This window comes from Staurois parvus, unplaced genomic scaffold, assembly GCF_062004578.1.
Source record: "Staurois parvus isolate SC_StPar_1 unplaced genomic scaffold, SC_StPar_1.0 ptg000113l, whole genome shotgun sequence".
NCBI classification, from domain to species: domain Eukaryota; kingdom Metazoa; phylum Chordata; class Amphibia; order Anura; family Ranidae; genus Staurois; species Staurois parvus.
Genome location: NW_028317909.1, coordinates 182,267 through 254,355, shown reverse-complemented (window position 1 = coordinate 254,355; position 72,089 = coordinate 182,267). Strand labels below are relative to the sequence as shown.

Here is a 72,089-nt window from a genome sequence, read left to right as displayed (position 1 = left end):
TTCTTGGAGCAAGGGAGACGCCGCCTCTCTTCCTCCTGCACACAGGACCGTGGCAGCTGGAGACAATCCACTCATTGTGTGAGGGGAATGTTGAGTGCAATGTTCCCCAGAAGAGAGTACCTGGAGCCACCTCATACCTCACTTGGAGTAAAGGAAGAGATGTCCTAAAGTGCGGGAAAGTCTCTCAGAGAAGTTCAATCCCATAGAAACCAGAGATCTCAGATGGGGGAGAAGTATTCCTGTTTCGAGTGCGGGAAATGTCTTTCATGTAAGTCCTATTTTTATATATACCAGTGATAATACAAGAGTAAGCAGCCATACCCTTGTTCAGAGTGCGGGAAATGTTTTTCACAGAAGTCTAGTCTGCATATATATCAAAGACCTCACATGAGGAAGATGCTATATCCCTGTTCTAAGTGCGGGAAATGTTTTCTCAGACAAAACTAGACTTTACATATATCAGAGATCTAACACAGGTGAAAAGCCATATGTTTATCCTAAGTGCGGGAAATACTTTTCAGTGAAGCTTAGTTTTCACACACATCAGAGATCTTACACGGGGGAGAAGTTGCATACCTGTCTGGAGTGCGGGAAATGTTTTTCATGTGAATCCTATTTTTATATATGCCAGTGATAACACAAAAGGAAGCAGCTATTCCCTTGTTCAGAGTGCGGGAAATGTTTTTCACAGAAGTCCAGCCTGCATATATATCAGAGACCTCATATGAGGAAGATGCTATATCCCTGTTCTAAGTGCAGGAAAAGTTTTCTCAGATAAGTCTAGACTTTATATATATCAGAGATCTTACACAGGTGAAAAGCCATATGTCTGTCTTGAGTGCGGGAAATACTTTTCAGTGAAGGCCAGTCTTCACACACATCAGAGATCTTACACGGAGGAGAAGTTGTATACCTGTTCGGAGTGCGGGAAATGTTTTTCAGAGAAGCCCTTTTCTTCATATATGACAGAGATCTCATACGGGGAAAAAGCCGTATTGGGGACAAGAGGGTGAGTGAGAGCGGCAAAAGTACTGAGATTAATATATTGCATGGGAACTGAACTGTATGTATTGAACTATTTGTTTAAACTGAGGAGGGGTTCACCCGGGGGGGGTCTTAGAGGAAAATCAGAAGGAGGACAATGTAAAACAGATAAAGACCTAGAAGAAGAGGACCTGTGTAGATGAGTTCGGGAGTGGGGGGAGAGGAAAATGAAGAAAAGAACTGAGAGCGGGATACCCATGGAAAACAACAAATTTTGATATCAAATCAAAAACAGCCCCCCCCCCAGAAAAAAAAATCCAAAACTGCGGAAAATTGAAATAGTCCCTGACAGCATGAAAAACAAAGTATTAAAAGGGAGGAGGACCTATGGCTTCCCAAACAGGGTCAATTAAAAAATATATACCCTCACAGGAGAAATAGACTCCAGAGAGACAACAGGGAATAAGTGTAAGAGGTGAGAGGGAAAACAGCAGGGAATGTTCCAGACTATCACTGCGAATAGCTAACAGTAGTCAACATATGAAAGAAGAAGTGGATATGGATAAAGTAGAAGAACAAGAGGAGAGCTCACAGATGCCTAATAAAGCAGAAATAGCAGAAATGTTTAAAGGACTTGAAAGATCCCTAAAACAGGAACTGGTGAAATTACACAAACACCTGGGGCAAATATTATAAAGGGTGGAGGAGACGGAAGAAAAACTAGATAAACATGCCCAAATTATACAGAAACTGGAAAAACGGGCGATGGAAATGAGAAAAGAAGAAAGAAATCTGTTATATAAATTGGAAGACCAGGAGAATAGGGAATAGGAGATGCAATCTAAGGATACAAGGCTTTCCAGAGATCTCCCAAGGAGAAGATTTGACGGGAATAATAACGAGAATGCTGAATACTATAATGGATAGAACTATAACAGCGCTTCTAAAAATGGAGGGAGTATATAGAATAGGAAAATATATACAAGAAGATAGAAAGAAAAAGCCAAGAGATGTAATAGTGCAATTCCATAATTTCGGGATAAAGAAGAGCTTTGGAAGAAGATAAAAGGAAGAGCAATAATAAAATATGGAGAAATAAATATATAGATCTTTGCTGATTTAGCAGCGGAAACATTAATAAGAAGGAGAACTTTGAAATCGTTATTGGAACAGATGAGAAAACAGAATGTTTGATATGGCTGGGGGTTTCCAGCGTGTGTGATCGGGTGGAGAAATGGACGTTCAGCAAGACTTAGATTCCCCAAAGATCTGAGAGACTTCTGTGAGAGACTTGATATACAGAAAATAAATATCCCGGGTTGGGAGGAAGAAGGAGGAGAAATGTGGGCTATGGAAAATGAGGGGAGGCAGGTAGCTCTAAGGAGAAATAGAGAGTAGGAATAGTAAAGAGGAATAAGATGGGAGGGAAAGGGGGGGGGGGGTTTTCTCTCCTTTTTTTTTTTTCCTCTCTCTCCCTCCATTTCTGCCTCTCTCCTATGATTTTTGAAGTTTACTAGAGTATGGCAGGACACAGAGGATGAGACACACTTATTGGGGAAAAGTACAGAGTTTTACCCTAAAAGCTGAATCAAAGGTGGGGTTAGGACCAATGTAAGCCTAAAGGGAGATGGGGGAAGGGGGGAGGGGAGGGAGTGGAGTAGGAGGGAGGAAGGGTGGAGGAGGGAGGGTGGGTGGATGGTTGGGAGGAGGGTATGGGGTGGGGATAGGTAGTTTAAGACTCTGCAAAATAGTGGGAGAAACATCAGTCTGGAGAAATCCTAGAGATCAAAGGGGAAGATGTGGAAGAAAGAGGAAGAGAGAAAAGATGGGCAAGATATAGGTGTGGAGAGGAGAAGAATGGAAGAGATTAACTTTATGACTTATAATGTTAAAGGGTTAAATAGCCCTGGGAAGAAATTTGGGATTTTTAAAGAAATTCAACATAGATTTTCTTCAGTGGTTTTTTACAGGAGACACATTTGGTGCAAGAATCAAACGTGAAATTAAATTCCAGATATTTGGAAGACAGATTGGTAGATCCGAAAGGGAGATTTCTGTTTCTGAAGGGAAAATTACAGGAAATAGACTGTACATTAGCAAATATTTATTGCCTGAATAAGAAACCGGAGGTATTCCTAAAAAACACTCTGAGAAAGTTAATGGATTTCAAAAAAGGCAATTTAATTGTGGCAGGTGATTTCAATCTCTGCATGGATCCCCAGATGGATATGACGTCCCCTGTCCAGAGAGATGGTAGTAGGTCTCTGAAATCCTTGAAAAAAATGATATACCAATGTCAACTTGTAGATATATGGAGAATTAAGCACATGAAGGACAGAGACTATACGTTTTATTCTCATGCACATGAGATGTATTCAAGACTGGATTATATATTGCTGGACCGTCGACTTATCGAGTCTCTGGTCATAGTAAAAATAGAAGTGATGTCAATATCGGACCATGCCTCTGTCACAATGCAATTATGATGGGGAAATGAGCAGATCAGGGGGAAATTATGGAGGTTAAGGATTCAGAGGTAGATCAAAGAATTAAAAAAGAAATAGAGCAATTTTTTGAGGAAAATGATTCTGGGGAAGTGTCCGTAGCAACAGTGTGGGAGGCCTATATTAGAGGAATCCTGATAGCTATTGGAGCAAAAAAGAAGAGGGAAAGAAGAGAAAAAATAAACACGCTTCTTAGTGAACTCTGTGAGTTAGAGCAGATACATAAACATAAAGTAACAAAAGAGATTATGCAGAGGGTAATAAATAAAAGAGAAGAGTTAAATAAATTTCTGGAAGAAGATAAGAGAAGAGTGTTCAATAAAATGATAAGTGAGAGATACAGATGGGGAGATAGGCCAGGAAAGTATTTAATGAGGGCTCAGAGAAAAAAAAATCTAGGAACTATATAGAGAAAATAAGAGACCACAAAGGAGATTTAATGTATTCAACTAAAGGTATAGCTAAAGTGTTTAAAGAATATTATAATAAGCTATATATTATCCCCCACAGCTCCATAAGTAAACATGAAGTAGGAAAAATAGAAAAAAGACAGACATACTTAAAAAAGGCAGGATTACTAAAATTAAGTGAGGAGCAATTAAAATCCCTAGAATCAGCAATAACGCAGGAGGAAATACACTTAGCATTAAAGAGCACTATAGCTGGGAAAAGACCAGTACCTGATGGATACACAGGACTGAGGATATATATGAATGCATTGGGAGGAGAGATGGAAATGAGGAGGGAATCCCTACAAGCCCATGTAGTTCTCATACATAAGGAAAGTAAAGATGATACTCACTGTTCAAGTTACAGACCGATTTCCTTATTAAACACAGATACCAAACTATATGCAAAAGTTCTGGCATACAGGTTGAAAGACCTAATGTCGGAATGGATATACATAGACCAAGTAGGCTTTGTCCCAGGGAGAGAGGGTAGAGATAACGGACTGAGATCTCTGTTTCTCATACAAACAAATAGGAAAGGAAAAATCCCTGCGGTGGTACTCTCTATCGATGCTGAAAAGGCATTTGATAGAGTAGATTGGGGATATATGTTGGATACAGTGGAAGTATTGGGGATGGGACCTATAATGAGAGAGTGGATAAGGAAATTATATAGTCAACCCTCTGAAGCAATCATGGTTAATGGGGAATTGTCAGAGTATTTTGGGATGCAGAACGGAACTAGACAGGGATGCCTTTTGTCTCCATTGCTATATGTTTTATCATTGGAATCTCTTTTGGCTACAATAAGGAATAATATAGATATAAAAGGAATTTGGATAGGAGATATGGAGCATAAGGTGGCAGCTTATGCAAATGACATGCTGTTCTATGTGGGAAACCCAAGGATAACATTGCCAAATGTAATGAAATCACTGAAAGAATATGGGGAGATGTCAAATTTAAAAATTAACCCAACAAAAACAGAAACTTTAAACATAAATCTTCCAAATAGAGAGAAAATAGGCTACAGGAGGAACTTACCTTTGTTTGGAGAGAAAAATAATTGAAATATCTAGAAATAAAATTAACTGTATCCTCCAAGAACTTGTATAAATTGAATTATATCCCATTGTTAAATGAGATCAGGGATGAACTAAGGAAATTAAAAGGGGGAACCCCTTCATGGATAGGTCGTATAAATTTTATAAAAATGGTGATTGTTCCAAAAATATTATATAAATTTCAAATGATACCAATTAAACTACCAGAAGTATACTTTAGATCAATTATAAAAATGTTAATAAGATTTATTTGGAGGAATAAAAAAACGAGAATAAGCCAGGAAATTTTATGTAGAAATAAAGAGAAAGGAGGATTGGGAGTCCCAGATTTAAAAAGATATTATGACTCGATAATAATGGCAAAAATTTTTGACTGGACATATAATGCAGAGGGGAAAAGCTGGGTTAAAATAGAAAATATACTAAGTAATACTAAATTAAGTGGAATTGTATGGTTACCTCCACAATACAGAGGATTAGCAGACAGTAGTGAAGTGAAGTTGAAGTATGTGAAGTTTGTTCACATTTAATGTTTTAAGAGTTTGGGATGTTTTACACAAACAGATGGGATAGGAATTTAATCCATTGTTATTGCCCTTAAAGTCCACAGAGTTTTTCCCCCCGGGTAAAGAAGGTATCACAGGGAAGTGGATTAAGAAGGAAGATGCACAATTAAGGGATATAATGGTGGGGGAGGAAAAGGATCACTTGAGGAATTGGAAAAAAAAGGAGAAGTTTTTACGAGAATGGATGAGTGGCGTTATTTTCAATTGAAACACTTTATAGGAAAGCTTCCAAAGCCTTTAAGAATAAGAGAGGATTGGAATCCTTTTGAGCACTTATTAGGTACACGGGGAGATTCCATATCAGTATCACATGAAGATAAGCAACAAAGTGACACAGAAATAGAAATTTAAGCAAACAATCCAAATAATCCAAATATTGTAAAAGAGGAAACCAGGCTACAAGAGGTTTCAATCAGGAAATCCACTAGAAGCAATAAAGGCAGCCCAGCCAAACGTCTATCCTACTGTCAGGGATCCCCTCGATCCCCGCTGCGATGGTCCCGGCGCAGGCGCAGTGTGCCGCCCTGTGCAGGGACTCGAGCATTAGGTCCGGGCCGGCCGCGGCGTTCGAGTTCGCGCATGCGCAGTAGAAGCCACGGCCGCCCGCTGGGCACCAATGGCAGCGCAGGGCGGGATATTTAAATCGCGGCGGGGATCGAGGGGATCCCTGACACCTACGTTGCTTGCGTAGCATTAAAACCAGAGCCAGATTCATGGGATGAGATGCAAAGACTTCTAACCCATGAAAAACAAAAGTGGATCAGAAGTGAGATCTGAAATGGGACTAATATAAGGAGTAGTTGTTGAGTGGGGGTGTTGGAATACAATGTTCATGTATTTTGTGCAACAACTACATCAGTATTCAGTAGAGATATATTATTCAACTAGTAGATGGCAGTGTTTATAGGTTTGTAGCTGCATCAATGGTAAACTCTATGTCTTTCTCTGAATAATGTTTCCTGTATGCAGTGAAGCAAACAGAAAATCACATGTGGACTGTGCACTCTCTGTTCTGTAGGGCTATATACAGAATTTCTACCACCCTGCATCAAAGAGCCCTCTGCAATTTAGCAGGAGTTATATTCAGTATAGTCTCTTTGTGTCCAAGATGGTTTCCAAAATCTCAGGAGAAAGCCATGTCCCAATATTGCACTATAGCAGGGGACACATTGGTTCTATGCTGGGCTCACTCTAGAGTCAGTAGTAAATTATAGTCATATGATTCCCTTTTTTATTACTCTAACACACTGAGGAAGCGATTTAGTGATCACCAGATCCCTTCCTCACTCCTTTCACCACAAGTCACACAGAGCAACAACGATGCTCCTGTTTCCTCCTTGCTTTAGGAATGCAGTCCTTAGCATTACATCACATAAACAGATAAGGCAGGGAAAACTATTAAATAAGGCAATTATTAACAACAAATATAGAACAGATTATAACACATATTCAGATTACTTAGCAGGAATCAGTCCTCTGGTGGTGTGCTTAGGAAAACAAGATTCATCTGTTCCATTGTCCATTAGCTGAAAATCTTCAGAAGAAGAAGCCACCACCAGACGACTTCTGGTTGATCTCCCTCAGTAGAAGAAGTTGGAAGCAGTTGGGGTCTCCACAACCGAGTCGGAACCTCTACTGGAACCACTGAGGGCAATCCTACCATCTGTTGGAGACAGCAAAGAGTCCATAGTGAAAACAAAAGGCTGAAGTAGATTTCAATGCAGATGCTTGTAGAGTCAGGTCGTTTATCACAGACTTCATTCATGGGTTGTCCTGGAATAGATTGGTGTTCAACTTGGAACGGCCCTGACTTCCACTTTCATTATACTTACTGCCAAGAGCATGTTTGGATTTGTGCACTAGGCCTGTCTCTGGGCCACAATGGCAAAAGTTTGACCAGGGCTTTTTCTGCTAGGTCTTGATGTTGCTCTAGCACCTGTCACTTGGCCGTAGTCAGTTATAAACTATAGCAGTGTCCATGGCTCATGGGTATGAGGTAATGGGGAGTGGCAAGAGGCACAGTAAAAAAAATCTAGGTTTAAGTATTTCCAGTAGTAAATCCATGTGCATTCAACCATATCAGTCAAAATTATGAAACGCGTATAGAGCCCGTGGCTCTATTGACTGGTTATAGATCCATACAATATATTGTACATATTGTAGCCAACATCCTTGGTGCATCTTTTCTAAGGACTGGCTCAATAAAGTTCAGTTGAAATGTCATCATACCCTCTTACCTTGTGGATGATACAGGATTGTTGGTGATTTGTGTATACTACTAAGATGACACAGTAAAGAGAACACCTGAGACTCAAAATTGGGCACAGCACATGCTCCTACAAAATTTGTTTAGGGCACCTGTAGGATTGTACTACAGGAGTCTACAAAAGACTGGCTGTAGTGACAGCTGTCTCATCTTGAGTTGGCACCATAGAACATATTGATGTCCAGAAGAGGACTCTGCCTTGGCGAGGATGTCCATTGTAAGTGGTTTTAATAGTTCTCCAGGAACAATAAAAAGAGAAGTGGCATGCTCCATTTTTCCTTTGTGGACAGCACAATTCTGACACTCCTGGCAGGCTTCGACCATCCAGCCAGACAGTCAGGGGCAACAGAAAAACCTCCAGATGAAAGCATTGGTATGATCAGCACTAAAATGTCCGCCGATGTAGAGCAAGATCAGGAAGACTACTGATGCAGCTAACTGAAGAATCACTAGTTGACAAATGTCCTGCTGCTCAGTAGGGAGTCTCATATGCAAAAGTCCATTGTGAAACTCAAAATATTCCCACTGCCAGAGTAGCATATGAACAGTCAGTGAGAGCTGAAGTTGTTCACAGTACCTGGAATCTGGTATAAATCAGGGTCTCATTTTTGCAACTCAATACCATTCTTTAAAAGTATCTAGGTGAAGCTTGCTGGAAGTGATTATTTTGGTTTGCATGACATGGTGGACAACTCTGTACATGAAAAGGAGCAGCTTCCTATTCTCCAAAAGCTGGCGAACATTCAATTGTGGTGGTTCTTAAGGACATCAGGGGAGTGCCTCTTCACTACTTTCCAGGTTTATAGTTAATAACATAGGTAAAGTAAGCCTGCCGAGCCACCCATCAATAGTATGTAAACTATTAGATAGAATGATAAGGAATCATATCCAAGAATTTGCTAATGAGAATAGTATCATTAGTAGTAACCAACATGGATTTATGAAAGTCTGTTCTTGCCAAACCAACCTTTTAGCATTCTATGAGGAGGTAAGCTGGAATTTGGATAGAGGAAAGTCTGTGGATGTAGTGTATCTAAATTTTGCTAAGGCATTTGATACAGTACCCCATAAATGCTTACTTTACAAATTAAGGTCTTTTAGCATTGATAAGACCATATGTACTTCGAGAGAAAACTGGTTGCAGGAGGAAGTCCAGAGGGTGGTGATTAATGGCATATTTTCTGAGTAGATTATAGTCATGAGAAGAAGACCAAGTTAAAATAGAGGGGTGGGCAGCTAAATGGTAGATGAAGTTTAATATTAAAAAATGTAAAATAATGCACATGGGATCCAAAAATATATACAGTATGTAACCTAGTAGTGCTTCTAGGTAAGCAAGGGGGTTGTTACATGTGTAGATCTCCACTTGTTTGCCAAGCAGAAGCTCAGTAAATTTGTTGGTTAAAGCCCATACTACAGTTAATACCTTCAGTCTGAAAGAGCTGTAGTGGGTTGCGCTCAGTGGGAAATAGGCTCCAACTGTCATAAGTGATAACTCTTTAATTTTCATACTTTTCCTGAGTAAGCACAGCTCCTAGGCCCTGCAAACTGGTGTCAGTGTACACTCAGAAAGGTCTTCTGTAATCAGCATACACTGAGATAGGGGCAGTAGTTAGCTCCTCCTTAAGAGTTCCAAACACATTTGCTTGACCTGATTGCCAGTTAGCAACAATAGAGGGTGAAGTCTCTTCTTTCAGATGCATGTCACAATAGCAGTTCAGTGAGGGGGTTGGCTATCTGAGCAAAGCCCAGAATAAACTACCAACAATACTCCACTAATGGCAAATAAGAGTCTTGGAAGGATCAGTGGATATCAGGGGCGGACTGACAACTCATGGGGCCCCCGGGCAATAGGGGATCATGGGGCCCGTGTCCTTGCCCAAACTCAAAAAAGCCTATGAAAAAGGTACCAGGGGCATCTCATGGGGCCCGCTACTGACCCCAGGCCCTCGGGCAGTGCCCGAGTTTCCAAATGGTCAGTCCGCCCCTGGTGGATACCCCTCTCAGCTTTGACTACGTGCCCCAGATAGTGGATCCGATTCCGCATTAATTGACATTTGTTTGCTTTGAGATTGAGCCTGAACTAGTAAAAACCTGATCTAAATGATGTAAGTGCTATATGTCGGTAAGTATTAATAACATTGTCCAGGTATATAATGACAGAATCAAAGTTCAGTTTCTAAAGGTGGAATAAAAGCAACCTTTTCACAATCTTCTTTGACAAAAACTTGTCAATAATCTATTAACAGGCCTGTGCTAAGGCCATCAAAGATTCTTTCACCCAAGGTGCAGGATATGTGATACAATGGGTGCATGTATTCAATTTCCTGTAATCCACACAGAACCATCAACTGACAACTTTCTTTCTGATTAACTTTATGGGTGCAGCCCAGATATTTCTACTCTCCAGAATCACACATCCCTGCAATATTTTCAGCAGTAAGTTATTGACTTCTTAGCAGAGAGCCAGAGAATTGTCCTGTTGCCTCTGCATGATGGGAGCAGCTTCACCAATATGAATGGGATAGTTGAGAATGAATATGCTGTCATAGACCTCAAGTTGGATGAATACAAGTACATGCTTTAAAACCAGTTGTTGCAGCAGTGTATGTTTTTTGGGGTTCCACAGGAAGCTACAGCTGCAGGAATTTTGGGTCATCCAAGACTTGAATGGTAGTTAGTCAGGAAGTATGCACAATTTCTATCTCGGGGCAGGATGGTGCAAAACACACTTTGGGCACTGAATAAACATGCAGAAGAACAAGATGAGGGGGTAATCCTAATTAAAAGGTATGCGCTAGTAACAAACTTATACAAAGGTGTATATCATCATCCAAAAAACATTTAGTGTTTTAAATAAATAATTATAGTGTCCAAACATAAATTAGTGTCCAAAAAAATATATATATACAGTTGCAAGAAAAAGTATGTGAACCCCTTGGGATTATGTGGATTTTTGCATGAATTGGGCATAAAATGTGCTCTGAACGTCATCTAAGTCACAACAATAGAAGAACACAGTCTGCTGAACATAATAGTACACAAACATTAGATGTTGCCATGGTTTAATTGCACATAACATGTAAACATTCACAGTGCAGGGAGGAAAAAGTATGTGAGGCCCTAGCTTAATGACTTCTCCCAGAGCTAATTGGAGCCAGGAGTGAGCCAAACTTGACTCCAATCAGTGTGATGATATTGGATGTGTTGCTGACAGCTGTCCTGCCCTTAAAAACACACACACCTGTTTTGGGTTTACTGGTTTCAAGAAGCACTGTCTGATGTGGACCATGCCTCGCAGAAAAGAGCTCTCAGAAGACCTACCATCAAGAATTGTTGACTTGCATGAAGCTGGAAAGGGTTACAAAAGTATCTCCAAAAGCCTGGATGTTCATGTGTCCACGGTAAGACAGACTGTCTACAAATGGAGAAAGTTTAGCACTGTTGCTACTCTCCCTAGGCGTGGTCGTCCTGTAAAAATGACTGCAAGAGCACAGCGCAGAATGCTGCATGAGGTAAAGAAGAATTCCAGAGTGTCAGCTAAAGACCTACAGAAATCTCTGGCACATGCTAACATTTTTGTTGACGCATCTACAATAAGGAAAACATTAAACAAGAATGGAGTACATGGGAGGACACCACTGAGGAAGCCATTGCTGTCCAAAAAGAATATTGCAGCACGTTTGAAGTTTGCAAAAGAGCACCTGGATGTTCCACAGCACTACTGGCAAAATATACTGTGGACAGATGAAACCAAGATTGAGTTGTTTGGGAAGAACACACAACACTATGTGTGGAGAAAAAAAGGCGCAGAACACCAACATCAAAACCTCATCCCCACTGTAAAACATGGCGGAGGGAGCATCATGGTTTGGGACTGCTTTGCTGCCTCAGGGCCTGAACGGATTGTTTTCATTGATGGGAAAATGAATTCCAGAGTTTATCAAGACATTTTGCAGGAAAACGTACGAACATCTGTCCGCCAACTGAAGCTCCGCAGAGGATGGGTGATGCAACAGGGCAATGACCCAAAGCATACAAGTAATTCAACAAAACAATGGCTGTAACAGCACAGAATACGTCTTCTGGAGTGGCCCAGCCAGAGTCCTGACCTCAACCCGATTGAAATGCTGTGGCATGACCTTAAGAGAGCGATTCACACCAGACATCCCAAGAGTATTGCTATACTGAAACAGTTTTGTGAAGAGGAGTGGTCCAAACTTACTCCAGATCATTGTGCAGGCCTGATCTGCAACTACAGGAAACGTTTGGTTGAGGTTATTGCTGCCAAAGGACAGTCAACCAGTTATTAAGTCCAAAGGTTCACATACTTTTTCCTCCCTGCACTATGAATGTTTACATGTTATGTGCAATTAAACCATGGCAACATCTAATGTTTGTGTAGTATTATGTTCAGCAGACTGTGTTCTTCTATTGTTGTGACTTAGATGACGTTCAGAGCACATTTTATGCCCAATTCATGCAAAACTCCACGTAATCCCAAGGGGTTCACATACTTTTTCTTGCAACTGTATATATCTTCAGTGACTTGAACCAATTGTGAAAAATCCACCACCAAAGGAGATTAAATGAACTCACCAGAGCTAATGGCTGGTCAGATTATAAACCAGCAACAGCGTTTGTGCTCTGGGAGCAATGAACCGGATGTCCAAATAGATATGGTGATGTTTCAGACACTTCCAGATAATAATAATCACAGACAAACAACTTTGCAGCCCAAGCTCTTATGATGAACTTCTCCACTCTTTCTCATACCTCCATGAGAGCATGCAGTACACTCAGGGACAAAAAAGAGAACATAATGGTGCAATACGTTTTTTTCATTTATCTCTTTAATAAAAAAGGTATAAGGAAACTCACAAACAAGGTGTCCAACAGACACCAGCTTCAATCTCAAAAAAAGGTGAGATACAGTTACCGCTCACCAGGGATATCCCATACAGCACAGAACAGCAAGGCTCTCTAACGTCCACATCGAGTAGGCCACGCCCTATGAGGGGGTAGCCTAATAGGAGTGGACTCCAGACATTGTGAAATGAATCTAAACTTTCAATTGTTGGACAATAGACAAAGTTCTGGCTACCAACCACTCCATCCTTTACTTCAAGGTTGTGCCTTGGTTCAGCCATACAGTGGCCCCTCACTGCTTCTTTCTTGCCCCCATCAGAAAAAGGCACAAAATCTCCTGCTTGAGAGGTAAGGTTAATCCATGGTGGGAGAAATAACATATCAACCCAAATGTTTCAGTTTGGCAAGTGTTCTGTATCCAATGCACCTAGTAAGTGTTGACAAGGCTGGGACTGTTTATTTTTTGCTAATTCTTGAGCGTTTCACCACTTCTGCAGCAGTCATGCTAAATTCAGTTCCCACAGGACATTTATGCCTTTTACAACTAGAACCTCTGCCACTAAATAGTTTGGTCAAAAACTTGTATGGCCACCCAAGCCTCTACCTCTTTCTGTTCTATATCTTCCTGTAAAATAGCAGCATATTTCACAGCGCCATCAGCTCTTACCGGATCCTTCAGAACCTGCTTCAGAGGCCCTGCTTGGTTTGCAGAAATAAACTGATCATGTATGACCTGTGAAGTAAACCTATCTTTAACCTGTGGGCAGTTCAACAACACCTGGATGGCCACTTCATATTGAGAACAGTCTCTTCCTCATCCTTACTCCTCATAGAGAATTTCTTATGAAAAAAGTATTCTCGGCATAAAGACTTTCTAAGAGGGCTGCTATCGCATTCAAGGGGGTTCTCTCTCCTTCAGGAAAAACTAACACAGCCCAATTGGCCTCGTCCTCCAGAGAAATAATACTTGGAACAGGCATGCAGAGCTTTCCAGCCATTATGCCTAATATCCAAGGGGGATAATCATACCATTACATTTTGTTGTTAATACTTGGACCCTTCCCAATGGTACTACAGATGTACCTCTGCCCGCACCTACTGAAATTGAGGGTTGTTCAACATCCTGCTGACTACACCATTTTATGTTTTGCATCTCATCAGTCCTGGTGATTTGGCTAGTACCACACTTCTGATCTTCAAGTGTCTCCACTGGATGGAATTGCAGGGTATAAACATTTGTACAGCATCAATGTCAATCTGGGAAGACGGTAGTGTTGGATAACTAGAAGGGTAGGGTTAGCTGGATAGCAGACTTAGATGGAACTGGCTGGCAAATTAAAGCCTGAATGCCTGTTAACACTTTTTAAACAGTAACAGCAACAGCTTTTTTTTATCTTTTTTTAGAAAAAACTTTTGCGTAAATGAATAAAAGTTGACCATTTTAAGAACCTTTGTCAGTGTTAAATTGTTTGTCTCAACCTTCCTACTGCCACTTTTGCTGGATAGCTTGATCTGTTGAAAAATAACTTACTGAAATGATGAACAGATGAAAATAAAGGAGAAAAAGACTAAAAAAGAAAATAAATGTAACCACCATCTAAGAATTGGTATGCTGCAATATGGTACATTTTTGTTTTTGGGTTTAGTAACACTTTAAAGCTGAGTTCCACCTGAAAAAAAAAACAAACGTCAGCAGCTACAAAAACTGTAGCTACTGACTCTTAAAATACAGACACTTACCTGTCGCTCAGTCCAGCGATGTCCTCACCACCACTGGTTTCACCGGCCGTCTTGTCTCCCTGGCGCCGGCATCTTCAGTGTGCAGTGTGGGCACCCGGCTGTGACAGCTTACGGCTTCACAGCCGGTTGCCCACTGCACATGTGCGAGAAGCGCTGCGCTTTGTGAATGTCCCTGTAGTCTTCTGGGACCTGTCACGTGTCCCAGAAGACTACAGGGAGGGAAGGGGGTAAGCCAACTTCCATGGATGTGGCAGTGAGTACATGTCAAATTTGGGCACCCCCCCGCTTCCCAAAGGTGCCAATCCTTAATGGGGAGCAGGGAAAAAAGGCAAAAGCAGAACGTCCCCTTTTGGGTGGAGCTCTGCTTTAAGCCTTTTTTTTTTTTTATAAAATAATCAGTAGTTATAGCACACTATTCTTTTCTAAATTCTCTCCTGAAAAATAATATGGCATGTATAATGAACACCACAATGTGTAGCATAGGTGCAGGGCTTGCATACAGGTGGTTGTGTGAGGTGTGCTTCTCTAAGCTTCCGGACAGACTGATTCCCCTTGTTATGGTAATCCCTTCAGCAGCTAGTCAGTGATCTGATGTGCAGAAACAGTTTTCCACACCCTCCAAGGAATTTCCCAAGTTTAGGGCTTAGATCTATTGTGACAGAGAGGTGAGGCCTATCTGTTCTATCAGTCCCTAACAAGTGGGGTGCTCTGACTACCTTCACACTTACCTGCATCAATGCTCCTCTGGGACACAGCAGGGGTTGTATATAGCCTCCCTGTGTTCAAGATGGCTACTGAAATCTCAGGAGAATTCCATGTCCAATTAGACACGAGCTCTCCCAAGATGGCCTTCATGGCAGACAACACATTGGTCCTCTTTTGGGCTCCCCCTAGCACCTGCTGTAAAGTGGAACTAAACCTATCAATTTAGTTAGTCCACCTTTGCAACAAAACTGCCTTTGCAAGCAAGGGGTGTTTGTATATAAAAACAAACTATGCAGCTCTGACTAAATTTGAATAATGCCCTTGCTATAGGTGAAGGCCATTTTCATACTTTTGAAGCCTGACTGGAATACTCCCAGGAAGTTGCTGAGTATAGTTATTACTGCTCACCTCCACCATCACATGAGTGAGCTTTTTGTCTGATTCTAATCCCCTTACATGCTCCTTCTCTCCCTGGATGCAATATCTCAGAGTAAATATTGGACCAAACAAGCTGCACTGAGGAGGGCAGGGGCACGTCTTAAAAAATAAGCTCACCTTTTAACAAAATATAATAAATGCAGGTAAAACATGTGCATTTATTACTTCTTGTTTCTGGAGACTGTAAAGCATTGCGCCAGCGACCTGTCACTGTATCTGCTTGCTTGTACATCCCTTATTGGCAAGCAGATACTTACTGACCGGAAGGCTCAATGAACTACCACAGCGAGAAGGCTGCCGGGCCTTGAAGTTTTCCCATTCACAAAATACTGTGAATGAGTGATGAGGACAGATGGATGGGCGGAGTCCTGCAGAACCGCATTTTTAAAAAATGTGATACCGTAGCTAGCATGGGGGAGAACATCTTCTGCTGGCTGTAACAACAGGAATGGGGAATGGGGGGGGGGGGGGGTTCGTTTGTAACATGTTAAGAAAGGTGGACTTATCCTTTAAAAGACAACTTGTACCAAAGAAAACTACCATAAGACATTCATGGATGCTGCCACTGCTGATCATTCATTCTGAAAATGACATTTTTGTTTCCTGGCTGTCAAGTTGATGCATTGTCTTTAATGCTTCCTGAGTGATAGACACGCAACAACCATAGAGATAACATATTTTGACACTTTTCTGGCACTCATTTACAGAATTCTTGTTCCAGATCTGTGACCAAGGCCAGGCCTCTGTATGTCTCTCATGACAGGGTCATGTTAAATAGGAACTGTATGTGTTGTTCAGAGCCACCGTCAGATTAAAATTTCAGTTTCCAACAGTTAAAAGGTAAACTCTAGGAACTCGTTCACACCACATGCAGAGACCTGCTTTTTTTACACTAGAAAAATGCAGGTCTCTGCAAGATACACAGAAAACAATTGCTTGTTATGTGTCTTTACACCAATACGCAGGTGTGATGTTCAGAGCTGTGCGGGATTATGCAGCATGTGTGCAATTTTCCCCACAGATTCTCACCTGAATTTAAGGAAACTGACAGTACTGCATAAAAAAACACTGTCACTGAGTGCCACACACTTAGTCCCGCCCACTGACTCTCAGCTCCCATCCAGTCCTTGTTAAGGGCGGACTAAAGGAATCCAATGTGGGAGACACTGATGGAGGGACCTCTAATGAGGGGGACACTGATGGAGGGACCTATAATGAGGGGACACTGATGGGGGAGTTACAATAAGTGGGAGCTGCAATGTGGGGGACACTGACGGGGGAGCTGCATTGAGGGGGACACTGATGGAAGGACCTCTAATAGGGGGGACACTAATGGGGGAGCTGAAATGTGGGGGACACTGATGGGGGGGTTACAATGTGGAGACACCGATGGTGGGAGCTGCAATGTGGGGGACACTGATGGGGAAGCTACAATGAGGGGTACACTGATGCAATGAGGGAGAAACTTATAGAGGTGCTGCAAAGAGGGGGACACTGATGTAGGAGATACAGTGAGGGGTACACTGATGGGGGACCTACATTGTGGAGCATACTGATGGGGACGCTGAAATGAGGAGGACGCTGATGGATGAGTTGCAATGAGGGGGACACTGATGGGGGAGTTGCAATGAGGGGGCACTGATGGGGGAGCTGCAATGAGGGGGCACTGATGGAGGAGCTGCAAGGAGGGAAACACTGCTGCCAGGAATCTCTTATTAGGAGAAACTGAGGTGGGGAGCGGTGGTGAGGGACGGCATTGATGATGGGGAGCTCTGATGAGGGGGCACTGTGTGGGGGGCTCTGATTACAGAGACACTGATGAATGGCTCTAATGAAAGTGGACATTGCTAGGTTCACACTTTTTCAGATCCTACTTGCCACATTAGCAATGGCACAGCAGCCCATTCATTTGAATGGGCCACTGTAGCTGCAAGAAACACATGGAAAATGTCCTTGACCCTTAATGCGGCCACACAGAATTTCATGATGCTGCGCCACCATGCAGTTTTGTGCACATGAAAATGAGCTGCATTTTCCAATGCATGGGGGTAATTAATTTAGAATTAATGGCACCCCAAAACCTCTGCTAAAGAGCAGCACCTTTTGCCTGTGGGTGGGGAATGCTTGCAATTATGCATGCATTCCCCACCCACACGAATGTGAATCTAATCTTGATCAGGGGTCTCTTTTGAGGGGGCCACTGATGAGGGGAACGCTGATGTGGGGTCACTGATGGAAGGGCTATAATGGGGACTAGGATGTAATGTGGACTGTAATGTACAGAGAACTCCGATGGGAGTTAAGATACAAAGGGAGACTCTGATAGGCACTCTAATGTAAAAGGAGACTCCGATGGGTACTATAATGTAAATAGAGACTCTGATGGGCACTCTGATGTACAATAAATGGATACTCTGATGGGGACTACAATGTAAAGGGAGGCTCTGATTGGAGCTCGGATGTAAAGAGGGGCTTTGATGGGGACTATAATCTAAAGGGAGGCTCTGCAATAACACTAGCAATAAACTGTCCACTGTTCTCTTCTCTCTCTACAAATGGAAAGCGGGAACCATGACACAAAATGTGATTTCAGTCTGTGCATAAAAAAGATGTGCATGAAAAAACTAACATCAACGTGCATAAGAACTCACTAAAATGATCATAAAAACTGATATAACCTCGTGCCTCTGTATGTGAAATCTGCACGTTTTTTTTTCCATCATTTTGTCTGCACAAATGGTGTGAACCAGGCCTAAAGGTAAAGCATATTGACACAAATGTGTAGCAAGAAAGTAAGAAAGATTTCTGAAGTAAATACAGCAATACAAAGTGTCCAATACAGCTCTGGGGAAAAAAACATCTAAATCCATTATGACTGAGAATAATTCTGGCTTGTCAAGTCTGACAAGCACACGCATGTCTATTAGAAACAGAGGCATGATGGGATTTGTAGTTTCACCACATCTGGAGTGCTGAGGCTGACTAAACCTGCTGAAAAATACTGGTGAAGGGATTTAGATACAGTAAAAATAGTGCATAATAAATACAATTGGGTCGTTTTACTAGGGAAGTTGAGAATATTCACACAATAAGTTGAACCAGTTTAGCTCCTTTGACGTACCTCGTATGTGCAAAGTGTGTACCTTTAATCGCAAGCTGATGGCTGCGGTATGGATGGCTACAGTGCGGATTTCGGATTTTGTTCAGCCGTCTGCCCGCTTAAAAGTGAAAGTGACGAGGCAGCCCCATAGTTACCGATCATTTTCACAGAGCCGGCAGCGCAGTGCCCACCCTCCTCCCGTGGTTCCCAGGCTCTCCCACTCTTACTGGAGCCCAGGAACACAACCATGGGCTAGAGGAGAGAGAGCACTGTGACATCAAGGCAAATCCATGCCTCAATCTCACATGCAAACAATGGAACAATGTCACTTCTGGTTCCAGATGCACCTCTTCCTGGTTAGTGCAGCCAGCCATGGGATACATCAAATTAAGCCGATCTATGCTCGATTAGATGGTATGAAGGGCAGGGGAGACATCAGGGGTCTATCAGACCCCTGATGTCTCTGGACCCCACTTACCTTCCTGCTGCTCCACACTGCACAACTGCACACCAGATGTGACATCTGCATTAGACACTTCAGAATATATACACATGAACCAGAAGTGACTACTGATGATGGCTTTCCAGTTTGCTTGTTGGTTTCCCAGTGCATCCTGGGATATCTTATACCTCCAATACATCCAAAACAAAGTGAAGCTAACTCTGAATAAATGCCCCTCAAATGCTCCAGGTGCTGTTAGAAAGCCTTGTGATAGACTTTTATGGAGGCTTTGAAGATGCGTTGAAGCACCAAGAAAGCAACATGTGGTATAATTTTGAAGCAAAGCAAACGCAACAGTGTGAACATGGCTGTAAGATTACCATTTCATTTATTTATCCCTCCCTCCTAGATTGTTAGCTCGAAAGAGCAGGGCCCTCAATCCCCTCATGTTTTTCATTGTATTGGTATTGTTCTGTCACATGTTCTGTCCCCCTCTGTAATGTACAGCGCTGAGCGAACTATTGGCGCTTTATAAATACTGTATAATAATAATAATAATTTAGAGAGAGATACTTTGAACGAGCCCTAACAACATAAAGTGACACGTTATATATATATATATATATATATATATACAGTATATATATATATATATATATATATATATATATATATATATATATACAGTCAGGTCCATAAATATTGGGACATCGACACAATTCTAACATTTTTGGCTCTATATACCACCACAATGGATTTGAAATGAAACAAACAAGATGTGCTTTAACTGCAGACTGTCAGCTTTAATTTGAGGGTATTTACATCCAAATCAGGTGAACGGTGTAGGAATTACAACAGTTTGCATATGTGCCTCCCACTTTTTAAGCGACCAAAAGTAATGGGACAATTGGCTTCTCAGCTGTTCCATGGCCAGGTGTGTGTTATTCCCTCATTATCCCAATTACAATGAGCAGATAAAAGGTCCAGAGTTCATTTCAAGTGTGCTATTTGCATTTGGAATCTGTTGCTGTCAGCTCTCAAGATGAGATCCAAAGAGCTGTCACTATCAGTGAAGCAAGCCATCATTAGGCTGAAAAAACAAAACAAACCCATCAGAGAGATAGCAAAAACATTAGGCATGGCCAAAACAACTGTTTGGAACATTCTTAAAAAGAAGGAACGCAGCGGTGAGCTCAGCAACACCAAAAGACCCGGAAGACCATGGAAAACAACTTTGGTGGATGACCGAAGAATTCTTTCCCTGGTGAAGAAAACACCCTTCACAACAGTTGGCCAGATCAAGAACACTCTCCAGGAGGTAGGTCTATGTGTGTCAAAGTCAACAATCAAGAGAAGACTTCACCAGAGTGAATACAGAGGGTTCACCACAAGATGTAAACCATTGGTGAGCCTCAAAAACAGGAAGGCCAGATTAGAGTTTGCCAAACGACATCTAAAAAAGCCTTCACAGTTCTGGAACAACATCCTATGGACAGATGAGACCAAGATCAACTTGTACCAGAGTGATGGGAAGAGAAGAGTATGGAGAAGGAAAGGAACTGCTCATGATCCTAAGCATACCACCTCATCAGTGAAGCATGGTGGTGGTAGTGTCATGGCATGGGCATGTATGGCTGCCAATGGAACTGGTTCTCTTGTATTTATTGATGATGTGACTGCTGACAAAAGCAGCAGGATGAATTCTGAAGTGTTTCCGGCAATATTATCTGCTCATATTCAGCCAAATGCTTCAGAACTCATTGGACGCCGCTTCACAGTGCAGATGGACAATGACCCAAAGCATACTGCAAAAACAACCAAAGAGATTTTTAAGGGAAAGAAGTGGAATGTTATGCAATGGCCAAGTCAGTCACCTGACCTGAATCCGATTGAGCATGCATTTCACTTGCTGAAGACAAAACTGAAGGGAAAATGCCCCAAGAACAAGCAGGAACTGAAGACAGTTGCAGTAGAGGCCTGGCAGAGCATCACCAGGGATGAAACCCAGCGTCTGGTGATGTCTATGCGTTCCAGACTTCAGGCTGTAATTGACTGCAAAGGATTTGCAACCAAGTATTAAAAAGTGAAAGTTTGATTTATGATTATTATTCTGTCCCATTACTTTTGGTCCCTTAACAAGTGGGAGGCACATATGCAAACTGTTGTAATTCCTACACCGTTCACCTGATTTGGATGTAAATACCCTCAAATTAAAGCTGACAGTCTGCAGTTAAAGCACATCTTGTTTGTTTCAATTCAAATCCATTGTGGTGATGTACAGAGCCAAAAATGTTAGAATTGTGTCGATGTCCCAATATTTATGGACCTGACTGTATATCAATCATAGTCTATATTACAGAATTATAACAAATGTGATAGAAAGCCCTATGGAGTATGATCAGCATCCCACATTGTAGTCGTAAAATGAAAATGTGTTGCTGGTATCAGTACAGCATGTACACTACTAACAGCTGAGGCTATTTTTCTGAAAGTTTCCAACATTTACCAGTTCATTAAATCCACCCTGTAATCCTCCTATACAGTTATACATGCACCCCACAAATTGAAAGAATTTCATGGCCACACCAAACACAAACTGATCTCCCTTACATATGTCAATTAACAAAGGAAGAAATACCCTCCAGGAAACTGACTTTGTAACATACACACCACCCACATTACAAATGCCACAATCACTACCCACGTTGTACATGTCCAGTGCTGCAGAACATAAGAGTGGGCATATAATTTGCTATGTATCCTTTCAACTAGGACATCAATGTCAGCCCTTGGTCAGATCAAGTATATGTATCCCACTCACTGAATGCTTTGCAGCCAGCTTGAAAAAAATATAATTGGCACTTAAATGATCTGGTGCATCTGTCCCTTGATATCATGTTGCTAAAGAGATTCAACTTTAGAAAAACTATAAACAATTTCACTTAAATAGTTATTTTATATTAGGCACAGTTTAAGTCAAATTCAGCATTTTTATAAAACACTTACTTCTCAAGCCCTTCCAGTCACTATGGACCCAATATACTTTTTTGTAGAAATAGTGGAGGCCTTTGATTTGCTAGTAACTAATTGTTATCACCATGGGGAGGACTGGAGACAGCAAGCTCAGTGATTTAGAGGATCTACAAAGCAGCACCTTGATGTTGTGCTATAAAGAGGGAGATGGCAGCGTTTTATCCCACGTCCTTATTATGTCACAAAAATAAGTAATTTGTGCAACAGAATTACACAAAGGATACCAATGTAGAACTTTTTTGTGCCGAATGCACAGTAAGTAAAATTTTGAAAGAGAAGTTTAGATTTATCAGTTCTGCTTTTAATCGATAAATGTTCAGTTTGGGCCCAAATTATCTATTATGCTAAGTTAAGGAACAATTTAATTCACAGCTCGTTGGTCATAAAAGCAGGTGAGTATAAACAAGCCTTTGGTCTACATCTGAGAACAGTTATAATGCCCTCATCAGGTGTTGGAAATTTCTCTTGGGCTTCTATGCAGCCAAAACCTAGTGAGTTAGAGTTAGGCTGGTCATACATTATACAATTTTCTTTAGAAAATTGCTTTAGATTTACCAAAAGCTATATAATATCAGGTCAAATCTAAGCAACACTTTCAATTGTATCCAATTAGGTAGGCCCTTGCACTGCATAGTTGAAGGTAAATGTAAAGGAAATTGGACAGAAAATTTAAAGAAAATTGTATAGTGTATGGCCAGCCTAAAGCCTAGTACATGCGATAATCTGATTCATAGTACATAGCTTTCGAGAGCCAATCCCCACAGTTCATGCAAAATTATCCGAAGGGACAAACACAAAATCTTTTCTCGGAGGATAACAGAACAAATAATTTTCGTTTAATCAGTACAATATTCGTCCATAAAAAAATTGAGTGACCAAGACTGCGCATACTGGGAAATGAAAGAAAATCTTTTCTCGGAGGATAACAGAACAAATGATTTTCGTTTAATCAGTACAGTATTCGTCCATAAAAAAAATTGAGTGACCAAGACCGCACATACTGGGAAATGAAAGAATACATTATAATACAATATAATACATTACATGATAATGGGAAGTTGTATTCTGTCTTATGAGAATTTTCATAACTCTAGTAACCTATTCGTTTTCGATATAAGACTAGCATGCAAAAAAAACGGAAGATCATTCATCTGATATTCTCATCATGTGTACCAGGCTTCAGGCAGGCCATACATTATGCAATTTTCTTTCCTTCAACCACTGTTTGTCTTGATGGGGGAATAATCAGTCATGAACAAAACAACAGGCTGGTTGTACTGAAGTCAATCAAGAGATCAACTTCAGTACAACCAGCCTGACCATATACAGGTGCATCTCAATAAATTAGAATATCATCAAAAAGTTAACTTATTTCAGTAATTCAATTAAAAAAATTAAACTCATATTATATAGATTCATTACACACAGGATGACATATTTCAAGCATTTCTTTCTTTTAAGTTTGATGATTATGACTTACAGTTAGTGAAAACCCCAAATTCAGTATCTCAGAAAATTAGAATATTGTGAAAAAGTTCAATATTGTATACTCATGGTGTCACACTCTAATCAGCTAATTAACTGAAAATACATGTAAAGGTTTCCTGAGCCTTTAAATGGTCTTTCAGTCTGGTTCAGTAGGTTACACAATCATGGGGAAGACTGCTGACTTGACACTTGTCAGGAAGATTTTGACACCCTCCACAAGGAGGGTAAGTCACCAAAGGTCATTGCTATAGAAGCTGGCTGTTCACAGAGTGCTGTATCCAAGCATATTAAAGGAAAGTTGAGTGGAAGGAAAAAGTGTGGTAGAAAAAAGTTGTACAAGCAACAGGGATAACCACAACTTTGAGAGGTTTGTGAAGTAAAGGCCATTCATGAATTTGGGGGAGATTCACAAGGAGTGGACTACGGCTTGTATCAGTGCTTCAAGAGCCACCACATACAGAAGTATCCAGGACATGGACTAAAACTGTCGCATTCTTTGTCTTACCTGGGCTAAGGAGAATAAGGACTGGACTGTTGCTCAGTGGTCCAAAGTACTCTTTTCGAATGAAAGTAAATTTTGTATTTCATTTGGAAATCAAGGTCCCAGAGTCTGGAGGAAGAGTGGAGAGGCATATAATCCAAGTTGCATGAGGTCCAGTGTGAAGTTTTCACAGTCATTGATGATTTGGGGAGCCATGTCATCTGCTGGTGTTGGTCCACTGTGTTTGTTATCAAGTCCAAAGTAAGCGCAGCCCTCTACCAGGAAATTGTAGAGCACTTCATGCTTCTCTCTGCTTACCAGCCTTATTGAAATGCTGATTTCATTTTCCAGCAGATCTTGGCACCTGCCCACATTGCCAATAGTACCAATACCTGGTTTAATGATCATCGTATCACTGTGCTTGGCCAGCAAACTCGCCTGGCGTAAACCCCATAGAGAATCTGTGGGTATTGTCAAGAGGAAGATGAGAGACACCAGACCCAACAATGCAGACAAATTGAAGGCCGCTATCAAAGCAACCTGGGCTTCCATAACACCTCAGCAGTGCCACAGGCTGATGGCCTCCATTCCACACCGCATTGATGCAGTAATTCAAGCAAAACGAGCCCAAACCAAGTATTGAGTGCATACTCTGCTGTACATACCCTCTGTAAGCCAATATTTCTGCATCCTTTTGTTTACTGGTCTTATGTAATATTCTAATTTTCTGAGATACTGAACTTTGTGTTTTCACTTACTGTAAGCCATAATTATCAAAATTAAAAGAAAAAAATGCTTGAAATATATCTCTCTGTGTATAATGAATCTATATAATATATGAGTTTCACTTTTTGAATTGAATTACTGAAATAAATTAACTTTTTGATGATATTCTAATTTATTGAAATGCACCTGTACATGGTTCAAAATTTGGCCTGTTAGGCTACGTTCACACTAGCCTTGTGTGCAGGCGGCAGAGAGGCGTTTGGGAAGCGTTTTTACCGCTTCCCAAATGCCTCTGCCAACTCTGCACATTACAGCACATGGTGCTGTTCTAACAGGAGCGTTTGCGTCGCGTCGCGGCAAAACGGACGCCTCTGGTCGAGTCAGGAGGCTTTGAAGCCTCCTATTCTCGTCTATGGTGCCGCTCCGCAAACGCCCGGCTGTTGCGACGCGGTTGCGGGGCGTTTGCGGAGTGGTAACACCACTCAAATGCATTATAGGCGTTTGTGGGGCGTTATTAACGCTCGGCAAACGCCTAGCAACCGCCGCTAAACCGCGCATGCGGCGTTTGCGGAGCGTTTGCCGAGCGTTAAAAACGCTCCGCAAACACCGGACCAACGCTTGCCAAACGCTATAGGGGCGTTTGGCAAGCGTTGGCAAAACAGCCTAGTGTGAACGAGCCCTTACTGCTGAACCGGCTGAATTTCGATCCATCTATGGCCAGCTTAAGGCTCATTAGAAGGTTTGAACAAGTGTCTCAGAATACTTTTTTTTAAATGATCAATTGGCTGAATTGGTGACAGATATATGAAGTAGATCCATGCCCAACTAAAATCTCAGGCTGTAACATATTACTGTCATTTTAAAAGCTGCTTTCAACATTTATAAATCTGTAGTTTTAGAGTGGTATTAAACCCAAACCCGAAAATGTATTATATTGCAGCTTATTAATCATTAGATGTGGTGGCTGCATCAGTTTTCCTTTCTTTGGCTTTTTCTTCTCTGTTTTTACCTGTGATCTGGCCAGTAACACACCTCCTGTTAGTGAGCTCACACTTTATAATCAATTTTCTTCCTTTTGGGATAAAGGTTTTACATGAATAAATGAAAGCTGACCATTGTAAGCACCTTTGTAAGTGTTAAATGGTTTGTTTCATCCATGTAAGTACATTCTGCTGGAGAGCTTGAGCTTTTGAAAAACAACAGGCTTGCTGGCTGGATCACCAGATGAAACTAGAAGAAAGACAGCCTAAAAAAGAAAATTAATCCAGCTATCACCTCTAAGCATTGGTAAGCTGCAATATAATAAATGTTTGGGTTTAAATGCTTTCATTTAAAGAATGCTTGGTGGCCCTGCCATGAAGGTCCATGTTTTGGCACATCCTATTTTGGAGAGATAACCGTTTGCCAAATATGCACCTGCATCATTTCCTTATCATACGCACCCCCCTAGAGACAACAAGCTGACTGATCGACACTGTGCAGGCATGGTCCACTGATGTCACTATCAAGAAGTTGGCCCAAATAAATTAGGTGCATCCAAAGCTGGCTCAGTGCACGTTGACAGGAGGTGGTAGAAAAAGGTTGGAGAAGATCAGCAGCACTGTGATGACAAAAAGCAAACTGACAGTTGTTTATCATACACAGTGCTTTACCAAACTAAATGCAATCCAGTAAGGGTTTTGGTATATTTAGTTAGATAGATAAAGCAGGGCTGACTGGGTTTTTTAAAGCTGAATTCCAGGCAAACAGCTGACTTAACAGATTAAATATGTATCTGAGAGCTGTTTTACCTGCCAAAGAATGTGTGTTTCTGTCCATCCAGTCCCCAGACTTACACAGCTCTGCTATTTATGCAGAAACCAAAGTAATTCTAGGGTTCCTCCTAAAGGATTCCCTGAACAATGAGCAATTTGGGCCCCTCAGATAAGTAACCACTGACATTAATGATCTTTTAGGTTATCTGTAAGTAGGGGCACTCTTCCCACTGAACACAAATGTAAGGACCATTTTTCCTACTGACCACCAGAGTAATGAAGCTCTTCCCTCACTGATCACCATTGTAAGGTGGCCCTTCTCCCTGTGACCATCGGTATAAGAGAGTCCCGCACCAATCTAAGGAAGCCCATGTCTACTGACCACCAACATAAGTGGGTGTTTCTCCAACAACCACTGATATGAGAGAACGGTAAAATTTTTACAGTCTGCATAACGTTTCTGGCTGGGATTATTATTATTTTTATTTCATAATTATCACTAAAAATATTTTTGTCTTATAAAGAAGCCCTAGGTGTCAAATACACCCAGTACACTGCATTAGGGATTCATTTAAATATGCTTTTAACTTAACTTATTGTTACATGCTGACATGCCATAAGCTGTAGATACAGTAAATATTAACAAGGGTTCTCTGGAACCTGATATTTATTTTCAGGCAGACTTGGGCAAACCCCAAGGCCACATCCAGCTTTTTGCCTGTACATATCCGTCCCTCAATGCCTCCATTGCCAGCATGCCTCTCTGAGCCTGTCAGCTTACTCACTGAGAGAGGCTCAGAGAGACATGCTGACGATGGCTGTGTGGAGAGCTGCAAGAACTGGAAGGAGACAGCTTGAGAAGCTGAGTGGTACAGTGGGGAGGCTTGGTTCTAGAGGGACAGCCTGAGAGGCTGAGTGGTACAGTGGGGAGGCTTGGTTCTAGAGGGACAGCCTGAGAGGCTGAGTGGTATAGTGGCGAGGCTTGGTTATAGAGGGACAGCCTGAGAGGCTGAGTGGTACAGTGGGGAGGCTTGGTTCTAGAGGGACAGCCTGAGAGGCTGAGTGGTATAGTGGCGAGGCTTGGTTCTAGAGGGACAGCCTGAGAGGCTGAGTGGTACAGTGGGGAGGCTTGGTTCTAGAGGGACAGCCTGAGAGGCTGAGTGGTATAGTGGCGAGGCTTGGTTCTAGAGGGACAGCCTGAGAGGCTGAGTGGTACAGTGGGGAGGCTTGGTTCTAGAGGGACAGCCTGAGAGGCTGAGTGGTATAGTGGCGAGGCTTGGTTCTAGAGGGACAGCCTGAGAGGCTGAGTGGTACAGTGGGGAGGCTTGGTTCTAGAGGGACAGCCTGAGAGGCTGAGTGGTACAGTGGGGAGGCTTGGTTCTAGAGGGACAGCCTGAGAGGCTGAGTGGTACAGTGGGGAGGCTTGGTTCTAGAGGGACAGCCTGAGAGGCTGAGTGGTATAGTGGCGAGGCTTGGTTCTAGAGGGACAGCCTGAGAGGCTGAGTGGTACAGTGGGGAGGCTTGGTTCTAGAGGGACAGCCTGAGAGGCTCAGTGGTACAGTGGGGAGGCTTGGTTCCAGAGGGACATCCTGATGTCTCCTGATGCTCTCCCACCACTCTGCTATCTGGGCACATCCTTCTTTGGCCGTACACCGTGCTTTTGAGAGGGCATTTAACAAGCAGTGAGGAGGTGTGAAATCGCCTCTTTGCCACCTGATTTAATCCAATAATGCCATACTACTGCGCTGCAATTGCATGCAATTTCAACGCGGCCCTTACTGAACTCACTGGGCAAGTTTGACAAACTGTGTTACTTTAGTAAACTTTGCAGCCCAAGCCCATCCAGCTGTTATTTTACAGTTTGAGTGGGTGGATGGGGACGGGGGTGGGGGGCTATAAAACTTCGTCTCTGCCACCCGTTTTTACCACCTCCTGACTACCTGTCTAAAAGAGACCTATTTCATGAACAGTTGTATCTATTATTTCTAGGGCCAGGTGTTTGTTCTCTATATATATATATATATATGGACCTTCCGAGGGTCGAAATCAATATTAACCAGAATTAAGTTCGGCCCTCTACAACAGTTCCAGTTTCTCATGTGGCCCATTGGGAAAATGTTTTAAAGTGCTACTAAACCCAGGACCCTGCATTCACTATATCTGTTCTCCCACAGTACACACAACATTGAAATGCAGTTATTAATGTAGTTAAAATAAACTGCTAAATACCTTTTTTCATCAGCAGTATACGCTCACTGGCCACTTTATTAGGTACACCTGTTCAATTGCCTGGTAACATAAATTGCTAATCAGCCAATCACATGGCAGGAACTCAATGCATTTAGGCATCTAGACGTGTTAAAGACGACTTGCTGAAGTTCAAACTGAGCATCAGAATCTGAACATGGCATGATTGTTGGTGCCAGACGACCTGGTCTGAGTATTTCAAAAACTGCTCATCTACTGGGATTTTCACGCACAACCATCTCTAGGGTTTACAGAGAATGGTCCAAAAAAGAGAAAATATCCAGTGAGTGACAGTTGTGTGGATGAAAATGCCTTGTTGATGTCAGAGGTCAGAGGGGAATGGTTCGAGATGATAGAAAGGCAACAGTAATTCAAATAACCACTCGATACAACCAATGTATGTAGAATACCATAGCAGCAGAAGACCACACTGGGTGCCACTCCTGTCAGCTAAGAACAAGAAACGGAGGCTACAATTCGCACAGGCTCACCAAAATTTGATAATAGAAGATTGTGGACAATGGACGATTGGAAAAACATTGCCTTTTCTGATGAGTTTCGATTTCATCTGCGACATTCAGATAGTAGGATCAGAATTTGATGTAAACAACACGAAAGCAGAGATTCAGCCTGCCTTGTATCATGTTTAAACTCCCCGGCCTACCTGAGTATTGTTGCTGACCATGTCCAACCCTTTATGACTAAAGTATACCCATCTTCAGATGGCTATTTCCAGAAGGATAATGCGCCATGTCACAAAGCTCATATCATCTCAAACTAGTTTCTTAAACATGAAAATGAGGTCACTGTACTCCAATGGCCTCCACAGTCACCGGATCTCACTCCAATACAGCACCTTTGGGATGTGGTGAAACTGGGGATTTGCATCATGGATGTGCAGCCAACAAACCTGCAACTGCACGATGTTATCATGTCAATATGGATCAAAATCTCTGAGGAATGTTTCCAACACATTGAGGAATCTATGCCACAAATAATTAAGGCAGTTCTGAAGGCAAAAGAGGGTCCTACCCAGTACTAGCAAGATGTACCTAATAAAGTGAGTGTATAGCAGTCTTGTGACTTCTATAGGTGTCCAGTTGAGCACTGGTTAAAGCTTGTTGGAGGAGTTTTAATTCTGCTCTGACTGTCCTGTGGGGCTACATAACCCCTGGCCCTCTGTCTAGAAAATGTTGATTTGTCCTGTGCTGATCACATGCACCCTCCCAAAGAAAAAAAAACTCTCTAGCAATACACACTGAACAGAGCATGTGCACAGTGAATTCTAGATCTCTGTACTATCAGCAGATGGATTGGGGACAGTAGAAGAAGTGTAGGATTACAGAAGTCAAGATCAAACAGCCTTTTTACACAATGTGGAAAATTAACCCCTTAGGTTCCACAGTGAGTATACCAAGCATGCTTTACTGCATATACAGACTGATTTTACTGTTGAGGGTTTAGTAACACTTTAATCACTTGCCCTCCAGAGGATTTATCCCCCTTCCTGACCAGGCCATTTTTTGCTATGTGGTGCTGTGCTACTTCAACTGACACATGATAGGAAAGTAGTAATCGGGACCTTTCCATGAGGCGCCGGTAAGAGTGAGCACTCTTGGCACATGTTTGTTTACTTTCGGTACGCAAATATGCGGCCGCTTGGCATCAAGGCCCAGCCACTGAGAGGCTGCATATTTGCATACTGCCAGCGTCAACCGGTTAGAATAATCACATTTTCTTGCTTTGCAGCCTTAAATGAAGACAGCCGCAGTTTTTGTTTTATTTAGCTGTATTTACTCTGTACAGCTGTGCATCTTGTAACATCCAAAACAACTTTTTATTTTTGCTATAAAACATCTAATAAAAAATAAAAAAAAAATCAAATCTCCTAATGTATTTTGCTAAATGTGTTCTCCTACATGTCAGAAAAAAACATTTAAAAAAATCCCAATAAGTGATATTGATTGGTTTGTGTGAAAGTTGTAGCATCTAAAAACTATGGGATATATACTGAAATGTGTATTTTTTTTATACTAGTACATACTCATACACTCCCACGGCTTCAACTATCACCTCTACGCTGACGACACCCAAATCTACCTCTCCACCCCTCTCCTCACCCTTACTATCTCCGCCCGCATCACTCACCTCCTAAACGACATCTCAGACTGGATGTCGCTACATTTCCTCAAGCTCAACCTCTCCAAAACCGAGCTCCTCGTCTTTCCCCCTGCCCACACCCCCCCCCCCATCATATCCATCATCACCAACAACACCACTATCATTCCCGCCCCGCAAGCCAAAGTCCTTGGCGTCATTCTTGACTCGAACCTCTCCTTCCAACCTCATGTCAAATCACTTACAAACACATGCAGGCTCCACCTCCGCAACATTGCCAAGATACGTACCTTCCTCACCCCAGACACCACCAAACATCTAGTCCCTCATCATCTCACGCCTCGACTACTGCAATTCTCTTCTCACCGGCCTAGCCAAGTGCAGGCTCTCCCCGCTCCAGACCATCCTGAACTCAGCGGCTAGACTCATCCACCTCACCACCCACTCTACCTCTGCCACCCCCCTCTGCCTCTCCCTCCACTGGCTCCCGATTGCCCAACGCATCAAATTTAAACTTCTAACCCTGACCTACAAAGCCGTTCACAACACTGCCCCTGACTACCTCACCAACCTGATCCCCAAGTACCGCCCTACCTGTACCCTTCGCTCCTCACAGGACCTCCTTCTATCCTGCTCCCTGGTCTCCTCCTCCCATGCTCGACTGCAAGACTTCTCCAGGTCCTCCCCCATCCTCTGGAACTCACTGCCCCAATCCATCAGACTGTCGCCTTCCCTCCTCACATTCAGGCGCTCCCTCAAAACCCATCTCTTCAAGGAAGCCTACCCCACCCTCACCTAACTGCCATTCTCCCTCTTTCCTCCCACCCCTCATTCCCCTCAGCCACTTCCTACTGTACCATTACCCCCTCCCTCCTAGATTGTAAGCTCGAAAGAGTAGGGCCCTCTTACCCCTCGTACGTTGTTTGTTATTCTGTGCCATGTATTGTCCCCCCCCCCCATTGTACAGCGCTGAGCAAACCCTTTGGTGCTATATAAACTCGATGTAATAATAATAATAATAATAATACTAGTAATGGCAGCAATCAGCAACTTATAACGGGACGGCGATAGTGTGGCGGCCGATCTGACACTACCACTTTGTGGGAACTAACTATGGGAACTAACTAACTGCCACCAGTGTCATTATTACAGTGATCAGTGCTAATAATATGCACTGCCACTGTACTAATGACACTTGGCATAAAGGGGTTAACATCTAGGGCAATCAAGGGGTTAAATATATGCCTACCAAATGCTTGTGTGTGTACTGTGTGCTGCTTTTACTAGGGATCTAGTTGTTTTTATTCCCTGCTTAGCAGAGAATAAAAAAACAACTAGATCCCCTGTCACTGAACTGCTTACACTCACAGAGCCACTTGCCTGCATCATATTCCTCCTGCTCTCTCCCAAAACTTCAACTCCCAGTCACAGCAGCTGTATCCCTCCACCAAGGCCAGGAAAATGCCCCGTCCACCTCTCAAGACTCATTTTTCAGTACACCAGGCTTTCGGACTTCAGCAAACTGTGGACACTGGTATGCAGATAATAGACAATATTCCTTTCCATGGGGCTAGTCAGTTACCTCCTACCAAGGACACTGCTCCACAGCTGTAACCCAACATGGCAATTCACTTGAAGCTTTTGCCAGGTATGAACGCCTTTGCACCTCCATTCCTCCCAAAGTCGCTCAATCTCAGCACTCCAGCCAATGTAAATGACTTTATTCCGTATGCAGCTGTGCATTCAAAGTTTGAAAACACAGACATGTCACAGTTTGCTAAATACATGCTCCGCAGGGAGCTCACCAAGACAGGTCTCACTAGGTTTAGTGACGAACCTGAAAATTACAGAGGCTGGAAATCCACCTTCAAAGCCACCATCAGTGAAGAAGAGCTCCAAGGAGCAGGGCCCTCCTAACCCTCTTGTATTGAGCTGTATTGTTGCTGTATTGTCTCCCGTTGTATTGTAAAGCGCTGAGCAAACTCTTGGTGCTATATAAATCCTGTATAATAATAATAATAATGTCACAACTACAGAAGGACTAGATCTGCTTATCGGGTGGCTAGGTCCTCAATCTGCTGAATGTATCCAAAGACTCAAAGCTGTTCACATTGACAACCCTGCCGCAGTCTTAACGCTTCTTGAGTTTAGCTTTGGAAGCCCAGAAGCCATTGGGGATGTTTTATTTAAAAGCCATCTCACCACAATTGGATCAGATATAGAGATCACACATTCAATGCAAAGATTGCAGAAGCAGAACAGGACCACAGTTCAGGAAAATAGATATACTGACTTTAATGGTGCAATATTATGATTGTTATTCACTGCTCGCCTGATTGCATTGCCATTGCGTGTACAGTACATATCCCTAACATACTCTTGTTAATTTATTCTTTGCCAGATTTTTCACAGCATTCTCCACTGAAACACTGGGTTGCTAGGTGCAAAGTTTGGTCGCTAACCATCAAACTATGTAGGGTGCTTAGCTGGAGTCCTGTGCAAATACTGACTTTAAAGAGAACCTATCAAGAGAGGAGAATGCCATATAAAACTAATTCATTTTTCATTTCTTATTATTTTTATTTTCATTTTATTTTTATCTCCTTTTTCTTTTCCTTTATTCCTTTGAAATACAATGATTTAAATCCCCCTTCTTTCTTACATTAAACACATATTTTTTCCTATGCCAAACATACACTTGATTCTTTCTTAGCTACACTGAATGTAACTGGATACTAACATTTATAGGTAAAGTTGATCCAGGGAATATCCGATTGCCTCTCGGGGGATCAGGAAGGATTTTTTTTCCCTGATGGAGCAAATTGGATCATGCTTTGCTGGGTTTTATTTTGCCTTACTCTGGATCAACTGTGGGTATAGGATTATAACTTTTTTTTTTTTTAATGGTTGAACTAGATGGACTTTTGTCTTTTTTCAGCCAGACTAACTATGTAACTATATAACTTGTTCAAGATTTCTTCACTATCCTCTCCTCATTAACTTTTCTCCACATCACCTACGCATACACCTGTCTCCACTGCCAATGATCCTACATATAGCTCTTTGGCTGTTCGTTCACCAAGCCTCTGTGACCAAGCCCCCTATGAGAGGCAAAATGCGTCATGTTTTCATCTTCATTGTATATCAGTGTTGCTGAACTCCTCCAGCAACCTCCTCCTACATGCTCTCACTCCAGTGTCAGCTGCACATCAGTGCTGTAGATCGGCTTCTTGCTATTGTCAAATGTGGACCATGAGGACTGATAGTAAATCCTTTTTTTTTATCTTCCATTGTTGCTGGTCAGCTCCTCCCCTGTCAGAAGTCTGATTTGTTGGTATTGTTAAGGCCCTTTTCACCAATGTTCATTTTGACAGCTAATTTTGATTAGGTTTCAGTCAAAGTCTTTTGACTAAAATGGCATTTAGTTTCAGTAACATTTTAGTCTGAATTGTTTTAGTTTCAGTTGACTAAATATAATATGATCTACAGTAGATTTAGTCAAGTAAAATCGAATGGGTTTAGTTAACCACTTCCCGACCATGCTATAGCTAAAATACGGGTATGGTGATCATGGTTAAAGTTGTCTCTTAATACAAATACATGCATAAATGTCAGCATACAAATATCAATATAAAACAATATACAGAATTAATAAAACAGTCAGATAGATAAATAACAATAAAAGACTTGGAGTGTCCATACGTTAAATAACTGGACACACCTGCTCAATAAATTCTAATAAATAACCTCCTATGGAATAGAATGGATAAGAATAACATAAAATAGAATAAAATAGAGCCAAAATACTACAATTCGCAATGACCATAAAATATAAAATTCCAGAGACCATAAAATGGAAAGGGAGAGCTAAGATAAATTTGGTCAATAGGCATATAATAGGCCAAACCAGAGGTTACTTGCATTAAGTTCCACTATATACATTATAAGTTGGAACTTATAACTTATTCCAACATGTTCCAACATATTATGTATAATGTATATAGTGGAACTTAATGCAAGTAAACAGTCAGGCCTATCAGTGCCCATCCGTGCCGCCTATCAGTGCCCATCAATGCCGCATATCAGTGCAGCCTTATTGGTGCCTCCTCATCAGTGAAGGAGAAAAATCACTTATTTACAAAACCTTTTAACAGAAACAAAGAAATAGTGCCCATCAGTGCCTATCTGTGATGGCTTTCGGTGCCCTTCAGCGCCCATCTGTGCTGGCTTTCAGTGCTGGCTATCAGTGCCTCCTCAGTGATGCCTGTCAGTGTCCATCAGTGCTCATCAGTGATGCCTATCCGTGCCCATTAATGCCGCATATCAGTGCAGCCTTATCAGTGCCTCCTCATCAGTGCCCATCAGTGCAGTCTATCAGTGCACATCAGTGAATGAGAAAAATCACTCCTTTACAAAACCTTTTAACAGAAACAAAGAAAAACTTTTTTTCCAAACTTTTAGGGCTTTTTTGTTTGTTTAGCAAAAAAATAAAATCCCAGTGGTGATTAAATACCACCAAAAGAACGCTCTATTTGTCTCAAAAAAATGATGAAAATTTACTTTGGGTACAGTATTGCATGACCGTGCAATTGTCAAAGTGCGACAGCACTGAAAGCTAAACATTGGCCTGGGCAGAAAGGGGGTAACACCCTGGTCACATTGGGTTTGACTTGGCATGCGATTCGCATGCCCTGTGGCTTGCAAATCATATGCTAAGTTGCACCCTATTGTCTGCTATTAGAGCGGTCATATCGGTGCGGTTCCAACTTGGTCGGAGCCTCACCAATTTCTAAAGTAGTGCATGCACTACTTTTGTTGCGATTTGAATAGACATCTGTGTCTTATGTGCTCTGCTATAAGGGTGGCCAGGAGTAAACGAGCTCCGCTGTCCGTATACACCTGACTATCCTCTGATCCGATCCGCATAAATGGAAAAGGATGGATCCCCTTCTGTTTTATTAGCAGACCAGATTGGACCCGGAGGTAGGTGGGTATAAATGGAAAGGAGTTCATTAACACTTGCCTGTCCATAGGGATGCATGGACCATACGATCCGGCCCGGCTGAAAAACTGTCCTGTGGACCTGATCGAATGGCCCTTGTGAAAGGGGGCTCTGATCAGTAGGGATCTATGAGTGAATCCCCGTATGACAAAATCTGCCCCATATTAAAGGAGCCTAATGCAGCTGACAGTCCCCTGCATGTGCTCCACTGGGAAACAGGTGAGGGCTGACATGCCCCCTGAATGACAATTGGCTGTGAATTCGTATTGTGGGAATTAGACCGAGCTCACTTGCTTTTGCCTGTAAATGTGCCTATGGATGTTTTCCAGGCAGTTGCAGGCAGACAGACACAAGTGCCATCAATTGGTGCTAATTACTAATTTGTTGTCTACCGAGCAGTGTGGGGGGAGGGGTTGCGAGCTGTTGACCACTCTGACTCTCGATCCAAAGCACCTATCCAAATGGGGAAATGTGCTACAGGCACTGTGCCCTCTGGCGAGCAGAATAAAGAACATGTCTTTCACAATCAGCATCCCTTATAAAGTTCTGAATGCTGATGGGTGGGAAAAATTGGCCAATCGCGTGACCACTGTGATAAATAACACAGGGGTTGATTTACTAAAACTGGAGAGTGCAAAATCTGGTGCAGTGGTGCATGGTAGCCAATCAGCTTCCATCTTTAGCTTGTTCAATTAAGCTTTGACAAATAAAACTGGATGCTGATTGGTTTATAAACAGAGCTGCACCAGATTTTGCACTCTCCAGGTTTAGTAAATCAACTTCACTGCGTTCACATTATCTCGCCAGCTGCGGATCATTAGCTGGGACAAACTGGTGTCCTTGACAGCTCAGTCTCTGTGCTTGAAGTGCGCTGTCAGCACAGAAACATTGGCCTCCCAGTGATGAATATGCGCGACCTGTGGGCGCTAAAGCCCATCCTTTTTGCTCCTTCACATACACTATATTGCCAAAAGTTTTGGGCCAGCCCTCCAAATCATTGGATTCAGGTGTTCCAATCACCTCCATGGCCACAGGTCTATAAAATCAAGTACCTAGGCATGCAGACTGCTTCTACAAACATTTGTGAAAGAATGGGTTGCTCTCAGGAGCTCAGTGAATTCAAGCATGGTACTGTGATAGGTTGCCACCTGTGCAATAAGTCCATCCGTGAAATTTCCTGGCTACTAAATATTCCACGGTCAACTGTTAGTGGTATTATAACAAAATGGAAGCAACTGGGAACAACAGCAACTCAGCCATGAAGTAGTAGGCCATGTAAAATGACAGAGTGGGGTCAGTGCATGCTGAAGTCGCCAACTGCCTGCAGTCAATAGCTAAAGGCCTCCAAACTTTGTGTGGCCTTCAGATTAGCACAACAGTGCATAGAGAGCTTCATGGAATGGGTTTCCATGGCTGAGCAGCTGCGTCCAAGCCTTACATCTCCAAGTGCAATGTAAAGTGTTGGATGCAGTGGTGTAAAGCACGCCACCACTGGGCTCTAGAGCAGTGGACACGTGTTCTCTGGAGTGATGAATCACGCTTCTCTGTCTGGCAATCTGATGGATGTGTCAGGGTTTGGCAGTTGCAGAACGGTACTTGCCTGACTGCATTGTGCCAAGTGTAAAGTTTTATGGAGGAAGGATTATGGTGTGGGGTTGGGCTTTGGTCCCTTAGTTCCAGTGAAGGGAACTCTTAAGGCATCAGCATACCAAGACATTTTGGACAATTTCATGCTCCCAACTTTGTGGGAACAGTTTGGGGATGGCCCCTTCCTGTTCCAACATAACTGCACACCAGTGCACAAAGCAAGGTCCATAAAGACATGGAGGAGCACGTTTGGGGTGGAGGAACTTAAAACTGGCCTGCACAGAGTCCTGACCTCAACCCGATAGAACACCTTTGGGGTAAATTAGAGCAGAGACTGCGAGCCAGGCCTTCTTGTCCGACATCAGTGCCTGACCTCACAAATGCGCTTCTGGAAGAATGGTCAAACATTCCCATAGACACACTCCTAAACCTTGTGGACAGCCTTCCCAGAAGAGTTGAAGCTGTTATAGTTGCAAAGGGTGGGCCAACTCAATATTGAACCCTACGGACTAAGACTGGGATGCCATTAAAGTTCATGTGTGTGTAAAGGCAGGCGTCCCAATACTTTTGGCAATATAGTGTGTTGCGTAGGTCACAAGAGATTAAGGAGAAAAGTATTCTTTAAAGACTGAACCAGGGGTGACAACACAGGAGCACAATTGGGAGACAGTTGTCACAGGAAGTGCCATTATTAACGATAAATAACTTACAGAAAAAAAGATTGGAAAACACTGAAATGACGTTGATATGTAAAAGCTTTTATAGGACTTTAGTGACTGAACGGTAATGAACACAGAAGCAAATAAAGGCAAATACATAACTATCTCTGCAACACCGTCTCCCTTGTAACACTTCCAGAATGAATATACAGTGGGTCATGTATGGTCCTTGTGTCTCATGCTGCGTTATAACGCAATGTGTGTGTACTGCAGGAAACGAAACCGCCCAATCACTTCTCCTGAACACCTGCTCTCCTGTCTGAGGCGGAAGCGTGTGCGTTCCAGCCGTGTGTTCCACGCTCTCCTCCAATCAGAGCCCGCTCGCTTTCACCCAATCTACAGGCGACACTGCTGACGTGCCCTCACCCGGAAGCGGAAGTCTGTAGCGGCTGTTCAGGACGGAGGCCCTGGGGGCCCGCGGGGAAGATGCCAGTTGCGGTGATGGCGGAAAATCCGGTGTCATATCAGAGGCTTCTAGAACAGTTCGAGGAACAAGAGCTGGAGGTGTGAGACGTGTCCGCAAATGTCTGCTCACAAGGAGGGATACAGAGAGTGCTCGGCTCTCATGCAGAATTCCCCTCTGTGTGGAAGTCCTGTGTACAGGGTGCAGGCTGGGGGAGCTCACTGTAGGGAGACAGACATCTGTAGTAGAATGATCAGACTTATGTAGTAATAGCAGTGCTCGGCGATCCATGAGACTGGATCTGTCAGTGTGTGACTGTAGCACACCGAGGTTTGCACTCTGTCTTATCCTTGAAAGTTGAACTTTAAACTTCGTTATATGTTGCCTTCCCTGCCCCCTACATCCCTTCTATTTCTATTACACATCTCAGTAGAAATCAACTAATGTCATCACCGGGTCTCTGTACATCTATATGTCATTCAGGAAGATTATGGCTGGTGGATAAAGCTGCAAGGTATGGGCTAGCTCTTGAGGGGAGTTCTGGAAATATTAACCACTTCTTTCTCCCCCTTCTTGCCCAGGCCAGCTGTCACATTTTGAATGACAATTAGTACCCTAATGAAACATGTACCCTAATGAAATTATCTTTTTTTTTTTAGACCAATTGAGCTTTCTTGTGGTGGTATTTAATCACCAATGGGTTTTTATTTTTTGCTAAACAAACAACCAAAACAGACTGAACATTTTGAAATAAAAAAAAACTTTTTTTTCTTCATTTCTGTTATAAAATTTAGCAAATTAGTAATTTTTCTTATGCGCTGATGAGGCTGCACTTATTATCAGTGTAATCGTTGTACTCACCATGCCCTGACGGCTCTGCTCTCCTTTCCTCACACTCTGTCTCTGTGTGAGGAAAGGAGAACTGATCGCTGGAAAACTGCTGTTTACATTGTGACAGCTGCGACTGGACACAGCTGATCACTTGGTAAAGGGCTGTTGTGATTGGCTCTTTACTCCTGATCTGTGATCAGCTTTGTCCAAAGCACACGGTGGTTACAGAGTTTGTCCCAGGGGGCGCGAAGGAGGACATCCTCCCGGAACTGAAGAGTCGTGCTGTGGCCGCTATATATATATATATATTGATAGCTATGTAGTCAGTCAGCTATAGCACGGGCTGGAAAAGGTTGAGCTTTAGTAACATGTTATATGTTACACTCGTACACTGCTCAAAAAAATTAAAGGAACACTTTGAAAACACATCAGATCTCAATAAGGAAAAATCTCATACTGGATATCTATACTGATATGGACTGGGTAATGTGTTAGGAAGGTAAGGATGCCCCATCATTTGATGGAAATGAAAATTATCAACCTACAGAGGACTGAATTCAAAGACAACCCAAAAATTAAAGTGAAAAAATGATGCAGCAGGCTAGTCCATTTTGCTGAAATGTCATTGCAGCAACTCATAATGGTACTCAGTAGTTTGTATGGCTCCCACGTTCTTGTATGTATGCCTGACAACATCGGGGCATGCTCCTAATGAGACAATGGATGGTGTCCTGGGGTATTTCCTCCCAGATCTGGACTAGGGCATCACTGAGCTCCTGGATAGTCTGAGGTGCAACCTGGCGGTGTCGGATGGACCAAAACTTGATATCTCAGAGGTGTTCTATTGGATTTAGGTCAGGCATGTGTGGGGGCCATTCAATGGTATCAATTCCTTCATCCTCCAGGAACTGCCTACATACTCTCACCACATGAGGCCGGGCATTGTCATGCACCAGGAGGAACCCAAGACCCACTGCACCAGCGTAGGGTCTGACAATGTTTCCAAGGATTTCATCACGATACCTCATGGCAGTCATGGTGCCATTGTCTAGCCTGTAGAGGTCTGTGCGTCCCTCCATGAATATGCCTCCCCAGGCCATCACTGACCCACCACCAAGACGATCAGGCTGAACGAGGTTACAGGCAGCGTAATGTTCTCCACAGCTTCTCCAGACCCTTTCATGTCTGTCACATGTGCTTACTGTGAATCCCCTCTCATCTGTGAAAAGCACAGGGTGCCAGTGGTGGACCTGCTAATTCTGGTGTTCAACGGGAAATGCCAATCGTTCTCTATGGTGCCGGGCAGTCAGCACAGGGCCTGCTAGAGGATGTCGGGCCCTCAGGCCACCCACTTGAAGTCTGTTTCTGATTGTTTGGTCAGAGACATTCACACCAGTGGCCTGCTGGAAGTCATTTTGTGGGGGTTCAGGCAGTGCTCATCCTGTTCCTCCTTGAACAAAGGAGCAGATACCGGTCCTGCTGATGGGTTAAGGACCTTCTACGGCCCTGTCCAGCTCTCCTAGAGTAACTGCCTGTCTCCTGGAATCTCCTCCATGCTCTTGAGACTGTGCTGGGAGACACAGCAAACCTTCTGGCAATGGCACGCGGTGATGTGCCATCCTGGAGGAGTTGGACTGCCTGTGCAACCTCTGTAGGGCCCAGGTATCACCTCATGCTACCAGTAGTGACACTGACCCTAGCCAAATGCAAAACTAGTGAAAAACAGAAAAGATGAGTAGGGGAAAAAGTCAGTGGCCTCCACCTGTAAAACCATTCCTGATTTTGGGTCGTCCCATTGTTGCCCATCTAGTGCACCTGTTGTTAATTTCAGTAACACCAAAGCAGCTGAAACTGCCCCCCCCCCCCCTCCCCGCTACGTAACTGACCAGATCAATATCCCAGGAGTTTAATTGACTTGATGTTATACTCTGATTAAAAAGTGTTCCTTTAATTTTTGTGAGCAGTGTATTTAGGGTGTAACCGGTTTCTATGCAATAGCCCCCCCCCCTGTTGTCCCATGACAGCAGGTGGGGAGATCTCCACTCACTGCACACTCATTCCGGGTAAGTGAATCAGAGGTAACTAAACTCAGAGGATAGGCATGACAACGGGAAAGCTTGTCAGAAGACCAGAAATGGAAGTCTCTAACTTTCTACCAGCACAGCTCTTAGGAATACCAGGTAGAACAGTTGTATAGAATTCATTAGTTCTGTGGGTTTATTCTGTTTGTTTGGTGTTAGGTTTGCCATCAATAAATCCCAAAAGAATTACTGACAGTGTTTGAGGATAAAGCATCACAGCATAGCTTTCAATGATTGACTTTTATAATAGTTGCCTGTGCGAATAGGCCCTTATCCTGCCAACTAGCCAGCAGAGAACCCCCCCCTGCAAATATTATGTGCAGTTAGCAGTACAAATCAATGGCTGTCACCGATCACATGTAACCCTTCATCCAAGCAGTTACATGCAATTAGAGATTCTGACCAGCCTTGGATTCAGACAATTTGGGGTTTATTTACTAAACCTGGAGAGTGCAAAGTCAGGCTCACTTTTGCATAGAAACCAATCAGCTTCTAACCTGAGCTTGTTCAATTAAGCTTTGGCAATGAAACCTGGAAGCTGATTGGTTTCTATGCAGAAGTGAGCCTGACTTTGCACTCTCCAGGTTTAGTAAATAAACCCCTTTGCGTCCACGAACAGCATTTGTGTTGGAAATAGACTGGCCCCAGTTATTCATTCAGTTTGTATGCGGCCATAGTACTGCTGCACCACAATTCAATATTTGGCTGCCTCTGAAAGCAGCATGCCTGATGCCCTTCATTTGCTTAGGGAAATTCACCCCCTTTATTTGTCCTGTTTATCATGAGCATTGAAAGTGAAAGTAAAAGAGAATCCCATATTTTGAATTGTCCCCAGAAAAGTAAGGGGAAATCTTCCAATAGGGACACTGATTTTGGTGACCTAGGGGTCCGCAAAGGTATCCTTGTAATTTGTATGGATTTCCTCTCACTTACTGGTTTAGCAATCGGACAGGAAGTGAAGGTAAATCTCCCCAATGGGGCACAGATGGCAAAACAAAATTGATAGGGCTATAACCCTCCCTTACTCTAGTCAAAATGAAAAAAAAAGTTTTGTCTATAGTTCTACTTTAAAGTGATACTAAAGCTAAAACTTTTTTTTTTTAATCTCAATGCATTCCTTGTATTAGGGTAAAAACATTTTCTATTTCTCTGTACATATTCTCTGTACATACTTTTTTTCTATCTGAAAGCATGAAACAAAATAGGTGTCGCTGTTATACCAGGTCCTATTGACCTTACAATGTACGTAATTATCTCTCACTGCCCTCTCTACATTGTTCAGCTCCTTTTATTTGTTTCTGTTTTCCAGGCTCCTGGTGGTGTGGCTACTCCCCACATCTACAGCCAGCTGCTGGCTCTGTATCTTTTACACAATGATATGTAAGTGGTTCAGTCCCTTTATTTTCTGTATTTACAGATTTTTATAATGGCATTTAAATATAATGCTTTTTGCCTTTTATATAGGAATAATGCTCGTTATCTGTGGAAAAGGATCCCACAGCCTGTTAAATCTGTAAGTATTACTTTCTTTATTATTATTGTCAGGGTGTGCCACAAAGTAATGTAGCAAAGGCAATACTAATTAATGGAAAATTAGCAAAAATCTATTTGTGGGGCCCTCTGCTCATGTCAGGGGGAAGGAGGTCAGTGAGAGAGGGTTCTGTGGGGTGCTATAAGGGAACCTGCAACAGTAGAAGTATTACAAACTTGCAAACTTACAGAATTTTGTCTTGGTCTCTTTATGTAGGATATAGTTCTTGTTCACGGTGAGCGACTTGCTAATAAGCCAGGACCAGGACATCCATGACGTTTGCTTCTTTAAAGAGATCATAAGCTCACTGAAGTGACTGGCCTCAAGTGATACACAGTTACATAGTTAGTAAACAAAAAACTGAATGAGCGCAACTTTTCATACAACTAGATACAAGTTAAATATCCAATGAGCTAATAAGGAGCTGCTAGCATAAAAGGCATACCTCGGCACCTCAGTAATATATGTAATCTAAAAAAATGCAGCGCTGAAATTAAATTGACCATCAAATACAAGCAAAAATGTTCAAAATAAAATGTCCAAATATATTATTCTTTCATATAGCATATTAGAAGTCCTGTTGATGAGAAAACGCTCCAAATTTGCAGTGGTCAAGGCTATGTGATATACTCCTGGTTACTCCATAAGATGATAGTACAATAATGCACTTACCAGAAGTACATACAAACTGGGCGTTGTATGTAAATAATCCGTGGAGGCTTCATGGTCTGGTCACCGGGATGGCGTCCTCTAGGGCTGCAGCAGACTCCCAGGGATGGTGTCACTCACACTTGGGGGTCATCATAAGCATACCACAAAGGTCCACCGCCGTTCAGACTCCAGGGTCCACTCCCCCCTAGTTAGCTCGAGATAAACGAGCCCGGGAGGCAAAATGGCACTAATAGTGTAATCCCGTTTTATTAAATTAAAAGGTTGTATACAATAGCAGGGCACTCACATGCACAGTAGTAGAGAGGTTATTCCATCAAACCTCCAAAACGTATAACATTCAAAATTGAAACATCTGGAAGAAACAGCGTCAAAATAGGGGATTCCCCTGACATGTTTCGTGCGGAACGCACGTTATCAAAGGGGTGAATCACCTCTAAATGACGCTTCCTATATGTAATTGATCGCGCATGCGCAGTTGCCGCCACGCGCCGCTAGCCGCAACCGCGCATGCGCGAATAACGTCACACGCCGCAGCCATCTTGGAGCCAGTGCGCATCCTAGAGGCGCATTGTCAGCTGTAACTTCAGCCGTCCCCCCGCAGACCTCGACAGGCCGCGCGTGCGCGATTGACGTCACACGCCGCGGCCATCTTAGAAATGGTATGGACGGCAAAGCGCACCGCTAGCTCTGCCCTCACCACAAACATGCAACCTCCTACAATTACATCCATCCGGGAGGCTGCATAATAAAGGGGGACATAGTTAGTGGGCCACATGTCACATTGTAGCCCACAAAACCTGGCTAAAAAATCCCCTCAAATTACCCAGGGGAAAGGATGGCACATGTCCCCAGAAATGGACAAGCGGAATCCATTTTATTGAGGACACCTGTCATAAATCTCCAATGTCCACCTAATACATATGTGCAGCAAATGTTGACCAACCCCGCACATATATTGGCATCTCAATAAATAACACAATCCGTTTAAAATACACAATGAATCTAAAAGGTGACATTACAAATAAAATAGATAAAAAACAAGTAAAATGAGACTATAAAATCACAAAATCCTTCATGTAAAATAATGTGGTAATAATATTCACTCTTATATGGGTATAAGGACCTTAAAAGTTACATCGCTACATATTGCAAAAACCCGCACGATATTCGCGTCAAGCCATATAAAGCGTTAATGTTATTGAGCTGGTCAAATAAAAGCCTATAAAGTGTTAAAATCAACTGTTATCTATGAAACAGTTTATATCCAGATCCACGTTCAGGCCCTGAGGGGATAGGGCCTTCATGTCCACTATCCATTTGGTTTCCAATTGTGATATGGCTCTCCTCTTATGCCCCCCTCTCCAATGAGGTATGATAGAATCAATGGCTGTAAACTTCAATGATGTGGGGTCTCTGTCATGATGGTCCCTAAAGTGCTTAGACAGCGAATGGTACTTAAAACCTTTTTTAATATTACTAAATGGCCAGGTGGGAGGAAGACCTGATATATGCTTGTGAATGGCCCTCCCTTATTTTTTACAGACGTTACATAGATGACGTCTTTCTTTTATGGCAAGGAGATGAATTCTCCTTGAAAAACTTTTTTATCACTCTTAATGACAATAATTTGAACATCAAGCTATCTTTTGAGTATGATCTGAAAGAAATAAGCTTTTTAGACTTAGTTTTAACTAATAATGGGAATCATATCACTACAAAAACACTCTTTAAGAAGACGGACAGAAATGGTTTCATTCCAGTAGATGGCTGTCATCATCCAACATGGTTGGGTAATATCCCAAAGGGACAGTTCCTGAGAATAAGGAGAAACTGCACAAACCTATCAGACTTTTTTTGATCAGGCCAACATACTCAAAAACAGATTTGCTGAAAAGGGGTATGACACTGAAACCCTAAATCAGACCATCAGTGATGTTGGACGTCTGGATAGGGAGGATCTCCTGACACCAACTAAGAAGGCTAGACCAGGTAGATTCTGTCCTTTCATCACGGATTTTTCCATACAATATAGGGATATAGCGAAGATGATTAGAAAAAATTGGGCTGTCCTTAAGAATGACCCGATTTTGGGGGAAGTAATTCCAGCTTTCCCTGAGATCACTTTTAGGAAATCCACACCATTACGGCTTACAGTGGCTCCAAATGTAGTGGACCCACCTAAGAACATGTCCTCCGCTTTTGGTCTAACAGGATTTTTCCCATGCAATAAGTGCATTGCCTGCCGGTACAATGGGATACGTAAAACAAGAATAAAAGAGTTTAAATCCAATGTGACTGGTAGGAGTTATAATATAAGACCATTAATTACATGTGACAGTACACATACGGTGTATCTTTTGGAATGCTCCTGTGGCCTTCAGTATATTGGACGGACTACGAGACGCTTGAGGGACCGTCTAAGGGAGCATTTTAGTAATATTAAAAAAGGTTTTAAGTACCATTCGCTGTCTAAGCACTTTAGGGACCATCATGACAGAGACCCCACATCATTGAAGTTTACAGCCATTGATTCTATCATACCTCATTGGAGAGGGGGGCATAAGAGGAGAGCCATATCACAATTGGAAACCAAATGGATAGTGGACATGAAGGCCCTATCCCCTCAGGGCCTGAACGTGGATCTGGATATAAACTGTTTCATAGATAACAGTTGATTTTAACACTTTATAGGCTTTTATTTGACCAGCTCAATAACATTAACGCTTTATATGGCTTGACGCGAATATCGTGCGGGTTTTTGCAATATGTAGCGATGTAACTTTTAAGGTCCTTATACCCATATAAGAGTGAATATTATTACCACATTATTTTACATGAAGGATTTTGTGATTTTATAATCTCATTTTACTTGTTTTTTATCTATTTTATTTGTAATGTCACCTTTTAGATTCATTGTGTATTTTAAACGGATTGTGTTATTTATTGAGATGCCAATATATGTGCGGGGTTGGTCAACATTTGCTGCACATATGTATTAGGTGGACATTGGAGATTTATGACAGGTGTCCTCAATAAAATGGATTCCGCTTGTCCATTTCTGGGGACATGTGCCATCCTTTCCCCTGGGTAATTTGAGGGGATTTTTTAGCCAGGTTTTGTGGGCTACAATGTGACATGTGGCCCACTAACTATGTCCCCCTTTATTATGCAGCCTCCCGGATGGATGTAATTGTAGGAGGTTGCATGTTTGTGGTGAGGGCAGAGCTGGTGGTGCGCTTTGCCGTCCATACCATTTCTAAGATGGCCGCGGCGTGTGACGTCAATCGCGCACGCGCGGCCTGTCGAGGTCTGCGGGGGGGCGGCTGAAGTTACAGCCGACAATGTGCCTCTAGGATGCGCACTGGCTCCAAGATGGCCGCGGCGTGTGACGTCATTCGCGCATGCGGCTAGCGGCGCGTGGCGGCAACTGCGCATGCGCGATCAATTACATATAAGAAGCGTCATTTAGAGGTGATTCACCCCTTTGATAACGTGCGTTCCGCACGAAACATGTCAGGGGAATCCCCTATGTTGACGCTGTTTCTTCCAGATGTTTCAATTTTGAATGTTATACGTTTTGGAGGTTTGATGGAATAACCTCTCTACTACTGTGCATGTGAGTGCCCTGCTATTGTATACAACCTTTTAATTTAATAAAACGGGATTACACTATTAGTGCCATTTTTCCTCCCGGGCTCGTTTATCTTGAGTTACATAGTTAGTCTGGCTGAAAACAGACGACAAAAGTCCATCCAGTTCAACCAAAAAAAGTTATAATTCTATACCCGCCATTGATTCAGAGGAAGGCAGAAAAACCCAGCAAAGCATGATCCAATTTGCTCCTGTTGGGGAAAAAATTCCTTCCTGATCCCCCGAGAGGCAATCGGATTAACCTGGATCAACTTTACCTGTAAATATTAGTATCCAGTTATATTCTGTGTATCTAGGAAACAATCCAGGCCTTTTTTAAATCCACTAAGCTGGCCAGAACCAATTCTTGAGGGAGTCTATTCCACATTTTCACAGCTCTTACTGTAAAGAAACCTTTCCGTATTTGGAGTTTAAATCTCTTTTCCTCCAGATGTAAAGAGTGCCCCCTTGTCCTCTGTGATGACCTCAGGGTGAATAACTCTACACCGAGTTCACTATATGACCCACTGATGTATTTATACATGTTGATCATATCCCCCCTTAATCTCCTCTTCTCAAGAGAAAATAAGATCAGTTCCTCTAATCTTTCCTCATAGCTGAGCTCCTCCATGCCTCTTATCAGTTTAGTTGCCCTTCTCTGCACTTTCTCCAGTTCCCAAATGTTCTTTTTGTGAATTGGTGCCCAAAACTGAACTGCATATTCCAGATGAGATATTACTAATGATTTGTACAGGGGTAATATGATATCTCTCTCTGGAGCCTATACCTCTTTTAATACAAGAGAGGATTTTGCTTGCTTTAGAAACCGCAAATCCTGCGTAAGCTGTACCTGTTTATGTACAGTCCTCTCTCTTCTACAGCCTTCTAAAGTACACCGAGCAAACAGTAGCCTCATAGGGAAACATGCACATCTGAAAAGACCAAAATGAGGTTGAGAGTCCCTATAGCCTTATAGCAGCAATTATCAGTGTTGCTGCCTTTGCTGTGGCTTTGACTGATTTGACTCTGGCAACAACTGGAAAAGTTACTGATTAGCAACAAACTGCAAAAGATGCCCAATTCTGATTAGGCAATACCAGAGAAGAGAATATTGTTAAGTCTTTCAACACAGTCCCGTTGCTGTCTTTGACCCAATGGGGAGGAAGAAGAGAGGTGCTGCTTTTGAGCACGTCGCTGGATTGAGATCGGGGTCAGGTAAGTATAAGGGGGAGCTGGGGGGGAGAAAAAAAAAACCTTCAGGCTTTACAACCATTTAATGAAGGCGTTTGATAAAACTGGACATATTGAAGAATGTAACAATTCACATTGGAACATTTTTTATTTTTTTTTTAACAGTGCAAGCAAATAAAGCAAGCATCTAAATAAAGAGCAGCTTCGCTCTACCTATCGTGAATGAAATGTAAAATTCCTAACTATTTCCCTGTATTAAAAACAAAAAAAGGACTAAAAAAATATATAGAAAACTTGTGCCAAAGGAATAAACAATCAATATAAATGCTGCTGTTCAAAAAATGACTGAACATCAAAACATACAAAGTGACAAATAATATAAATAATAAAAAATGTGAAAAATTATATATATTAAAATCCAACAAAGAAAAGTCCCAAATTAAAGTCCAATGTCCCAAAAATTTGTGAGGAAAAATATATAAAACTCTAACACAAACTTCATAAATTTTCCTGCGTGCTCACATCCTCCGTGAAAAAACATTTGTTCCACACTCACCAAATACTGTGAATTCTCAAGCTAATATAGCTTTAAGAGACAAAAAACAAGCCTGCAGGTGGAGTGTGGTATCCTCAGATGTTGTAATACTCTTAAACGATTTCTCACTGACCCAGATATTTCCACATGGACAATATAAAATATAAAAGAAAAATTGGCAATAGTATAATACTGTATGATGATCAAATGAAAATGTCAAGAAAAAAACTTCCTTACACTCACATAAGGTGGCTTAAAAACCAATTTCCATGAATTCCCTCTCATGGATGGATGAAAAATGCAAAAGAAAGGATACCAAAATAGCGTAATACTGTATAAAAACCTTTAATACTCAAGTGATACTCCACATGCACTCACATTTTAAAACAAAATATAAAGACTTTTTATTAATAAATCAGGACTCCTTTAAACTTGTTCCAATAGCCCTTCTGACAATTCCAGCTAGGCAGACACAGTTGATAAGCATTGGCAGTGAAGAACTGGCAAAAGTGTAGAATTCAGATAGTTTTTCCCACACTAAAGATGGCCACGGAACGCCACATCAGCGTTCGCTCCACTCACCGGATATGATGTCACACGTACAGGGTCGGAACTGGAAGTTACGTAAATGCGTTTCACCTTCCCACAAGGTGGCTTCATGGACAAGAAACTCCGGTTCTCAATCACTTTAAATACTACCCCATCACTCCTCATTCGCCCAGCAATAAATGGGTGGAATACATTAACATATTACCTTGAGAATTCACAGTATTTGGTGAGTGTGGAACAAATGTTTTTTCACTGAGGATGTGAGCACGCTGGAAAATTTATGAAGTTTGTGTTAGTTTTATAGATTTTTTGTCACAAATTTTTGGGACATTGGACTTTAATTTGGGATTTTTGCTTGTTGGACTTTAATATATATAATTTTTCACATTTTTTATTACTTGTATTATATGCGCTATATCACTTTATGAAAAAAAAGTACTAGTCTATGGAATCCAGCATTGTTTCTCGAAGGTCCCATTTCTCTGCTTTGTTCTGCTTCCCTGCTGCCATCTTGAAATAAGACTTGGCGCACTTGAGGATGCCATGGCATGTCTGTATATACACACAGGAATCCAGAGCATGCACAGACATGCTCTTGGGCTCTTCCAGTTAACTGGCAGTGGCCCACAGTGTGTCTCTGCTTGCAGGGAGTCCAGCACACTGCTTCCTAGGATACGTGACATAGACACATAGGAGGTGGCTTCCATGATGAGTAGTAAGAAAGTGAAGGTGTGAAAAAAAAATGAAAGAAAAAGTTATTTGCAGTTTTTTTTTTTATTTCTAATGCAATTATGTAAGAAGGAGGGGTGAGACAGGTGAGAGGTTGTTTGGTAAATGGATGAAGGTTTGCTTTAGGGCCTCATGTACCACCTTGGTGAAGAGAGAATTATGGTCATTATAAGTTTGCTGATATTTGTGGAAAAATATCTAATCAGTGTGTGTATGTGTTTTACAGGCACAGCTTTGTATATGTACCACTCTATTATGTAGCACTGTAGTGAGTCTCTATGTTATGGTTCCTTCCCTGCTTGCTCTATAACTTTTTTTTTTTTTTGTGTTATTCTTGTGCTAATATGTTTGGGCAGCTGATGAACATGGGGGTTCAGTTGATTACTCTCCTTTGGGGAGGTTTATATCAGTCGTTGTGAAACAATTTCATTCAGATTTATCACTCTGAAATCTGTGTAATTCCTGAGTGTCCCCCTCCAGTGCTCAGTATACTAGTACAATTATAGGTCATAGCCTTGTATTACAGATTCATCTGATTTAAGCATAATATTGTGAAAATACGATAAATTTAGCCCAGATATTGACAAAGTTGTCTTAGTTTGCTGTCCAAGTTTACAGAACAGAAATTGCATGCACACGATGGCAAGTCCTTTGATAAATGAGGGACAGATGGCTTTATGGTATAACAGCCCAAATCTGTTCTTGGCCTTCTTGATAACATCTCTTCCTTGTGTTTTTGTGGAGCTTGCATTGCTCTGCTTTGTGTAATGGTTATTTGAGTTGCACAACCTGAAATAAAGCATCTGGTGCTTATTAGAATGTATGTCTAAGCTTGTTACTGTGCATAAACATCGCTCTGTTCTTTTCTATAAAGCCTTTTATATTTAATTGTTTAATAGCTGGCTCTGGCCCTTTTGCTTGTATTGATTTGGCCATGTTGTATTATTTGTCATTTATGATTAGATTTTAGGGGCTTCCCTTTTAAATGTAACAGTGGATTTAAGACTATTTCATAATATTGTAATTTCAGTCAAAATTAAGATTTCACTAAGAATGCTTTGGCAAGCAAAAATGGTGGCATATCTATTAATTTCCTTCTTGGACTTGGTCCTCTGCTGTAGTATCAAAAAAGCATGAAGGTGGAACTGAAGAAAGCAGCAAAGTATAAAAAAATCTGGTTTATTGTATTATTTGAACGGAGCAAAGGGATTGATACCCAAGTTTTGGAGGAGATAGGAGGTGCCGAAAATAAAAGATTGGGTGGACAGGGTAGATTAAATATGTAGATTGGAGGAACTTTATGATATGAATGAAGATAAGATGGAGAGTCACCATATCAGATGGAACAAATGGGATGAATTTAAAAAGTCAAAGCTGATGGGGGATTAATATAGAACAATAAGGTCTCTACTTGCTCCTTCCTTTGTTGAGATGTGACTCTTAGAAAGGAATAGAAAATTGCAGAGCCATGGGGGGGGGGGGGGGTGGTGAATAGGTAGGAGGGGAGGGTTTGGGAGGGGGGATGAGATGAAAAGATTGAAGTTTTCTTTTTATGATATTGTGAGGTTTTTTTTGTATAATTTGTTAACTAGTAGCCGACCGCAGATAGCCGAATGACGGCTGCACTGCGGCCGGCCAGTTCTGGGTGGACGTCATATGATGTCCCCCCAGAACGCGCTCTCCTGTCCTACGGACACAGCTGATCACGTGATGTGGTAAAAGGCCAATCACAGCGGCCTTTTACCACGTGATCAGCGGTGTCCAATGACACGCTGATCACAGGGAAATGCAAGTGCCGGTTCTCGGCTGCACTTTCCTCACGCTGTCAGATCGTGAGGAAAGTACTGCCGAGAACCGGCAGTTGTCAGAGCGGGGATCGGCACCGATCATCAGGGCACTGATTATCAGTGCCCTGATGATCGGTGCCCAGCAGTGACACCCGCAGGTTCCGCCCAGCAGTGCGCCCACTAGCTCCGCCCACCTGTGCCCAGCAGTGCCCCCACCTGTGTCACTCTGCAGTGCCACCTACCTGTGCCCAGAAGTGCCACCTACTTGTGCCCACCTGTGCCCACCCACCTGTGCCCACCCACCTGTGCCCACCCACCTGTGCCCACCCACCTGTGCCCGCCCACCAGTGCTGCCCACCAGTGCCACCCACCAGTGCAGCCAGGCAGTGCCACCAGTCAGTGCCCAGGGGTTGTGCCAGTCAGTGCCGCCAGTCAGTGCCCATCAGTGATGCCAGTCAGTGCCGTCTATCAGTACCCATAATCAGTGTCACCTATCAGTGCCGCCTATCAGTGCTGCATATTAGTGCCGCCTATCCGTGACACCTCATTAGTGCTGCCTATCAGTGCCCTTTAGTGCTGCCTATCAGTGCCCATCAGTGCCGCCTATCAGTGCCCATCAGTGCTGCCTCATCAACGCACATCAGTGAAGGAGAAAAAATACCTGTTTGAAAAATTTTATAAAAGAAACAAAGAAACTTTTTTTTTTTTTCAAATTTTTTGCACTTTTTTTATTTATAGCGCAAAAAGTAAAGCGCCCAGTGGCGATTAAATACCACCAAAAGAAATCTCTATTTGTGAGAAAAAAATGATCAAAATTTCATATGGGTACAATGTTGCATGACCGCGCAGTTGTCAATCAAAGTGCGGCAGCGCTGAAAGCTGAAAATTGGCCTGGTAAATAAGGGGGTATAAGTGCCTGGTAGGCAAGTGGTTAATTTGAAAAACCAATAAATATTTAAATAATAAACACAAAAAAGCATGAAGATTTCAGTGTAACCCATAAGGCGATTTCTGGCTTGGTTGCGCAGAACACATTTTTAGATTAAAGTGAAAAACCATTTAAGTTTGTGTCTCTGGGTTTACTTATTTTTTGTTTGTTTAGCAGATATAACATTCTTATTCCTTTTAGGCCAATGCAGAGATTGGTTGGATTTGGGAGGTAGGTCAGAGGATCTGGCAAAGAGACTTTCCAGGAATATATACCTCCATAGCTGCCCATCAGTGGTCTGAAAATATACAGCCTATCATGGAGGCAGTAAGAGGTAAGGTCCCTTTTCAGCTGTAGTCAAAGTCTTCAATTTCTTTGATCAGATTTCCATACTTTCATGTCGGTTTATATCTAACCTTTTGACTTCTGTTGGTTTGATGAATGCATTTACCACTGTATATTAAGTTGTGTTGTTGCCAAATCTTGAACTCCAGGTAAATGGCTAAGTACAAACTAAAATATAGATTTTAAATTATTTTGCCAGCAAAACAATTTAACATTATTTGCAGTCAGCCTTGGACTCCAGGCAGCCCTGCCAAACAACACAACCAGGTCTGACACCACACTTTACTGTAGTGAAGCAATACACATTTGCGAAGAGCCCCACATGGCCTGCTGGTTAGATAATGAGGGAGGAGTAATACACTCATAAAATCGTTGGGCTGCTTTAACCTCTTGGAACAGTGTTATTGTGACAGTACTGTTTAAAACATAAGGTTAAATTTGGCTTGGATTACTAACCTTCCTTCTAAAGTGAACGTAGTTGTGGTGAGCAGGAAACACAGCATAGTAGAGCCTTCCTAGAACAGAATATATTCACATATCCCTCCATCACATATGCCACAAATAAGAGAATGGATCCTCATTTCAGAACAGTGGCTGGAGGCCCACTATCTATCTGAAACTGCTGGTATATAGCACAGATACTGCCTAATATTTCAGAGCCATTTATTCCAAACTGTTTCAAGCTTATTGGTCATCATTATTGCAGTGTATGGAAAAAGTGGCTTCTATAGAGAAGGGTTTAGGGACCAGAAAGTAAGTATATCCTGAAAGTTATTGTTAGAAGGGACTAAAGGAGCCAAAAAGGCTATATTAAATTAATGCATCTCACTGTAGATCCTTAGAACAGAAGGTATTCACATGTCCAGTTTGATCACATAATCCAAAAGTAAAGGAATTATTTCTCATCTCAGAAAAGTGGTTGGAGCAATGCACATTATTTAGAGTCCATTCACACCTTGTCAATGGGCCTAGTTTACATCAACATACTGTATGTGCACTGAGTGAAAATGGAACATGCTGCATTTAAATGCACTGCAACGCACTAGGACTGCAAATATTGATTATTTTCAGAATTGATTAGTTGGCCGATTTATTGTTTTGATTAATTGGATGAAAACCTCAAAAAGAAGTTTGGTGCATAATGTAGTTAATATGTAAAAATGAAAAAAAAGGCAATTTCTTCTTGAATATCTCTATGCAGTGGTAAATATAAATAACCAGCTATATGGTTAGAGAACATAATATCTGATCCACTCTGAGAATAACAGACAGAAGAGATATATACTATTAGGGGTCTGGCATATATCATCAGATTCAAAGATCTTGCACATTTTCAGACAAGACTGTAATATACAGTTGGGTCCATATATATTTGGACACAGGCATAATGTTAATACTTTTGGCTCTGTATGCCACCAGAGTAAATTAAAATGAAACAATCCAAATTAGTTTGAAGTGCAGACTTTCAGCTTCAAGGGGTTGAACATAGATATCAAGAACACATTTTAGGAACTGCAACCATTTTTATACACAATCCCTCCATTTTCAGGGGCTCAAATGTAATTGGACAGATTAATATAATCATAAATAAAATGCTTATTTTTAATATTTTGTTGAGAATCCTTTACTGTCAACGACTGCCTGAAGTCTGGAACCCATGGACATTACCAAAGACTGGGTTTCCTCCTTTCTGATGCTTTGCCAGGCTCTAACTGCAACTGTCTCCAGTTGTTCTTTGTTTGTGGATCTTTCTGCCTTTTGGTTTTGCCTTCAGCAAGTGAAATGCATGCTCAATTGTTGAGATCAGGTGATTGACTCGGCCATTGCAGAATATTGCACTTCTTTTCCTTCAAAAGCTACTGGATTTGTTTTGCAGTGTGTTTTGGATCATTGTCCATCTGTACTGTGAAGCGCCGTCCAATCAACTTTGCTGCATTTGGCTGAATCTGGGCTGACAGTATATCTCTAAACACTGCAGAATTCATCTTGCTGCTTCTGTCTTCTGTCACATCATCAATAAACACCAATGACCCAGTGCCTCTGGAAGCCATGCATGCCCATGCCATCACACTGCCTCCACCATGTTTTACAGATGACGTTGTGTGCTTTGGATCATGGGCTGTTCCAAGCCTTCTCCTCACTTTGTTTTTCCTGTCATTCTGGTACAGATTAATCTTAGTTTCATCCGTCCAAAGAATGCTTTTCCAGAACTGGTCTGGCTATTTTTAGATGTTTTTTGGCAGTTTAATCTGGCTTTTCTATTCTTCAAACTTATGAATGGTTTGCATGTTGTGGTGAACCCTCTGTATTTGCTCGTGAAGTCTTCTCTTGATTGTAGACTTTGACAATGATACGCCCACCTCCTGGAGAGTGTCCTTCACTTGTCTGGATGTTGTGAATGGGTTTTTCTTTACCATAGAGAGGATCCTGCGATCATCCACCAGTGTTGTCTTCCGTGGGCGTCCATGCCTTTTTATGTTGCTGAGCTCACCAGTGCATTCTTCTTTCCTCAGAATGTACCAAGCTGTTGATTTGGCCACTCCTAATGTTGTTGCTATTTCTTTGATGGATTTGTTTAATTTTTGAAGCCTTACAATGGCCTGTTTCACTTGCATGGACAGCTCCTTTGAACATATGATGTAGGTTCACCGCAATAGATAACAAATTCAAATACCACACTTAGAATAAACTCCAGACTTTTTTACCTGCTTGATCAAAGGAATAACGAAGGAATAGCCCACACCTGGCCATGAAACCGCTTTTGATTCAGTTGTCCAGTTACTTTTGGTCCCTTGAAGAAGGGGGGTGGATACTCTTAAAAGCTGTAATTCCTAAACCCTTCCTCCAATTTGGATGTACATACCCTCAAATTAAACCTGAAAGTGTGCACTTTCAGCCCATATCCATTATATAACTATAGCTTGAATAGCCTGTGTCCAAATATATATGGACCTAAGTGTAATATTATGCATTACAGACTCCCTTGTCATAGGCAGGTAGCTTGATACAAGCTACCTGCACCTGCTGTCACTTATGCTGCCCATACACAAACATATTTTCCCTTAGAAAATTTTAATTTTAGGAACATTTGTTTAATTTTCTAATCATTTTAGGGGCCAAATTGACATTTTTCACCAGATTGATGGAGAAAATTCTAATGGAGCAGAATATTATTATTATACAGGATTTATATAGCTCCAACAGTTTGCTCAGCGCTTTACAATATAACGGGAGACAATACAGCAATGATACAGTTCAATACAAGAAGGTTAAGAGGGCCCTGCTTGGAGCTTACAATCTAGAATAGAAAACTTTTCTCAATCAAACAAATTTCTGGAAAGTGTATTTAGTTTTTACTCAGAAGTAACTTTCATTTTTAAATGCAAGTGAAAGACATTTAGTAGCAGCACCATGTTTTTTTTTTAATCGCCTGTCATGATGGGGTTAAAAAAACAAAAATCAGCCTTTTATAGTACAATAACAGCAGATAATCACTATTATAAGGTGTTAATTTAGAGTGGGGAAACAGTAAAAGTAATAATATATATATATATATATATATATATATATATATATATATATATATATATATATATATATATACAGTCATGGCCGAAATTGTTGGCACCCTTGATATTTTTCCTGAAAATCAAGTATTTCACACAAAAAAGGTATTGCATTAACACATGTTTTGCTATACACATGTTTATTCCCTTTGTATGTATTGGAACAAATATAAAACAGAGGCAGAAAAGCAAATATGACATAATGTCACACAAAACCCCAAAAATGGGCTGGACAAAAGTATTGGCACCCTTAACTTAATATTTGGTTGCACACCCTTTGGAAAACATAACTGAAATCAGTCGCTTCCTATAACCATCAATAAGCTTCTGACACCTCTCACCCGGAATTTTGGACCACTCTTCCTTTGCAAACAGCTCCAGGTCTCTCTTATTGGAAGGACACCTTTTCCCAACAGCAATTTTAAGATCTCTCCACAGGTGTTCAATGGGATTTAGATCTGGGCTCATTGCTGGCCACTTCAGAACTCTCCAGCGCTTCTTTGCCATCCATTTCTGAGTGCTTTTTGACGTATGTTTGGGGTCATTGTCCTGCTGGAAGACCCAGGATCTTGGACGCAAACCCAGCTTTCTGACACTGGGCCCTACAGTGCGACCCAAAATCCTTTGGTAATCCTCAGATTTCATGATGCCTTGCACACAGTCAAGGCACCCAGTGCCAGAGGCAGCAAAACAACCCCAAAACATCATTGAACCTCCACCATATTTTACCGTAGGTACTGTGTTTTGTTCTTTGTAGGCCTCATTCCGTTTTCGGTAAACAGTAGAATGATGTGCTTTACCGAAAAGCTCTATCTTGGTCTCATCTGTCCACAAGACGTTTTCCCAGAAGGCTTTTGGCTTACTCAAGTACATTTTGGCAAACTGTAGTCTTGCTTTTTTATGTCTCTGTGTCAGCAGTGGGGTCCTCCTGGGTCTCCTGCCATAGCGTTTCATTTCATTTAAATGTCGACGGATAGTTTGCGCTGACACTGATGCTCCCTGAGCCTGCAGGACAGCTTGAATGTCTTTGGAACATGTTTGGGGCTGCTTATCCACCATCCGGACTATTCTGCGTTGCAATCTTTCATCAATTTTCCTCATCCGTCCACGACCAGGGAGATTAGCTACAGTGCCATGGGTTGCAAACTTCTTGATAATGTTGCGCACTGTGGACAAAGGCAAATCTAGTTCTCTGGAGATGGACTTGTAACCTTGAGATTGTTGATATTTTGCCACAATTTTGGTTCTCAGGTCCTCAGACAGTTCTCGTCTCCTCTTTCTGTTGTCCATGCTTAGTGTGGCACAGACAGACACACAATGCAAAGGTTAAGTGAACGTCTCTCCTTTTTATCTGCTTTCAGGTGTGATTTCTATATTGCCCACACCTGTTACTTGCCCCAGGTGAGTTTACAGGAGCATCACATGCTTGTAACATTCTTATTTATCCGCAGTTGTGAAAGGGTGCCAATACTTTTGTCCAGCCCATTTTTGGAGGTTTGTGTGACATTATGTCGAATTTGCTTTCTTTCCTCCCTTTTTTTGTTTTGTCCCAATACACACAAAGGGAATAAACATGTGTATAGCAAAACATGTGTTAATGCAATACGTTTCGTGAGAAATACATGATTTCCTGGAGAAATATCAAGGGTGCCAACAATTTCGGCCATGACTGTATATATATATATATGATCAGCATTGCACAGAGCCCTTAACATGGTTGTAATAATGTTTTTTTTTTTTAAACAAACAACTTATCATACTTGCCTGCACTGTAATGGTTTTGCACAGAGCAGTCCTCCTGGGGTCTTCTGGGGTCCACCGGCACTTCTGGCTCCTCCTGCGTTTAGGGTGCCTCTATAGCAAACCACAGAGTATAGTATAGAGTGCCCCTATAGCAAGGTAAAAAACCTTCTGTCTTCAGAATCACTTCCTTCTCCTGCCCCGGACTACATGTCCCACGAGGCATTGCTCCTCACACATTAACAAGTTCTCATACACTTACTGAAATGAAAGGACGGTGTACTGAGCTGTATGCGTGCTGCACTGTGTATATTGGCATGTACGGATGGTGTACTGAGCTGTATGTGTGCTGCACTGTATTTCCTGATAATGTAAAAAATAAAAAAAATAATGCATTCTGTATGCAGGCCAACTAATCGGCTGACCAACTAATCGATTATGAAAATAGTTGACAAACAAAAAATAATTAACATTGCTCTGCCCACTATCTTGAAATGATTATTATGATTTATTTTTGATAAGTGATGGAATGAGACGTGACGTCTCTGTTGGTCTATGCAATGGTTCCTTTAGTCCCTTCTCACCTTAAAGGAAAAGCTCACTGCTGATATCAATCAGCCTGTCTAGACTCTGGAGAGCCTACCTTTAGTGTCAGGATCCACCCAGATACCTGGACCAGCAGCTGACTCTGAGCCACTGAGAGCCTGAGCCAACCACTCCTACCTCTTCTACAGCCCGGCGCTCCAGTGAGTGCTGGAGGGGCAGAGCAGAGAGCCGGAGACTGACAGTTACCGGCTCTCTGCAAACTGAAGACTAAACTGAGCGATCAGTGGTCTTTGATCGCTCAGTTCTCAGGCTTAGAGGCAGTGGGGGACAGATACAGCATCAAATTGATGCTGCATCCACCTAGGTTAGTATGAATGTTTATTTTTTTAATCCCAAACATTTCTATTAACTTCTGAGTTATATTTTTTTAGGAAGCTAAAGTAAAAGAATTAATTTTGAAATATAATTAGTTGCATTTAAAAATGCATTTAATATTTGTTTTAGTGACTGTAACGTAATGCAGTTGTTTTTATATGTGCTTTGCGCAATGGTGATGCAGCGGAAAGAAAAGTTATGTAACTCCATGCTCGAGCAGTGTAAGATACAGTATGTATACTTTTTAATGATTTGAGTTTTAAAACATATATTCAATTTTGGCCACTAGAGGGAACCTTTGGCTTACATATTGAACAGAAAACATTATTATTATTATACAGGATTTATATAGCGCCAAGGGTTTGCTCAGCGCTTTACATTATAGTGGCAGACAATACAGTTCAATACAAGAGGGATTAGAGGGCCCTGCTCCTTTGGAGCTTACAATCTAGGAGATAACTTTACCTGATCTAGTTTAAAGAATTATAAAATACAAACTGCAAATTAGTGTCTGTAAATGTTTGAGATCTTTTTGTATAAAGAATCCATTTTCTTATTAAAAACAAAAAAGAAATCTACTTATAAATAAATAATTAAGGTATCAGGGTGGCTTTATATTCTGTCTGAACTTATTGTGGCAGTCCAGTAATTTAAAACTCCAGCAATCTTCTCTTACTTTTCCTGCTAAATCTATGGCAAAGGCTATCACTGGAAATCATTAAACAGTGTTTGGTGTTGTGGTGGGGTTTAAGTGGTTGTAAAGGCTAAAGGTCTCTGTTTTAAGGTAAAAAACCCTTTAGGTGCAGCTCTCCCCTGAATGCCAAATACCTTCCTGAGCCCGATCTCAGTCCAGCGTTGTGCCCGAGAGCTGAGATGCTCTTTCTCCATTTTCATTGGCTCCTGCTGCTGTCAAAATCCAGTGACTGGGGGCGGGGTCCAGCCGCACTGTGTGTCAGCAGATGCAAACAGTGTGGCTCAGGAGCAAATCCGCACAAGTACCCCAACACATGGCTTGCTAGGGGGTATTTGAAGGAAGGAGACAAAAGTGCCAGTGGGGGACCTCAGAAGAGGAAGACAAGGGGCACTGTATGCAAAACCATTGCACACAGCAGGTAAGTATGACATGTTTAATGTTTAAAAAAAAAAAAGAGAGACACTTTAATGTCACTTTTTAATAACCAATATTCAGACGTTTCTCTGTTTGATTTTGAATTCCTGGGTAACTGCAATCCTGCTGATTTAATGAAGGTGACCAGGATCAGACCGCTAGTGGCATAATCTGTCAACACATACATACTTACCTTCACTTCTGTCCCTGGCACACCCCTGAAATAATCAAATAATGACTTTCCGATAGCTGCTATTTTCAAAGGAAAATACACACTTTTCCAGTGCTCATGCTCAGCCTGGTTTCTCAGGCATATTGGACATTGCATTTTGGGGTAGACGAAGTTGCAGGTAATACTGTTCATAGCCAGGAAGTGCAGAAAATGTAGGAGTACTCTGGGTGGCTCTGCAGGGATGGAAGTAATAGTAAGTAGTATTAATTTGCTGTCATCTCTCTGATTCTGCTGCTCCACTGGCCCAAGGTTTGCTTTAACGTATTGACACACTGATGCCAGGACCTGCCCTCTAGTTTTGTCTTTTAAAATCTAATTTAACATGCACTTGTGCAGCAAAGGAGGCATTGAGACAATGCATATTATATTGTTTTATCTTGCCGTGCTTTTGTTTTTTAAGATGCCTTGTAAGCAGAGCTGCATTATTGCATAGGAGTGAATGGGTTCTGTACTAGCCACAGGTACATGTCTTTTTCTTTCCCTTCCTCAGATGCAACACGACGGCGAGCCTTTGGACTTGTAGCACAAGCGTACACATCAATTTGTGCAGATGATTTAGCAGCATTTGTTGGACTTCCTGTTGAGGAAGCTGTAAAAGGTGGGTTGTGAATAACAAAAGCCTAAGAACATGACTGTATTATCAAATTATTCTCACCAGTGTGAAAATGTCGGTTCTCACTTCTATGAGCATGTGTATTCTCTAGGAAATGCCCTTTCTACAGCTCTGTAGTTTTAAAGCACTGGAATCATTTTATATCTGTTTTGGAATCCCATCTAATGATGTCATCACCACAGTAAATGGTACCTAATTATCTTTTCCACATCTACTGAGCATTCTGAGAGCATTCATTTGTGCACTATGTACAGGAAGAGAGATGCTTTTTTTATGTACTCCTAGAAATAATTTTGAGATTCCTTTTTATATGTTTAACATCGTTATTGGGTTTGTTTTCCCCCTAATAATACTTCCTGTACATATTTTTAGCCCCTAGGTGACACAAGTGCATATTCCCTAGCCGTATATTAAAGTATATAAGTGTAAGAACAATGTATATACTCTATTTTTGGGCTGCTCCGTTCCAGTCGTGATCTCCCCTGTGTCAGCCAGCGGCATCTGCAAGGGAGAGGAGAGAGCACTTTGATAACGACTAGTAAAGCCTAGAGCAGTGACATTACCCATAGGCTTCAGTGGCAAGCCATCCGTTGTCAACACTCCTTCCTTTTCCCTGGAGCTGTGATGGCTGTCACAGGAGCTGGATCACGTGACTGGAGCAGACTGAAGGTAAGTATATAAATCTTTCGTACATGAATTACGTAGCATAGATGCTAGGAGGGGGCAGCTGGAATTCCACTTTAATGCAGCTCTACTTCACAGGAATCAATAGGAGACATGTCGGTGTTACCAAATCTCAATATTCTTTTAATCTGTTTCTTGTCGGGAGAGAGAGGGACCTAGATTTTAACCGGCTGGGCTGCATGTTGTTCAGGAGTCCTCGGCAGTCTGATGTTGTGTATGGACTGTTGGGTCGGGGGTCACACCTGGATGTATTGTGGGGAGACTAATTTTAGAGATCTGACTTTCTAAGGTTTTGGACACCTTAAGTTGTTTTTTTAGAACTATCTATCAATTTGTTTTTCACAGAGCTATACATATAAAATATGAATAAGTACATTTAGCACTTATTTGTAATGCTGTGTGTTCTATAATGTAACCAATATAGAGCTAAAGAATGTCAAAGTAAAAGCACCCAGGAATCACACAAACTGAATTTTGGAATACTGGCAATTAATTTGTGGGAGCATGCCCTTAGATCAGCCCTGTGCATGAAGTTCCCAAACTTCTTTTGAGCCTTTGTTGTGTGATTGTCTATGGGAGAGCCAAGAACTAATATGAAATCTATATCTGAAAGCTGCTCTGCTGAGGTGGACTGTGTTCACACAGGCTTCAGCCTGTAAAAGAGCAGTTTGAACACCAAGCTTTTGAGAAGCTTCAAACAGATTTCTTAAAACCTTTAAAGCACATTTCAGCTCCAGTTTGTAAATGTTAAACACTAGTCTTAATGGGAGTGCTGACTGTAACTTTAAACAAGGTGCTAGCAGACTTCAGCAGGCTTTCAATAAGCTTTATGTCATGCCAGCGCCTCCTTCCTCACAGGTCACTAGGCCAGGGGTCTCCAAACTTTCTAAACAAAGGGCCAGTTTACTGTCCTTCAGACTTTAGGGGGCCAAACTGTGGCCATTGGGAGAGAAATTGTCCTGGCATCAGTGGGAGTAAACAGTGCATCTTTGGTATTAGGGCAAGTAATAGCGCCCCATCGTTGGTGTCAGTGGGCGGAACAGTTCCCCATCGTTGGTGTCAGTGGGCGGAACAGTTCCCCATCGTTGGTGTCAGTGGGAGAAATAGTGCCCCAGTGTTGGCATTAGTGGAAGGAATAGTCTCCCATTGCTGGTGTCAGTGGGAGGAATAATGCCCCATTGTTGTTGTCAGTGGGAGAAATATTGCCTCAGTGTTGGTGTTAATGAAAGGAATAGTGCCCCATCGTTGGTGTCAGTGGGAGGAATAGTGTCCCGTTATTGATGTCGGTAGCAGGAATTATGCCCTATTGTTGGTATAAGTGGGAGTAAAAGTGCCCCAGGGGCTGGATTAATGCAAGCAAAGGGCCTCATCTGGCCCCCGGGCCGCAGTTTGGAGACCACTGCACTAAACTGTAATTTATTGCAATGTGTTGCAGTGCAGGTACATTGGGGTGCCATTCAAAATAAATGGCACTGCAATGTGTAAGATGCTTTACATTACTGCAGCACAATGGGGTTGATTTACTAAAACTGGAGTGTGCAAAATCTGGTGCAGCTGTGCATAGTAGCCAATCGGCTTCTAATTTCCGCTTGTTGAATTAAAGTGGTTGTAAAGGCTCAAGGTTTTTTTAAGTTCATGCATTCTATTCATGAAAGTAAAAAAAACTGCTGTGTTCAGCAGTCCCCCTAATACTTAACTTGAGCCCCCTCTCGATCCAGCGATGTTCACGAGAGCCTCAGCTCTATAGGGACTCTCTCTCCTCATTGGTTGAGACAGTGGTGGGAGTAATTGGCTCCTGCTGCTGTCAATCACTGCCATTTAGCCAATCAGGAGAGAGAGGGGGCGAAGCTGAGGCGTGGATTTTTGTGCGAATAAACACGCAGAGCAGCGGCTCGGGAGTGAGCCTGCTTGGGTGCCCCCATAGCAGGCTGCTTGCTCTGTGGGCAAGGGATTGGCAAGGAGCACCAATGGGGGATCCCAAAAAGAAGAGGATCGGGGCTACTCTATGCAAAACCACTTCACAAAGCAGGGAAGTATAACTTTTTTTTTTTTTATTAATTGCCTTTAATATCACTTTACGCTTTGATATAATATAAATAACCTGGAAGACGACTTTTTTCTATGTAGAGCTGCACCAGATTTTGCACTTTCCAGTTTTAGTAAATCAACCCCTTTGATGCGAATCCAGCATTTTGAGGGTATTTATGACATTCCTTTGTCTTTTCACTATGTCTCAGAATAGGTCACTTCAGAGTCAGACTAAAACTGGCCATACACCTTTTTAGATTTTTTTTACTTCAGTCTGCGGACTATTACAGCTATACTGCACAGATGAATGAATCTGCTGTTGCAAATGACAGTCTGCCCCGCCGGCTGTCAAAGTACCCAAACAGCAGCTGCATCAGATTTGATGCAGCTACAGTTTGCCTGACAATTTTCTGCACATCTCCTTAAATTTTTCAATGGAGGGTGTCTGTCCAGAGGGAATTGACAAGGCCACAGGCAGTGTGTGCGTGTAGCTTTAGGGCTCATGTACACTGCAGCTGATAAACGCATGTTTAGGAGCTGTTCAGCATTTTTTTCAGCAGCCCCTGAACTCACCCTAATGTTTCCTATGTGTCCATGTACACATCTTCGTTTACAGGCATTTGAGTTTACAGTGGTTTTTTTAACACCGAAAACTTGTGTTCAGCAATCAATTTTATCAGTGTTTCAAACGCAAAATGCTTGTAAACGTGGCAAATCGCATTTATAAGCGCTTGAGTTTGAAATTTTTTTTAACTTTTCCAGTTCCCAATGCTGTCCAGAGCCTTTTTTCATCATGAAAAATGCATGGAAAGAGTTTTCAAGGTGCTCAGATGGACAAAACACTGAACACAGGATGTTCCTACCAAGCTTGTCACACATTGTAATGACCAATTCATACCTCAGACCTCTCCCACCCTTGGAAACAAAAGATATGTTAATGACCCTTCACACCTCAAATTCCTCATCCAGACCCCCTGCCAGGTGACCTTAATGAGTCACTCCACCAGGCACCTTTCCCACCCTTGGAAACAAAAGAAATGTTAATGAGCAACTCACACCTAAGTTAATGTCAACACATACTGCTGTCTCTGCTTCTACTCTCTGTATTTCTCGGAAACAGTCTGAAATCGTTAATAATTTACCACTTTTCAGTGCATTCTGGGCACTTAGGAGGTTCTCCTGTGCTTATCTTTAAAAAACGCTTCTAAACGCATTATGCAAATGCAGCTAAACAGATGTTTTTTTTAACCTACGTTTTACAGCAGTCAGTTTCCATCGTTCAGAAGTGTCCCATGTACATGGGGCCTCAGATTGTCCACAGTCAAAAATCTGTGACACTCCATAACTACTTTTCTTTCCCCTTTTAGGAGTTCTAGAACAAGGTTGGCAGGCTGATTCTGCCACACGTATGGTAATGCCGAAGAAACCAGGTAGGTGGTGATTTAGGTGCAATGTTTGTAATTTGTGGGCTCAATATTCTACCTTTTTTATCTTTCACCTTCCTCTGAATTTCTGTCTTTTTCTAGATCTACACAGTTATTCTAGCATGTGACTTTAGTTATGAATTTCTTAATTACCATCATTGCTTTTGCAAGCTTTGTTTTTGACTGCCTGCTTTGTGCAGCTAATAAAAAACTTGGCAAACGTTGCTCTTTATTTAAAAGAAAGACAGACAGTTTCTCAGAATCACTAAGAATGAGGTCACATCCGCCTTTTTCCTTCCATTAAGCCACTTCTAAAAATAACCCACAATTTTTCTCTCACACACTGTCTGAGCTGGAGGGAGAAAGGCATTAAATGTTCTGTTCATAATTTCCTAAAGCACTGCAGGTCTTAGTGGAGGGGGGATGTGTAGAATGGTAATGCTATGTACATTTTGGGCGGGAGGTCAGATTGATGGTTTATTCTGCTTTCCACACAGATTCTGCTCCCCTGTCTCTGATCCCCAACGAACAGCAGCTGGCGAGACTCACTGACTACGTGGCCTTCCTAGAGAACTAGCATCCCCTTCCAGCCTGACATCAAGAATGCAGGAAGCTGAGGGAGCGGCAGGCCGGGGATTTTCTGCACTTTGATGCCCGTACCTCCAAATCCTCACATTTTATATACTCATAGCAGGCTGGGCAAACACCTCAGCTGCTTCAGGACTGAAAGGGTTAATGTGGGGGTGGGGGGGGAGAAGGCACCAACGGGCCAACTTGAAACTTGGCTTGGTCTGTTAACCTTTTTGCTGCCAGAAAGACTTTGCAATTGTCTACACAGTAATTTGGTAAGTCTCTCTGGCAGAAAAGAGGTTTTAGTTATTTTACAGAAGTTTAGCAATAGATACTTGCTTTCAGTCTAATATGACTTAGGGTAGCCTGTTATTGAAATGTCCTATTCTAGCTGTTTTACCGACGTGCGATTTTCCAGGCTTCTTACTAGTAGTGGAATATATTAGCATCTCATTTCCTCCTAGTAATTACAGACATGTGGAACTTTCTGTTGGCTGTTTTCCTGGTGACACCGCATGTGTCACAAGGTTCTTGGACAATCAGGCGTCGCCATTTCACAACCTTCCTGTTTGAATATATACTGGCCAGTCAGTATATGGAATGTTCTGGGAAAACTTTGCCATCGTATACAAAGGAAAACAGTAACTGCTGCTTGTGTCACAGCAGGGCAAGTGAAGCTCAGGATGTGGTGCTGGAACCTCCACCTCATTATCCAATAGTCCTTCCTGTCAAGACATCCACTCCCTGTTTTTAAGCAGTATTCAGTACACATCTGTTTTAAAGGGTCAGTCCATCTATAACGTATAGCAAAAGAAAGATGCTGGTGAGTTGAACCACATGCTGGCTCTGTTTTGGAGGACACTAGTTATGAGATATTCTTTGGTAGGGTAGCTGACTGCCATTCTTTGCTCTGGATTCTAATTGGTCCTCTTATTTCTGGACAGAGTCTCTCAGTGATGCATGATCTACGTAAATCAAATCACCACAGTCCATCCAAAAACTGAAATCGATGTTATGGATAGACTGCTCCTTTAGTGATGCATTGAATTACCATAAGGAAGAGTGTTTTTGCATTATGCCTAATCCCAACATGGCAAGTACATTTGTCTAAGAGCTGAAAGAATATCGGCAAAGAAGATGGAGCGTATAGCACTTCGGGGTTATGGTCCCTCTAGACACTGCATGGAAGGTGAAGCGGTGTTAATTTTGTGAACTTGTATTTTGATCTTGAAGATCTTCCAAGAATGACCCATTAAAACATGTTTATTACACATAGATGTTTCATTATTTATTTATGTTTCAAAGCAGAATTCAAAACGTATCTGAAAATTTGTTCCACATTGTACTGTCTTTGCCAATCTTCTAGAATTGCTATAGGGAGGTATATACTGCGTAGTGGTAGACTTTAAAGCTCCCCTGCTATTTTGTGGCATGTTATAAGTGGTATGAGAGGGATTTGTGAGCTGGCTCTGAATCCAGTACTGCAATCCAGATGCATAATGTTGTGCAGATTTTTTTCTTTTATATGCCTTTTTGTGTTTTCAAGCTTGACCACATTTGGAAGGCAAATATATATGTAATTTGTTTTACTGTAAACATTCCTTTATATAATACATTTTAGAAACCAACAGTTAACCATACTTATTAAACCTGAGCTCCAGGCTAACGGCTAAATACACAGATGAAATATGGTTTTACCTACCAAGTGAGATTTGTATTTGCTTTTCTGTCCACCCAGCCCTACACTGCTCTGTCAAACAGCTCAGCCTGAAAGCTGAACTCCATCCCTGCCTTTTTGTTTTACGAAGTTTTGCAGGCTACTCTGCTGTACTAAAATTGCTTACTCTGGTTTGACTGCACACTGTAAGCTTCTCACATTTATGTATGTGTTAAAAATGTGGATTATTGTATCATTTCTGCTCACTCAGTTTACTGACTGGACAGTAGAAAAACAGCAAAGGCTTGTAATGCATCATCTTCAGTGGACATGATATCACCTCTAAATCTCCACATATAATCAGCAAGAAAATAAATCATCTATAGCGGACCTGATGTCACCTCCACATTTCCCCATATCATTATCAAGGCATCGCATGCAGTGATAGGAGATAACCATCCGTAACCTGGGCAAAAGAGAATGCAGTTACCTCACAGTCCTCCACACAGTCGTATGATCAGATGAGCGCGTGTAACACTCACAGTGACTGACTCTTACGACACTGAGTGTTGCAGGCACTCATCTGATCGTACGACTGTGGAGGGCTGTGATGTGACTGCATTCTCTTCTGCCCAGGTTTACGGAGGGTTATCTCATATCACTGAATGTGATGCCTTGATCATATGGTGAGATGTGGAGGTGATATCAGGTCTGCTACAGATGATCTATCAATCTTGGTGATTATATGTGGAGATTTGGAGGGGATATCATGTCTGCCGCATATGATGTATTAATTTTCAAGCCTTTGTCACCTAAAGGGTCCAGTTGTCCTGGTAAGAGTCCTCTTAACCTAAGGTGGTGGTACACTTTGCTGTTGGAAGTTTCTGGACAAGCAAGAACTTTTTTCTATTATACTCTTATGGATTTGGACACACTTGGAACTTTTTATTTGCATTTTTTTTCCTATATATTAGAACACTATTGTTTTTGATGGTTTCCATTTGTCACAATAAGCACAGCATTATAATTATATACACTATATTGCCAATAGTATTGGGACACCCCTCCATCTCATTGGATTCAGCTGTTCCAATCACCTCCATGGCCACAGGTGTATAAAATCAAGCACCTAGGCATGCAGTCTGCTACAAACATTTGTGAAAGAATAGGTCGCTCTTAGGAGCCCAGTGCATTCAAGCGTGGTACTGTGATAGGTTGCCACCTGTGCAATAAGTCCATCCGTGAAATTACCTTACTACTAAATATTCCACGGTCAACTGTTAGTGGTATTATAACAAAGTGGAAGCAACTGGGAACAACAGAAACTCGGCCACAAAGTGGTAGGCCATGTAAAATGACAGAGTGGAGTCAGTGCATGCTGAAGCGCACAGTGCATAGAAGTCGGCAACTGTCTGCAGAGTCAATAGCTAAAGACCTCCAAACTTCATGGCCTTCAGATTAGCACAACAGTGCGTAGGGAGCTTCTTGGAATGGGTTTCCATGGCCGAGCAACTGCATCCAAGCCTTACATCACCAAGTGCAATGCAAAGCGTCAGATGCGGTGGTGTAAAGCATGCCGTCACTGGACTCTAGAGTAGTGGAGATGTGTTCTCTGTATTGACGAATCATGTTTCCCTGGTAATCCGATGGACGTGTCTGGGTTTGGTAGTTTGTCAGGAGAACGGTACTTGCCTGGCTGCATTGTACCAAGTGTAAAGGTTGGTGGAGGGGGGATTATGTTGGGTTGTTTTTCAGGGGGTGGGCTTGGCACTTAATTCCACTGAAGGAAACTCTTAAAGCATCAGTATACCAAGACATTTTGGACAATTTCATGCTCCACAGTTTGTGAGAACAGTTTGGGGATGGCCCCTTCCTGTTCCAACATGACTTTGCACCACTGCGCAAAGCAAGGTCCATAAAGACATGAATGAGTGAGTTTGTGCAGGTCAGTCAAGTTCCTCCACCCCAGACTCCTGACCTTAACTCGAAAGAACACCTTTGGGATGGATTAAAGTGAGCCAGGCCTTCTCGTCTGACATCCATGCCTGAGCTCACAAATGCACTTCTGGAAGAATAGTCAAACATTCCCATAGACCAGGGGTCTTGAATTAAAATTTACGGAAGTCCGGTCAGCAAAATGTCCGTCCAGCAGAGGTCTGAATCTCGTTAGCAATATAATACATCACAGTCCCCCCAGTACATTATCATCTTTAGCATACCTTTCACACTATAGTCCCCTCTACATCACATTCCCTTTTTAAAGAAGTCCCACAGTGTCCTAAGTTTCCCTTCACATCACTGCTCCCCTTTACATCGCACTGCCCCTTTAAACATTACAGTGCCCCTTAACACAACACGGCACCCTTTTAATGAAAGCCTTCCCCTGCACAGTCCTTAGGCAGAGCAGAGGCACTAATCCTGGGGTGTCCTCTCCTGGGCGTCCAGCCTGCCACTGATGTCATCCTCCTAGCAGGAGGGGGTGGGAGGAGCTGCAGATTGGGATTGAGGGGCGGGGATATCAAGTCAATTTTCAGGAGCCTAAACTTTAGGAAAATGCACAGTATAAATAAAAAAACAATAATTTGTGCTTTGTATTTTATTTCTGCCTGGATTTCAGCTGTAAAGTAAACCTGTATTTTTCCCATGCTGGCCAAATCTGAGTCCAGTCGCACATTAGTTGACAATGGTTCCAGTTTTGGGGGTACACCTTATCTTTCCCCTGCCCCTCCACAATGCAATGCTTGATGCCTGAATGGCCAGACACAGATGCTCTTATGTGGGAGTTGGGGGTAGGGGAGCATGGTAGTTATGTGGTACTTGGAGCCATGCCACTGGATGGGTTCACTTTAAACAACTGTGCTCTTTATTTAAAGTAGTAAATTTTTCATTTTGGATAAAGAAAGGAGGAGGGTTATAACACCTGTCCAGATTTTTTTTTCTTCCATTTGTGTCCTATTGCAGAGATTTGCCTTCACTTCCTGTCCTATAACCAAAACAGGAAGTGAGGAAATTTTGGGGACAACCCAAAAACTCTGGACTTTCTTTTAATTTCAATGATAATGGTAACAAGGACAAAGAGAGGGTTCATCTCCCGCACCCCAGACACCACCAAACAACTCATACACTCCCTGATCATCTCACGCCTGGACTATTGCAATTCCCTTATCACTGGCCTACTCAAACAAACGCTATCCCCACTCCAATCGATCCTAAACTCAGTGGCTAGACTCATCCACCTCACCAACCGATCCACATCTGCCTCCCCCCTCTGCCAATCCCTTCATTGGCTCCCGATTGCCCAACGCATCAAATTCAAACTGCTAACTCTGACCTACAAAGCCGTTCACAATACCGCACCAAACTACATAACTGACCTGATACCCAAATACTACCCTACCCGTGCCCTCCGCTCATCACAGGACCTCCTCTCTAGCTCCCTGGTCTCCTCCTCCCACACCCAATTGCAGGACTTCGCTAGGACTTCCCCCATCCTCTGGAACTCCCTACCCCAATCCATCAGACTGTAGCCTACCCTCCTCACCTTCAGGTGCACCCTGAAAACCCTCCTCTTCAGGGAAGCCTACCCCACCCTCACCTAACACCCGACCTCACCTAACAACTAACCTCCTCCACTCCTCCCGCCACTCCATCCCCCATAGCCATCTCCTCCTGTGCCACCTTCCCCTCCCTCCTAGATTGTAAGCTCGAAAGAGCAGGGCCCTTGAACCCCTCGTGTATTGTATTGTTACTGTCTTGTCTCATGTTCTGTCCCCCTTGCTACTGTACAGCGATGAGCATACCCTTTGGCGCTATATAAATACTGTATAATAATAATAGGGGCACAGACAGCAATAAATATCTGACAGGTGCTGTAATCCATCTCCATTCCATTCAAAACTTAAAAAAAAAAAAAAAGTTTTGCCTTCACTTATACTTTAAAGTGGTTCTAAAGTCTAAACATTTTTTTACCTTACTACATTCCTTGCATTAAGGTAAAAATTGTTCAAAGTAAGACCCCCTCAATATCCCAAGCCCTCACTTGATCTAGGGCT

General features: G+C 42.1%; 1 protein-coding gene across 1 annotated transcript; it reads left to right on the top strand.

The window, feature by feature from the left end:
- Positions 1-38,634: 38,634 nt before the first annotated feature.
- On the top strand, positions 38,635-67,651 carry COPS8 (COP9 signalosome subunit 8). Its single transcript, XM_089671663.1, has 7 exons — positions 38,635-38,786; positions 42,907-42,977; positions 43,062-43,110; positions 53,351-53,483; positions 61,552-61,659; positions 65,754-65,816; positions 66,308-67,651. Exons 1-7 carry the CDS (start codon positions 38,709-38,711, stop codon positions 66,385-66,387), a joined length of 582 nt encoding a protein of 193 aa, XP_089527789.1. The 5' UTR covers positions 38,635-38,708; the 3' UTR covers positions 66,388-67,651.
- Positions 67,652-72,089: the final 4,438 nt, after the last annotated feature.

Coding starts and splice junctions, on each gene's coding strand:
- COPS8 (XM_089671663.1), top strand. CDS start 38,709: ATGCCAGTTGCGGTGATGGCGGAAAATCCGGTGTCATATCAGAGGCTT. Junction 38,787..42,906: donor TCGAGGAACAAGAGCTGGAG/GTGTGAGACGTG, acceptor TCTGTTTTCCAG/GCTCCTGGTGGTGTGGCTAC. Junction 43,111..53,350: donor TCCCACAGCCTGTTAAATCT/GTAAGTATTACT, acceptor TATTCCTTTTAG/GCCAATGCAGAGATTGGTTG.